Below are 64,066 nucleotides of genomic sequence, written 5' to 3' on the forward strand. Positions count from 1 at the left end.
CTGCAAATGTACCCAGAAAACAAATAGCAAAATGGCAATACTTATCTATCAATAATTTCCCTAAATGTCAATGATCTGAGCTCACCATTCAAAAGCCACAAAATGACTGCTTGGATCAGAAACAAAACCCAACTTTCTGTTGTATCCATGAAACCCACTTAAGATCCAAAGAGAGGGCCTCCCCGGTGGCGCAGCGGTTGAGCGCTGGGTTGCGAAGCTGCCCGCGGCCTCTGCGGCGCCGGTTCGATCCCCGGCTGCTCCCCGGCCACCGGCGGAGGATCCCACATGGCGCGCAGACCTCTCCTGCCGCCCGCTGCTCCCCTCAGCAGTGTGCTTCGGTCCTTCTGCCTGCTCTGCTCCCCGCTCTGGCTCTGGTGAATTCTCTCACCTTCCCGCGCTTCTGACTGTACCCAGTGCATGTATAAACAAAACAAGCAAACAAACAAAATAAATAAATAAAACATGCCTCTATAAAAAAAAAAAAAAAAAAAAAAAAAAAGATCCAAAGAGAAATATACAGTCAAATAATAGTTTCCAAAACTATCCTACAAACAAGAGTGTGGAGCATGTAATGCTATAAAAGTTGGTAAATCCATCTATATGAGTCTTTTAACAAAAAAACTTATTTCCATTTCCTTGAATCATGGCTTGATGTGCTTTTCTGCCATGAATGCAACAAAAGAAAACAAATAGCCCAGTCAAAAAATGGGCAGAAGAGCTAAATAGACACTTTTCCAAAGAAGACATTCAGATAGCCAACTGGCACATGAAAATATACTCATAATCACTTACTATCAGGGAAATGCAAATTAAATCACAATGATAGCAACGTAACCTATATCAATAAGCCCAGAAATAAGTGTTGGCAAGAGTGTGAACAAGAAGGTTGGTGGGAAAGTAGACTAGTCCAGTCCCTATGGAAACAATATGGAGATTTCTCAAAATATTAAAAATTGGTCTACCATGTGATCCATCAATTCCACTCCTAAGTACCTACCCAAAGATCACAAAAACACTAATTTGAAGGGATATAGGGATTCCTATGTTCACTGCAGTACTATTTACAACAGCCAAGTTATGGAAGCTACCTAAGTGGACAGGACAGATAGGTGGATTAAGGTGTGGTACATAAATGGAATACCACTAAGCCATTAAAAAGATGAAACATTGCCATTTGCAACAATATGAATGGATATGGAGGGATTATGCTAAGCAAAGTAAGTTAGAAGGAGAAAAACATAGTAGATGAATCACTCATATGTGCAATATACAAAACAAAGCAGAGGAACATATAAAAATAAAACCAAAACAAACTCTTGAAATCTGATAGCAGAACTGAGTGTAGCAGAAGGGAAAGGGGCAGGGGATATAGTAAAGAGGGGAGGTGACTCATTGGAGTACAGTGGAACATTTTGATGCTTTGGTGGTGGGCATGGTGTGAGAGCATACATATGCAGTGGTATGAACATATACACCTGAAACAGTTTTTTTAAATCCAAATTACCTCAAAAGATACAATTTTGAAAAATACTAAAATAATTTATTCACTCAGAAGGTAAATGATCTTAGATAGAAACATGAAACTGCAAGACACTGTGAAGGGCACTTACCAATAAAAAAGCAAACATGGAGGTAAGTATACTGGCGATGACAAGATAATACTAATGTCTTGTTGAATTTAGCATATATATCAACAGAATGAAAATACATGACAATATGCAAAATATGGAAAAGGGGTATTAGAATCCAAATAGTATAAAGTCCTTACATATAAGGAAAAGGGTAAAGAGGTAATTTGTATTAATCGATAATAGGACAAAGATGGATAGTTTAATTTAGAATTATCATGCAAACATAAAGCAATAAAAGAATATCTAGCAAGTTATCATAGAGGAAAACATAACTATTTTTAAAAAATGATTAATCCATAAGAGGGCAAGACAGGAGAAAAAAAAATAGAAAGACTGGTTGTAAAAAAAAAAACAGGAACACAGTAGGTAAAACCCAACTATATCAGTAATTCCAATATATACAAAGGACTAAATACTCCAATTATGACTGAAATTGCCCTGTTGGATAAAAACCAAATTAAGTGAAACTCAACAATATAATGAGTATAGGAGACACATTTTTATAAGATAAAGTTCCAAAATTAAAGAACAGAAAAAAATATATATATTGCAAATACTAGCCATAAAGAAAGCTGTATTTACACTAAAGTGGACTTTAAGGCAAAAGCATTATTAATGATAGTTATTTCTTAATGAGAAATTTCTCATTGAGACATCACAAGTCTTTGTATCAATATGAATTACTGTATTTAATAATTTGACTTCAAACTCTTTAAAACAAAAATAAACTAACAGACAATTTCACAATCATAAAGAAACTTAATGGCTGTGAGGGCAAACAAAATATTGTGAACATGATTAATAAATTTGACATAGTATGCAAATACATAATATATATTCTTTTCTAATGCAAATGGAATATTTATCAAGTTTTGCTGTATGCTGGGTCATAGAGCAAGTTTCAACAAATTTTAAAGGACTGAAATAATATTCTAGTCTTGGAGAAATTAAACATCAAACCAACAGCAAAAATAAAAGTTAAAAAAGCCGCATTGCCTAGAAATTAAGCAAGAAATTTCTCTATGTAATTCAAAGTAAAAGGAAAAATCAAAACAGCCAGTAGAAAATATTTTGAAATGAAAGATAATGAAAATACAGTATTTTGAAACTTGTAGGATGCAGCTAAAGTGGGTATGAAGTAAATATAGTCTTATTATATGAATAAATTGGAAGCAAAAGAAAGGTTAAAATGTTTTAATATCAAGATGCTGAAAGTTAAAATTAGAGTAAAAACTTTAAAAGATCTCAAAAAGATAAATAACATTTATAATCCCTAATGAAACTAATTTAGAGACTAACTTAGAAATTACAAAATGCAAAAGATATAACTTTATATATTACCTTTAAAAATAGTAAAAATAGGGCCTCCCTGGTGGCGCAAGGGGTTAAGCATTGCCCTATGAAGCAATCCGCAGCCTCTGCAGCATGAGTTCGATCCCTGGCTGGCCAGGGAGCAGCCCACATGGCGCAGCAGACCTCTCCTGACTCGCCCACCAGCTCCCCTCAGCAGTGTGTTTCAGTGGATCTGCCTGTTCTGTTCCCCACTCTGTCTCTGGTGAATCCTCTCACCCCCGCATCTCTGGCCTGTACCCCAGCTCTCATATGTATAAATCTTTAAAAAATAAATAAAATAAAAATAGTGAAAATAAAGCATGAATTCTACACCAACTAGATAATTTAGATAAAATGCACTAATTTCTTGAAAAACTAAACAATAATAGAAAATGTGTCTAGTCATGTATGAGAATTGGAAATTAAAGATCACCTAAAGTATGATAACACACACACAGAATAGAAGACTCAAATAGTTGTGACAATGACCACAAATTCTCATAGAAAAGTGGGGAATCTGTCCCTTTCCTTTGAATGCATGGGCTTGTGACTGCTTCAACCAATAAACTATGGCAGAAGTGATACTACATGACTTTGATGGCAAGATCAGAGAAGGTCATGCAGCTTATTCCTCCTCTTGGAACACTTGCTCTCCAGATGTTCCTTTTTGCTATGTTGTGACTCAAACCACACAGAAAAGTCATTAAAATGTGTTCTGCTAGGCCATACTACTCCAGATACCAACATGAGAGTGAAGAAACCTCACCCTTAACAATTTATGTCACCCTTCCTGAGAACATAAGTACTGCGAATAGACAAGCTTTTCCTACAGTGTCCCATCCCAATTCCTGATCTAACAGAATCCAGCATAGTAAAATGGTTGTTCGTTCACACCACTTAGTTGTGGGTGGTTTATCATTCCACGGTAGATAACCAAAGGGGAAAGAAAGGTCTTTTCAACAAATGGTTCAGGTCTTCTTGCTTATAATGTTGACCCTCAGCTGGCATCTAGCAACTTGGTTCTTCAAAATTTACCTATGTGATATAGTAGTATCTGCAGAGATAGCCTCACTATACTTTGTAAATGAACAATGGGAGACAAAAATTTTGGTGGGCAAAGAATGCTTATATGCCAATTAAAACCCTAGACTTTGAGTTTCAAAGCAGCTTCCCTGGGCAGAAACACTGGGCCCATGTCACTGCATTTCACTGTTGGAGGGGGAGTGTGATGAGTGGCCCCTTCGAGGAAGAGCATAGAATTCTGCACTTGGATTTCTTGATTCTGCCTGATCTATCTTTTCCCCTTGCTGATTCAGGTGTTATCTTTGCTTTGTTCCATAATAAACCTGAGTTGTGAATTCTTCTGTTCAAATACTGAATACAAAAATATTTTATCAGAAGTACTAACAAATGTAGTTTCACTATTGTTCCCCACAGTATGTATATTGTTTACAATATTTCATACACAACACAAAATGATCTTTTGCACTACAAGATCTTAAGTTTCTCCAACCAAATAAATCATATGGTAAAAGTATATATGGACCTTATTACAAGACCCAACATAGCAAAAGCAATTTCCTCCTGAGGTAAGAAAAACACATGCCTCCATTTACAACATGACTCAAGGGAGTGCTAAAATAAGTTTTTAAATGTATCTTATATAAAATTGCCCACCCTATATGCTAATACTTTTAGGTGAATACTTTCACCTTTCTATTCAGTTCATTTACACAGATTCTCATATATAACAAGATAATAGGAGCAGAAATTTAAATATAACCTAACACAAGTAAAATATAAAACATTTAATTGTCACCAAGACACTATAGCATTACAAATTTTTACAACCTAAAACATCAGCTATTTAAAACAATTTTCAGTTATCACTAGTAGTGAAAGCATATCAACCACGTAGTTTGCAGACATCACTCAGTACAAAAACAAAAGTAGAAATGACTATCGAAATGTAGCAATATTTATAAGTGAAATTAAATGACTTTCTACCTCTTGTCTTATTTGTACAGCTGTCAGAACAGTAAGAGAAGCACTGTAAAAAATGAGAACTTTCTCAAATAATCTGCATTATATTTTAAGACCACTAACTTTCAATTAAACCGCTGCTTTAAGGTAAAAATATTTTTGAAAGCTGTAAAGTTGATAGAATATATATAAACATGTAAGAATTATTTTTATATTGATGATCAAAGATTTTAACCAACTAAGAAGTTAAGCAGTACTCTGCTGAACATACCAAATTCAATATTTGAATTCACTAATGCTTTATATGGTCATGTCTAGGCCTATTAACAGGACTAATGATTCTACTGCAGAACTCAAAATTTAAAACATTATTGACTATACTGGACCCTTAGAGTTCAGCTTGAATTTACTACCAAAAAAGAGACATAATAGTTTCATGACTAAAAATCTTTCCCAATCTTTAAATCTTTTTTTTTTTTTTTAAAAAAGATTTATTTATTTATACAAGCACTGGGTACAGTCAGAAGCATGGGAGGGTGAGAGAATTCACCAGAGCCAGAGCAGGGAGCAGAGCAGGCAGAAGGACCGAAGTACACTGTTGAGGGGAGCAGCGGGCGGCAGGAGAGGTCTGCGCGCCATGTGGGATCCTCCTCCGGTGGCCGGGGAGCAGCTGGGGATTGAACCGGCACCGCAGAGGCTGCGGGCAGCTTCGCAACCCAGCGCTCAACCGCTGCGCCACTGGGAAGGCCCCCAATCTTTAAATCTTAAGAATACAAAATTGAGATTACATTTCAGAGATCCTGCTAAACATCAATGATTAAATGATGTACAAAGATAAACATATCATTGTGGGAAATGAAAAATACTTGTGGTATTATTTTTATCATAAAGTTTGTTACTTTTGAACATTAACTTTTTGTAATTTATATTCATTTGCTTTATTTCATTCAGTAAACATTTAATGAACATATTATGTGTCAGATTCTGAGCCAGACACTGGGGTCAAATAATTAGACAGCCACAGAGTTCATGTTTTCAAAAACTTGTTAGTCCAGCAGAAAAAAAGGGAAGCAGACAAGTAACTAGGAATGTGCAATATAGTATTATCAATGTCACAACTGGGGAAGTACAGAGAACTACAGGAACAAATAGGAGAGATATCTAAGACTTTGGGCTCAGAAAAGGTCTGCCTAAAGAAATAGGTGATACCTTGAGGGTTAACAACAATTAATGAAAAAACAGATTGGATGTAAAGAGTTCAAAGAGATTTAAAAAAAAAAAAAAACTCCAAAGAAAGCTCTTGAAACAGGGCCTCCCTGGTGGCGCAAGGGGTCAAAAACAGCACTATGAAGCAATCCGCAGCCTCTGCAGTACAAGTTCGATCCCCTGCCAGCCAGGGAGCAACACACATGGCACAGCAGACCTCTCCTGTCTCGCTTGCTGCTCCCCTCAGCAGTGTATTTCAGCCAGTCTGCCTGTTCTGCTCTCCACTCTGTCTCTGGTGAAACCTCTCACTCCCAGCATCTCTGGCCTGTACCCCAGCTCTTGTATGCATAAATAAATCAATCTTAAAAAAAAAAAGCTCTTGAAACAGAATAGACCAAATAGAGGATCCAATCAATCACTTCAAAGATATTAATACACAAAGGACCCAGAAGAAAATTGAGAAATTAGAGGGGAAAAAAGGAAGCAGCCATTTAAGAACTCCTTTAGGAAAGGCAAGATAAGAATAATGATATCCCCGAAGGAGAAGAGAGAGATAGGTACAGAGAGCTTATTCAAAGAAAACTCTCCAAACTTGGGGGAAGAAACTAAATATACAAGTTCTTAAAGCTAAGAGACCTGGTTATGTAAATGCAATGAGACCTAGATCAAGACACATGGTAGTGGAAATAACCAAGAGTTCAAGACAAAGAACACTGAAGGTAGTGAGGGGGGAAAAAAGCAGGTAATGTATAAAGGTAATTCCATCAGGTTTTCACTGCTCTTCAGCAGGCAGATAGATTGTAAGAGCTCAGTGAGATTTAAAAAGAAAAAAAAAAAGAAAAAAAACCTAAAGAAAGTTCTTGAAACAGAAAAGACCAAATAGAGGGGTCAAATAATTAGACAGCCACAGAGAATGGTCTGACATATTCAGAGTAGTCAAAGATAAAAGCTGTCAGCAAATACTACATCCTGCAAGACTCTTAGATATGAGGGAGAAATGAAGGTCTTCAAAGACAAACAGAGCTGAAGGATCTTACAAACCATAGCTCTCCCTTAGAAGAAATGTTGAAACAAGTTATCTAAATCAGAAAGTTCACAAGAAATTAAACAAGGACATAGAATCAGAAAACTAAAGATAAAATGTCAGTACCAAGTACTCACAAATCAATAATCACCCTTAAATGGACTAAATAGCTAGTTGGATCAGAAAGCAAAACCCAACTTTCTATTTCCTGTAGACCAATCTAAGCTCCAAATAGAAACAGGCTCAAATAAAAGGTTGCAAAGTAAAGCTATAAACAACTAGGAGTGCCCTAAAAAAAAGCCAAGATAATCATACCAGATAGGCTTCCAGTTTAAAAAGGTAAAAAGACAGGAATGGACATAAAGCATAAAGTAATGAGTAATTAATGTATCAGGAAGACATAATATTCATCAATATATATGCACCAAGTGAAGAAGAATCAAAATATATAAAACAAGTATTAAAAAATCTAAAAACATACATTGATAACAACACAATATAAATAGGGGACTTCAACATCCCACTGATACCAATGGAAAGATCAACCAGACAGAAAATTAACATTGAAATGAGTCTTAAACGAGCAATTAGACCAGATGTGTTTAATAGACACGTATATAGCCCTCTAATCCCAGAAAGCTCCTAAGGATAGCCCACATACTGGCTCACAAAGAAGTGTCAGGAAATCATATGAGCTATCTTCTTGGAACACAATGGCATCAAACAACCACATCAACCACAAGCAGCAGGAAAAACCTCAAATATGAGATAACCAGGCAATTTGCAACTGAATGACTATTGGATTGAGAAAGTCAAAGGAGAAATTAAAAAGTACCTGGAGACAAATGAAAATGAAGATACAAGTTACCAGAACCTATGGGATGCAGCAAGAGCAATACTGAAAAGAAAGTAGAAAGCAATATAGACCTACATCAAGACACAAAAAGATCTCAAACTTAAGGAACTAGAAAAAGAACAAAGAAAGCCAAAATCCACTAGAAGGAAATAACTGTATATAACTGTTAATATTGTCCTTGTGTTCTGTTTGTGTGTGTTTTTCACCTAATGGCTCTTGATCTTTTAAAGTTATAAGTAGTAGATTTACAAAGTAAAATTTTAATATTCCTGAATATAGTTCATGGAGAGGGGAAAAACACTCAAAGCAAAAATAAGTAATTATATGCAGTTTACATAAACATTTGTAAAGTCTGTACTTCCACTTGTGAGATAGCTGGGTGGTAAGTTGAGTTTACCCTTCCAACTTGTATCACTAATTTATTGTATTGTGGCAGTTACAAGCCCAGAATCCAATCCAAGTATAGTTAATAAAAATGTCCCAAAGTATCCGGGACATCAAGAGTCAGGATCCTAAGTCTCCAAAAGACTATTCATTTCCCTTTCCCTCATTCTGAGAGGGTCCTTAAATTAATGGTTAATCTATGAGGAAGCCCCCTGACTTCAGCTTTATACATTTTTAAAAAATAATTAATGTACTCTGTTAGAATTAAGCAAAAACACCAAAAATGGTGATCTGACAGATTTCACGTCACCGCTGATATCTTTAAGATTTTTAGTTGATAATGAGACTTGTGTTCAATCCTCAGGAGTCTGGTTGTACAATTCAAATGTAAGCAAAGGCAAACAAGAGTTAGGCATGTTTCAAAAACTTTAATAAAGAAAAAAGACACTTCCAAAAATAAATGCCACACAAGTAAAAGTTTTCTTTAAAAAGTTATATTCAAGAAACAAAACCCTTTACTATCAAAATGTACTAAATACTTAAATCTAATGATGTTTTGAGTGTTCAATTTCTGGGTGAATGTAGCTTATAATAATATAACTAGTAGTGTTTTTCATGATATGGCTGTTTCAAGACATCACTTAATATACTTTTTTAAGCCTATATTTTTTTAAACATCCATTTCACAATTCATTTAATTATTTTACATTCATTTAAAAAACACATTTTCTAACAATGGGTCATTTGTGCTTTAATAATAATGAACCATGGTAAAATACTTAAATGACTTCAATGCTTTGCTAATGACTACACCCATCACAGATTCTTGCACACTTATACATCTACTGCAATAATCAGAAGAGCTACAACTCTTCTTAGAAATGACACTCAAGTTTGGTAAGCATGCTAATAATTATAGAGATGTGTTTTTTTCCCAAGTTAAACATCAGAACTTCGTAGCTTTCTTTAAAATCTGAAAAGAGAATCTGCTTATTTAAATCACTTTTAACTATAAATTATGAAACAGAGGAAAGCATCATTTTAGAATTTTCTTTATAACTTCTATAGTAACAAAGTATGTCCTTTGCCAAATTGTGATGGTACTAACATTCTATTTTAGAAATTCTTAATTTTAAAATGTTAAGAAATACATTAACAGTTACAGCTAGAGGTGCATTTTAATGAATTAACCTAATTATTTTTCAGGTCTATATGACATCAACATTGTCCTATCCTCATTTCAGGACTTTAGCAGTGATCCATGAAAAACTCCAACTAATTCTAAATTGTCTTCTACAACAAGAAACCAATGCATATCCCTTAGATAGACAACTTAATAAACAGATACAAACCCAAAGCAATCAAACTTATATAATTAATGGTGATGAATGCCAAATACGACAAACCTCATTCTCACAATCTGGAATTTTCGTGCAAAATTTTATATAGTGTTTTGATCCTTACTTGTAAGATAAAGTAATTTTTATCTTTTTAAGTAATCAAGACAAATAGTAGAAAAAGCTTTTTATTTATATGGAAAAAGCTACATTAAGGTCTGTAAAAGGTGTCAATATAATATTGCCTATACAGAAAAAAATTCAAATGTGAATAGCAACAAATAAAAGTTACACATCTTTCTACTTAGCAGTGCAATTAATTCACATTGCAATAAAGTTAAGTCAAGTATAACAAAATCAAAACAAGTGTTTCTCCATAATCAATATACTGAGAATTACAGTGTAAAGATCATTTTGGGTTTGAGAAATCTGTAATTGAGTTACAGAATACCCTAAGACAAGGGACAGTTAATTCATTTAGTTATCAGCTGTTGGGCTTTTTCAATACTGTTCACAGGAAAAAAGTAATGAGTTGACATACATGTAAATAGAATATATTTAGTCTATACAGTAAAAAAATACAAATTATAAAGTGAGCTAACAAAGAATGAAATCTGAATACAGATTTATAAAACCGACAACATCATAGACAATACATACAGTATTTCTCATGTAAAAACATCTAGTTTCAGCAAAAAATAATTTGGTTGCTTTTCAGATGTGTTGTAGATCTCGTAGGCTGAAGATGCAGATGTCCAAGTATCTTAAAAACCATAATAAATGTCTTTCTCAATGCATACAAAATGATAAATGCTCTCATCACAGTCTTAAGGGTATTTTTGGAAGTTTGTTTTGTCTTGCTTCAGAAATACATTTAAAATGGGTAAAAATCAAAAGGATTTCATGGTACAGTGAGACAGTAAATGGTGCTCATTTTACTGCTAATGCTGAGGGGGAAAAACCTAGATTTTACAGTACTCTGGTATATATGAAATTTTTTTTTGATTTTACATTGCATATTTCTGAGTCCATTCTCGTGCATGTCTGTTGTATCTGTAGGCATACAAAAGGGATATATATAGTAAAAATATACAAACTGAATCTCTTAAAAGACCTAGATATGACTTTCTTATGATTAATTGAAATAACACCTACCAATTATTGGGTCATTGTGACTTAACCTCATGCATAAATAAAATACCACAGACTTTTTAATTGATGAGCTTATAAAATATATTAAAAAATACCTAAATTACAAACAGAAAAATGAAACCAATTCTAACAGAAATATATAAAAGCCAACTTTGAGGCATAATCTGCAAGTTACAAATGAATCAATGGTATCACCAAGATATGACAAAATGAGGTCAGTTTGGGAGAGTTTTAGGTTACTGTCTCTTCCTGGTAGAATATAATAAATGCAATATTCAATATTTTCCAATATCAAAGTCTTTCATTTTAAATTTACTACCTAGAATTACATATAGTTCTTCCTATCATCATAACATATTGTCAACCATAGAACACATACTATTAAACATAAAAAATTATTAAACAATAAAGATTTTTACAGAGTTTAACAAGAAACTCTCCATTGGAAAGATTAACAAACAATATAATAAGCATAATTAAATGTACTTAAGCATATTAATAATACTTATGTTCTGGCAAACTACACAAAAAAATGTACCAAAACAGAAAGTAATATAAGTAGGCACTTACTTTTCTTTGTCTGATTTATAGATTTGTGCAATATCTGGTACTAAGGGATCATCTGGATTAGGATCACAAAGTAGAGAACATATGGACAATAAAACTAGATTTAAAAGAGAATATCATATTAGATGATTGTTCTACTTCACACAAACTACAAATGTGAAAATAATTTTGCTCAATATAGACAATGAACTTATAAAGAAGATACAAAATGAAATGAACTCATTTAATTATATTTTAGACTGACTTTGGTATTATTTTTAAAACAATAAAATTACCATAAAATTATCATAACTTTTAAATTTCTAAATTCTGTTTGTAATTCTATTTATTTAAAAAATGTGAACCTCTCTAAAGTAGCTTTTAACAATATTTAACCTTGAGAGAGATCGACAAAAGTATTTTTAGGTAACAGACCTATGCCCAATGGTACATAATCAAAAAAATTTTAGAAGAGCATTCTAACTTTACATGTTTCTTAGATAGTTTTATATTATTTTAATGAGGAAGTTGTCCATTTTTATTCTACTTTAATGCAGAAAATCTGTATTCTAATCAATTCAAAATAATCAATTAGAATTAATAGTCCAAACCCTTTTGGACATTTTATTCCTCTACTTTTCTACTCTGGTTTGCCATAAATAGATTGTCTACAAAGAAGAAGAGTTATAAGATCTTTTCATTGAGTTCTTAATTTCATATCTATTTTTATATTATATGCTTTTAAAAAGCAGCGTGAAGAGTTAGCACCTAAATGTTTTAAAACACAAATGAAAAATCAAAAAAAAGCAATTGTTTCTTGCCATATTACATGAAAATACTAACGCAAATAATTACATTTAATAAAAACAACTAAGTATTTGAAAAAGGAGGAAACAAGAACTTATTTCTCATTTTCTTCTACTGCACGCTACCACTTCTGAGGGGGTTCACTGAATCTTTGGAACAAACTTTCATCTCTACCTTCTTCTACTATATTCCCTCATCTTTTCCTACTCTTACAAATACAAAAGTGAATTTATATAGCAGCACTGATTCGTAAATGACAGGGAAAGGGGGTGCTAAGTCTAATGAAAAACATATGTATTCATCTTCCTTATCTTCCATATGCGTAAAGATTTATTTATTCATACAAGCACTGGGTACAGTCAGAAGCGCGGGAGGGTGAGAGAATTCACCAGAGCCAGAGCGGGGAGCAGAGCAGGCAGAAGGACCGAAGCACACTGCTGAGGGGAGCAGCGGGCAGCAGGAGAGGTCTGCCCGCCATGCGGGACCCTCCTCCGGTGGCCGGGGAGCAGCCGGGGATGGCCGGGGAGCAGCAGGGGATGGAACCGGCGCCGCAGAGGCTGCAGGCAGCTTCACAACCCAGCGCTCAACCGCTGCGCCACCGGGGAGGCCCTCTTCCATATGTCTAAAAGAAGGCTGGCATAGTAAACACAGTAGATTACCTAGGCTCACATTCCCAAAAAGTTCTCAGATTTAACTCATGATGAAAAGCAAAATAAGGCACATAAAATATAAAAAAGTGAAAAACATACAAATGAGCAAACTTTGAGCTATTGATAAAATAAACAAAAATAAAGCTCCTCATCTTTCCACTCTTGCTACCAAAAGTCACTTGTGCTGAGTTCACTATTTTACACACAAATCAAATGTTTTAAGGTAAGAAAAAAAGGAAAAATATTTGACATTCATTTGAATGCTTACTATGTGCCAGGCACATAGCAATCCTACATGGTAACACTATGTAGGAACCTCTACATAGTGTAGAGGTTACATATGAAGAAACTAAACCTGTTTGAATTCTTAAAGGATAGTTTCCAGAAGCCAACAATACTTATTATTCTTTATAAAAAGCTACCAGTGTCAGAAGATAAGTGCTCCACATCTGGCAGTCTGCCATTTCTTTTCTATGTGTAAGTACTTAGCTGCTTTGCCAAATGACATTCATTCTGTGATACCATTCCAGGAAGGAGTATATTAATTTGAATAACCTTTTATACAGAATCTTTCCTCTATCTAGCACATAACAGTTACATTATGGGAAAAGTTTTTAAAAGGACACTAGAATCTACAAGAACATCCTAGGTCAGAAAAATTGCCATTTATAAATAACCTTCTTAAAGGACCATTACTTAGCAAATACTTGAAATAATTATGACTGTGGACCCTGCTTCCTATAAGTCTTATCATTTTAAAACAACGCATTATATATTCAGGTACCATTTACTTAAAAAATAATTTTTAATGACCATGGACCCCTTCCTGAGTGATTCATGAAAAACAAATTTCTTAAATTTTATAAAAAGAAAAAACTACCATGTTACTTCAGGAACAGATGTTACCAATTAAATCCATTATTTTCCAACTATCTAGTTCTCTTCTGTTAGAGAAACAAGACATAAACTAAGATGAATGGCATAACAAATAATATTGGCTAAAGGGACAAAAATTGCTACAGATTACCTATGTACATACCTGATAATTTAGTAAAGAACAATGCTATATATCTGTGAAAACTGAGAATCCACATGGATTATATATCAGTCATTATGAAGCTATTAATAATGTAAAATTTGGACTCATCTAATGCATTAAATTGTAAAATAACTCTCATTTTAAATCATTTCTTTTATCAGCCTCATCAGAGATTTTTTTCCTAAAATCACATAAAACTTTTCTTACAGTGTCAATAATTTCATTTAATGAATAGAACAAGTTTTAACATATTATTTTTACCTCTCCCCCTCTATCTCTCATCCTTTCCCCCTTCCCTCTCCCTCTCTCTGTCTCTCTCTCTCTCCAAAACCCAAACAAAAAAGGTAAAATCTCATTAGGCTTATCCCAAAATTTCTGGTTTAAAATTTCTCTCTTTCATCATTTACATTTGCCTATCAATTTCTGCTTCATCATCCCCCAACTGCTAAAAGCCAAAGAGTAATAAAATAAGAGGTATGAAGCAAAGTAAAACCAGAACATGAGAAAACACAGTAGATTAGTTATTTAAATTTTTGGTTCCTAGGTACTGTGTTTTTCCTGTTTCACTGTTATCAACTGTTATAAAACTGATAAATGAAATTACCTTTTGATACAGTCAGAGCTGGTGACCATTGTGACCTCAGGATATCAAGACAAATACTTCCATTACTGTTTATATTTGGGTGGTAAATTTTTGTTGTGAAAGCAATCTAAACATGAAACGAAACAAAAATGTGACAATTTATGAACTACGGCCAAAACAAACAAATTGCTCTAAAATGTCCTTAATTTTATATGACTGTAGTGGAGAAATATATTCAACACAAACTGAACAGCTACTTTGAGCCCACACAGCTTTAGTTATTGGGAAGGTGAAAGCCACTCCTCTTGCCCCCCAGGAACTGAGAAGTATTTTGGAAAGTGTAATAAATAAGTCTGGAAGAGTCTGTATGACTGGGAGAGTTGAATCTGAAGTGATTAACCATAGCTTTCAACATTCCTCAAGGGAGTCATTTTCCTAACTTGATTATCAGTGATACCTGAAAGTGATACTTAGTTCTAAAAATAAGGTGCTGGCCTTGTTCCAGGGGAAAGCTGAGGAGCCTCACTTTATTACCTAGTCTAAGAAACCCATCAATAATCTTAATCTTCCACAAGAGTTATTGTTACATCATTTCATAAAATCTAAAATAATTACTTTCTAAGTGACAGAATTGTTACTGATTTTCTCCCTCTTTAACATCCCCATTTGGTACCTTTAGAACCCATCTAAATTTAATAAGAATGTATTTTTATATCTCTTACCACACTAAACAAAGGATGTGTATTGTATTTATTTTGTATTCCCCAATGGAACAATGGAACATAGTAGGTTTTCAACTAATGTTTGTTGAGTACTTAAAAAAAATAAGAAGAGTCAACTTTAAGAGATAATCCTCTAAATTGAAAAGTCTGATTCTTGACTGTAAGAAACTTCCCAAAATATATGTATCTTTTGGTGAGGGAAAGAAAGGTAAAGAGACCTAATTTATAGCATAACAGATATATGGCCCTTTGTTTTAGAGACATAATACCACATTTGAGTCAGAAAAGCAAATTTTAGATTCAGCAGTTTTACAAAACAGTTTGGACATGTTAATCTACCCACAGTCTTCTGACATCCTGAAAATATTTCAGGGTAGGCAGTAAAATCCCTAATATAAAGCCACACCATCATAAAAATAAATACCTTTGGTGGTTTAAAAGGATAGTCTGTCGGGAAATGTACAGTGAGAAAGAAGACTCCACCTTGATACGCACTATCAGGCTGAAATTACAAAATATTTGCATCAGTGTCTGATTTCTATGTAAGTTTAGTAATCTAAAATGATCCCACCCCATCAGTTTGAAAATAATGCCATCATTTTGTCATAATTTCAAATTATTTACCTTGGAAACAGTTTTCTCTTTGCAGGTATGAAGGAGGATTTTTCAATCATGTTGACATCACAGAATTTAAAACAAGACAAAAACCAAGACACACAGCGGTGTGACTTGCACAAACAAATTTGTTTATGAGCACAGATTTTTAAAGGTCAGTATACACTCAAGACTGCTATGAGGAAAAATAATTTTCTGCAGCAGCAATCAGTACAAAGAAAAAGGGCTGGAGCTAGTATTTACCTTCTTATGTATAAACCTTAAGTTCTGATGATCCTTTAAAGGGCAAGAATGGAGATGAACAGAAAATACCAAGTTATGAAAATGAAAGGCTAAGTGACACATTAGGTCTTAAATCTTCACTTAGCAACAGTTTATAAATGTGACAAATGCAAAAAAAAAAAAAAAGGCCAAAACAAAAGTGGCTAAATTCAGTATTTACCAAATTATCAAATTAGGAATCAACCTTGTAAGAGAAATTTAAATTTTGTCATGTTTTCTCTGTGGCAAATAGAAGATATTTAACTTACAGTGTTACCAGAAAAGGGAAAATAATGACCAAAAAAGAAAAAAAGTAGCAAATGCCTAACATTCTATTTAATTTATTTATATTTAATTAAATGTTTCATGCTGTTACATTTTAGCAATAAGAGCAATACTCTCATTATTTCTTCAAGTTGCTGTATATATACTAGAGGATTTTAGTGTATAATTATTCTTACTATATATATTGTTTAATTCTAGTTCATCAGAAATTATAAGGAATGTTGAAAATATAAGTTAATTATAATTGACAGATATGGTGGGTTTAGATAGTCAAATGATGCTACAGAATGGCATGTTTACATTACTAAAATAAAGGGGCTATGAGTAACATAATAACAACCATTTGTTACAAGTGATTCATCTAAGAAATATTTCTCAAGGGCTATAATTCAGATGGTAAGGGTGGCCTTTAAACGATAGTATTTTGATGGTTCTTACTAAGCAAAATATAAGATTCTTATTGAAAGTTGTTATATAAATATATGTTGCATTTTAATCTTTAAATAACCTTACTATAACAATTTAGTAATTTTAGATACTTGCACAGGACTCCTATTCTGAAAATTCTTTTTTTTTTTTGTTAAGTGAAACACAAGACAGTATGATTAGAAACTCTATGACTTACTAAATAAAGCTCTTTCTGGGAAGGAAGGTAAGATGATGTTCATGGAACATGTTACTGAAATACTCTCACCCAGCAGTTGATTTGACCTGTCAGCACCTATTTGTATACATTTAGATTTTTTTTTAAAGACTTACTTATTTATACAAGCATTGGGGTACAGGTCAGAGGCGCGGGAGGGTGAGAAAATTCACCAGAGACAAAGCAGGGAGCAGAAGAACTGAAATACACTGTTGAGAGGAGCAGCGGGCGAGACAGGAGAGTTTTGCCGCACCATGTGGGAATCTCCCTGGCCAGCTGGGAATTGAACCCACACTGCAGAGGCTGTGGACAGCTTCACAGCACTGTGCACAACCCAATGCGCCACCAGAGAGGCCCAGATTTTTGATTGTTGACAGAAAAGAAGTTTCAAGTCATAACTGCCTCTCAGTTCAGAAAGACATCACCTTAACAAAGGTATTAAGTGTTAAGAGAAGTCAGCATAAAATAGCAGGTAATTCTGAGTTCAGGACAATGCAACAAAACTGAGTGGCAAATTCACAGAGTCACAAAGACATACCCATAGCAATATTTTATCAGTTTCACTGTACAAGCAGGAAAGTAATAAAACTTACTGCAAATTGGTGCTTGTTACTTGTAGGAATTTCATTATTGGGTTGGTTAGATTTATTTTTAACCTACTAAAACTATTAATATGAGAATAATTAAGCTTAGTTTTGAGCAACTGATCTTTTGTGTTTAAAATAAAGCAAGCAGCTTAGTTGCAAATTATGGTGATCCATTAATATGTGTAATGATCAAGGAAGCAAAGTAAAACATCACAGGATCCTAGCAAGTACTTGTCACCACTAGTGCTCTAGGAAATCTTAACAAATCCTTTAATAATATTTTTGCTTCCTGAGTCTTTCAGAGTACAAGAAAATTCAACCTGAGCCACAAACATCTGATCAAAGGTGAAATGGCAAGAATGAAGTTTGGCTGAGGGAATTAATTTCATATATATGAAACATACTTACAGGCCCCATAATAGTTGCTTGCCAGTGGAACACTGAAACAAACAAAGGAGTTTTGGAGTCATTAACAAATGTTCAAACCTGTGTTAATGGTAGCAAAGTCCTAGCAATAGAGCAAAGCTTACAATCATCTCCTACGGGTCCAGCTGAACAATGAGCAGGTGGGTCGCGTTGTAGGTCACTTAATTCCTAAAGCAAAGGGAAAATACTTAATTAATTCTTTTTCCGGTGAAACATGCCTAATAATCCCAAATTACATAAGCTATTAATTTTACTTTAAAACCATTTTAGACAATTCTATTAAAGATATGAAAGCATAAAATGTATTGCCAATGATTGGTATGAAGAATATGGTACAAGTAAGATATTAAATTCCCTTGAGACAGCTTTAAAAAACTTAAAAAATTAAATAGACTAAAATATTAAATGAATTATCTATGTATGCAAGTTAATTTATACAAGTGCTAAGTATGTAACATAGGAGAGTTAGGCTCATAAAGAGATGGATATTTAAGGAAAAACCTGAATGTTAACTGGAAAGAAAGGAGAACAGTCAGGCCATAGTTTGAAGCCAGGCACATTGATTCATATGCTATTTTCTGCTTTCAAGGAAGCAAGCGATCATGAAAAGGCACAGCTTTATAGTTGGCCATTCCTGGGTTGGAATTCTAGCTCTATTATAAGCAGCTCTAAGATTCTGGGGAAGTTACTTAACTTCCTTACCTTCAGTGGGAAAGGAACTCATCACCTCCAAATATGGAAGGTATAAATTCAATATAAACAACTACATATTAGGACTGAGAAACTAATTTAATTTGCATGACCACAGACTATCTCTGAGGAAGTGACATTGAAGCTGAAATTGGAAAGAATGAACAGGAGTTTGGGGAGAAATGGGTGATACTGGGGGATAGAATGAGGTTGAACAAGTAAGCAAAGGGCAGGCAGAATGCCGAGAATAATATACAGGATATTAATATTAAAGAATTGGTGTTTTATACCAAGTTTGTTGGGGGAGGGCGGTAAGCAATGGCACACTCTGATTTAAAAGAAGACCCTGACTGGTCTATGAATTGAATGGATAAGAGGAAAGAGGGAAACTACAATGAAGCTATCCGCAGCCTCTGCAGCACAGAGTTTGATCCCCTGCCGGCCAAGGAGCAACCCACATGGCACAGCAGCCCTCTCCTGACTCGCCTGCTATTCCCCTCAGCAGTGTACTTCGGTCAATCTGCCTGTTCTGTTCCCCACCCTGTCTCTGGTGAATCCTCTCACCCCCCCCCCACACACACCTCTGGCCTGTATCCCAGTTCTTGTATAAATAAATAAATCTTTTAAAAAAAAAAGTAATGTCTTTTCACTCTCAATATTTCACTATATATACACTGGGCTTTCCAGAGGCTTAATAACACATGATATTGTAACAAACTGGATGCTAAACAGATGTGAGAATTCAGCTGTCATCTATATGCCTGACTATAATAAAACCAGAACATGCATAAAAACGGCACATTTTTATTTTGGAAAATAGACAAATTTTGTCAATAAAAAGTGTTAAGTTATTATGTAATGGGTTTATTGTTTTTAAATTATTTGCTACAAATTTTATATGTTTTAATTTCCCACGTAAATATTAATATTTATAAACAAAAGCTCAATGGAGCCTTCAATGTCCTGAAACCAAAAAGTTTAAAAATTGCTGGTACAGCCTGATGTTCCATGTGCAAAGCTAAACTTTCTGGCCTTCATTATTTTCTTTGTCCAAAAGTAACTTTCCTTCTATCTCCCCTTGCCTATATTTTACTCCTTATAACAGTAGCCATCTTCTCAAAGATTAGTTTCAAAGCAGTTTTAGATTCAAACCTGGATCAAATCTGACCTTGCTCATGACCATTACTAGTTGTATGATCTTGGGAAACATATCTCTTTGAGTTTCAAGTGCTCCATTTGGGGCTATCACTGATAACCTTCAAGAACTATAACGAGAATTAAATCAAAACATGTAAGTTCCTAGCTTAATACCTAGCATGTGCAATAAATGATTAATACTTTCCTCTCTCCTTTTCCTCTTTCATGAGACTTTTTCTCAAAATCAGGACTTTTATGCATTTTATTCATGGAATTCTCCACAATACTTAGCACATTGCTGTTCACATAGTTGTTTGATATTGTTTGAGTTAAAAAATAAAATTTAAGGAGTAAATTAAGTGATCAGCAAAACAGATATCTCAAATTTCAATCTTTTAGAAATACAAATGATTAGCTTTGGCAATCAAATTAGAATCAATTACTCCTTTATATAGGTATGCAGAACTCATACAATAAAAGGAATATCATAATGACATGTGTCAAGAGAGAACAGTTATAAATACTGGAGTGGTCCTTTAATGACATATAGTAACACCTAAAAATCAATCTCAAAAAGTATTAATCATTAGTTATTAAATACTAATGCCACTGCCACAACTATGTTTGATATACAAAAGGTATGGTATTCTAACACAGTGTCCAAAGCCATACAAAATTCCTGCAGGAAATTTTTGGTTTTGTTTTTTGGTTGAGAAGACCTCAAAACTCTAAATATTCCATTCATATTGTTTATTTAGGATGCTGCTGACCTACTTTCAGGACATACTTTTGGTTGTTTTTTTTCCGAGAGTAGAGTTAAGGGTTTGTGTTGAGCCGACCCAGTCTCAAAGTGAGCTATATTTCAACCACTGGTAATCCTTGGTGACAGAGTTGGCATAAACCAAGCTACAGTTTGTGGCATTGACAGAGGTACTTTTTTTTTTTTAATTTTTTGCATGCTCAATTTAACCAGCTGGACTAATTATAGCAGAAGTTTACTAAGCACTTCCACATCCTTCCTAACAGAACCATAATTCTGATTTTATACTCATCCCAACTCTACCCTCCAATTTTTTAAAGATTTTCCTTAATTGTATCAGATTATGAACTTTACAGAACTTCTTACAAGTCTTCCAGATACATTTGTTAATAATCAAACTGTAGCATGAAATTCGATAAAGTCAGTTGTGGGGGAAAAAACACTTTAAAAGATGTGTGTACAGGAAAGAGGTTCTCTGGATTTTCAGAAGCTTAAAAAGTAGTTGTATCTCCAAGAAAATACATGTATAACTCTGAAGTATCCTGTTCTGAATGTGTTTGCTAACCTTTCAACACTTTAAGGAGAACTAAGTTTGTTCTAGGGCAGAATTGTGATCCAGTAAGGAAGTGGTACAAATATTTTAACTGAAACAAATTGCCCTCTAAGTCAAAAATAAACACTGAAATCTGAACATTAGAAAGTTAAGTTACAAAATCTGGTAAATTCTGAGAAGTCACATGGATTACCCCCGAATTTACATCATACTCCACCCCTACAGTGTGGCCCACAATACCTAAATATAAATAACCCTATTTGTTAAAAGGTAGATTGCAGGAACACAGAAGAAGTTAATGATCTTTTTTAATTTGCTGGTCACTAAAAGTAGCTTTCAGGGCTGCCACACTCCAGGTATGGCATCTATACCATCTCCAGGGATTGCCATTCACACAGACCTCAATGTGACCACAAAGCTTCATTACAAAATGTTGTACATAAAAGAAATAGACAACATCCCTGAAGCCCAACTTAGACTGTTTCCACTGTTTTTGATAAACAAATATCATTACCGATATGGAAGCAAAAGTGATGGTGTTGGTCATATGCATGGGATCAGGAGCACTTATTTTAACTTCAGTTATTTTATCAATATGTTGAAAATGGAAAGAAAACAATGGTAAAATTGGAATTCAAAAACTAAAAAGACAGTATCATAGTAGGAAAAGGAAAATAGTTTTCAGTGTGGGAGAAAAAAGAAACTTGACTTCCCCCACCTCAAACCATACCCAAAAATCCAATCTATACAGATCATAGGTTTAAATAAGAAAGACAAAATAATAATGCAGAGAACAGATAAAAAGTCCATGACCTTGGTGGAGGCAGAGATTTCTCAAATAGGACACAAATTGAATAAAGAGAAAATTTGGACTTGATTAAAGTGAAGCTTATCTGTTTATAAAAGACACAGTAAAAATGTGAGAAGGAAAGCCACCACACAGAAGATATCTGCAATCCATATATCTAACAGAAACCTCACATTCAGAATATGCAAAAAGTCTTCCTCCTCAGTGCAGCAGTCAGTGTGTCAGTCTCATAATCAGAATATGTAAAATATATTTCTACAGTGCAATTTTAAAAGGCAGATTTGAACATGCATGTTATAAAAGAGGCTATCAAAATAACCAATGTATATTATGAGAAGGGGCTCAGCTTCAATAGTCATCAAGGAAATGTACATTAAAATTAAAAAGCTATGTCACTACACATCCAACAGAATGATTAAAATGAAAAAGCCAGAAGAAAACACAAGTGTTAGCAAAGATGTGAAGCAACTGAACTCTCACATACTGCTGATGGAAAAAGAAAAGTTTGATAGTAACCACTAAAAGAGAACATAAGGATACTCAATGGCCAGCAATTCTGCCAGATATGTACATAACAGAAATGTGTAGAAATCATATAATGTAAAAGAAGGTTATCAAATAATGAGATTAGCTGTAAATTCATAAATGAAAAGAACTCTTTTTGATAAGAATTAAAATTGTGCACTTCAATTTTCATTGCAGTGACAAATCTAAAATTGAAATACAAAGTTGACTGCATTTCTTTCTTCTCCTTTGAGACAAAGTAAGTTTAAAACAAACTAACTTTATACCTAAATGCAGATGAAGCAATACATATCAAACTTGTACCCTGCCACCCAACAAAGTAGTCTGTATCAATGAAGCAGTTTGATTCCAAAGAAATTAACACTCAAAAAACAAAACAAGAAACAAAAAACAACTAATTAGGGTATCTACATTTCAAAATAAAAATGCAAGATGTATTAATAAAAGGCAGATTATAAGACATTGTCCCTATACTGTGACAGGAACTATAAAAGTACTCTACACTTTTAAACACAAAAAAATGTGTACTTAATGGATCTATACAGCCTTATATCTAAGCACCTCTATTCTAATTCAATTTTCTATAACCAACTAGACACAAAGAAAAGTACTGAAAGTACTGAAACTGAATTTTAAATTGGCACAGATGGCTTGTTTATAACACCCCCACAATATGCTGAGTGTTCTCCATAAAACCAACCTAGACACAATCCCTGCCTCTAGGGGACTTAAAATCTAAAAGTAGACTAGGCCCCTAATTCAAAGAAAGTAAACAAATAAAAGGAAACAAAGAAGGGAATGTAAGAGAAGCCGCCTGCATTAATCTCTCAGCTCCCAGAAGGGTAACAGTCCAATCTGAACAGTAGAGAATGAAAGCTAACTAGTCAGAGCTGCTTTATTTACCATCTGACTTAATATGACACTATGCAATAAATATTCTCTAAAAAATTATGCTGACCAGACTGAAAATGCTTTGTTGTTCTCTAGCTTCAACATTCAGAAGATCTAAATCTCCATAATAGATATAATATATACCCCACTGGGTGTGTGGAAAGGACATTAAACAGCCCATACATAGCGACTGATTTACAGCCCCAAATTTCAGTTACTGAATCCAAAATATATAAAACATTATTTCAAAAAAGCTGGCTCAACAATCAATTAATGTGACAACAACTGTCTTTACCTAAAATTCCTAAAACAAGACAACAATTCTTACTGGATTACATTTTTTATGTTGTCTCTAAAGCATATATGGGCTATGTTTGGTGTGTCTGTGAATAAACATTTCATGGACTTACAGTTCAGACTCTGATCTCCTTATTCAGTTAACTAGAGCTATTTCAACAGAGAGATGTCATACAATGTTTGAAATGCCTCCAAGTACAGGACCTTTTTAATCCTTGAGTTAATGAACACATATTTTAAACCACATAGATTCTTCCTGGAAGACTTCAAAATGCTAATAACATACAATTAATTAAAGTTATGAGAACCGAACTCACTTCAACAAAATGGTCTTGGTTGCTTCTCTGTTTTTTTGGGTCAAATACCTCCAGCAAAGGCTGCTATTACTACCATCAAATTCCACACAAAAAGAGGAGGAAAGCAATGATGAGACTGACTTTGCTGCATCACAGTATTATTTGTTGAATCTGAACTACGAAGCGGGCCATTATAATAAACATTTCAAGTAAAGATCAGGGACATTATTTACTCAGTGTCTCAGATCTACAACCAATTTCCCCCCGTGCTCTCTAAACCAGCCATCATGACTTTCAATGTCCAAAAATGCTATCCTGTCCTTAATTTTTAAAAGTGGCTTCCTTTTAAATAGAAGGCTCTTGATTGTCTCCCTTTATATGTTATATCAATTATACATATATATAACACAGATAGATATCTTTTTTAAAAATTTAAGGTATCCTAGTAAAAACTATTCGAATCTATTTTATGAAGACTTATGGTAAAAATACACATTCACTCCAATAACCCAAACTCAGAGTCTTGGAATCCTCCCATTCCCTCCCTTCACATTAATCAGTAGTTTAGCTATTCAGATTCTCCTTCAGTCCAGATCCCTGCCACTGAAATAGTTCCAGCAGCAGTTCCCAATCATATAGGAAAGTAGAGGTTCCAAGGGCAGAAGAGTCTGAGAGATAAGCCAGAAAAGAGATTTTTCAGGGTAGGAAGCCAAAAACTTGAAGTAGGGAGACATCATTAAAGTATCTAGAACAGATTGGGTGGCAGAAGGAGTCTGGAGAGACTGCCTATACCACTGAATCTTTGAGACTTGACTTGAAGGACTAAGCAAGAGTAGGCAAAGGTGGGTCTGGCCAACTCAGAGAGGCCATTTGCTACACATAATCTGTAATTTTCCTTCCATAGCCCTTTCAAATGTTCTCTGTTACCGCCCTAGCTCAAATCTCACATTTGAACAACACAATCTTAACTGACATTATCCTAGTTCTCTACTAACACACTGCAGTCAAAATCTTAAAAATCCATGTCAAACCCTTTTAATGTTTTTCATTAGCCTTAATATAGTTTTAAATCCTTACAGTGACTTATAAACTTTGAAGGATCAGACTCCTCCCTATCCTTCTATTTGCAACTACTTGCCCCCAATGCTGTCTGCATCAGTTCAATTCCCCAAAATGCTATCTTGCCTCTAGTTTTCGAACACCATTTCCTTTTAGAGAAAAACCTTCCGCCATCTGTCCCACCATTCATTCATTCATTCACTTTACTTACTTTACTTTCACCTTCAAGTCTCACCTTAAATATCATTTCCTTACAGATGTTTTCCTTAACTGTTCAAAAGACAATTGATATGTCCCCAGAGTCCTCTAAGCTTCCCTTTCCATAACATTTATCAAATGTGTAATTACAAATGGTAAACAATCATGTGTTCTATGAGGCAAAATAGTGCATATCTATCACTATGATTAAGAATGGTATATCCTTACTCAAAAACCTTTAGTGGCTTCCCCAAATTTCTGCATTAAGTACATTTTTCTCAGTGTGGATCTTCAAGGCCCTCCACAGCATGAACTTTTATATTCTACTATTCTCTGAGTGGGTCCCCAAAGCAAGATCACCCACTGCTTCCAAAATAAGTCACATAGCTTCTAGTATTATCATTTCTGACGCTTAATCTAGGAGGCTGATTTCCGTAAGTCTAAAAATACTACCCATCCTTCCAAACCTGTATCTAATTCCATTTTCTCCATAATTTTCCTGATATTCCCTAAATAAATTTAGCCTCTCCTACCTTTGACTCCCTTCCTGCTCAAATATGTTGAATATTACTTAAGGTACTTCTCTAAACCTACCTAGTTGTTACATGGTCTTTCTTAGTCTTACTCGTTTTAAATGTCTTTGATAACACTTCTTATGTCTTACTTGTCTACCTATCTTGTTACCTTACTTTGTATATGTCTTATGTACAGAAGGTGCTCTGTGAATACATTTACTTGAATAAAAAAACTACAACTACAGGGGTCCCCTGGTGGCCTAGGGGTTAACTCTCAGTGCTGTCACCCACCGCCATGGCCTGAGTTGGATCCCCAGCCAGGAAGCTACCCACATGGCACAGCAGACCTCTCCTGCCTTGCCTTCTGTTCCCCTTAGCAGTGTATTTCAGTGGATCCGCCAATTCTCCTCCCCACTGGGTCTCTGGTGAATCCTCTCACACCCTGCACCTCTAACCGGCACCCCAGTTCTACACAAAAATAAATTAAATCTTAAAAAAAAAAAAAAAAAAACAACTACTACATGGAAGGAAGTTGTGAAGGTATGGTCTAAATCTTTAAAATACAAAAGACACCTCTGATATGGAATTTAATGGTATCAGAAAAGTATGTTATGCAGTAGAGTAACAGAAATATATCTTATTTGAGTCCCAAATAATCACTCTTTAATCAAAGAATAATATATCTTTATATACTCATTAACCTTATACTATACATTAAGATGCCAATATTTTAATTCTGACATCTGAATATTAACAGAATTTTAACTCACCTTTCAAAGAGAAGATAGTGCCACTACTTGCTATTTTTGTGACCATTTTTGCTATTTGCTGAACAAGTAACATTCTATAGGTCTGCTTAAAATTATAAATCAGAAAAGATCATAGAAATTACCTAGTCCAACCCATTAAATTCCTTGATAAAGAAAATAAAGTCTATGCATTTCTTGGCCAAAGTCACAAAGCCAAAGCTAGGACAAAGGCTCGGACCACTTGACTTCCCTCCAGCTCTCTTCCTACCCCAAAACAATACTCACTTCAAGACTGTAATAACGAAAGCATATTATTCTCAATCAACACTGGAGCCAACAATGCTCCAGCACTGAATTAAACTATTTACAACTTTCAGCATGCTCAAGAGAAACAAAAGTGTGATGAGTGAAGGAATGAAAATGAATTCATCTTTTCCCAAGAGACATATCTTGTAAAAGGTTAGACACAAACACTAATTCATAATTTTGAATGCTACAATATCAAAAGTAACTACTTCATAGTAGCCAAGAAAGATGGTGCTTCAGGGAAAAATACCTACCAATACTTACCAAATATTTGTTATTAAGTATTACTTCTTATACCTAAGAACTGGCACATAGCAGACATCTGCACAATAAATTAATCTCTAGTATCACCCAGTAATGGTGCTTATATACATAGGTGACTATAAAAGGCTGTTACTTGTAGCAGAAAACAGAGCATTGTCAGTTTGTATCAGATAGAAAAGCTTCCAAGACCAGATCATTTTACATTATACTTCCGTGTCTATCTATCCATCTGTATGTTTGTGTGTCTATGTTAAAATAATTTTTGTGTACATATATATACACACACATATGCATGAAAATGGCATATATTTTTGACAATATTGATTTTTACCTATGGATTTTATGTTATGAAACAATTTCCAAATTTTTATTATAGCAACTTACAGTAAGAAAAACATTTATATGGCACATATTAAAAAAACAAGCAAAAATAAATGTTGGCAAGGATGTGATGAAAAAGGAACTCTCCTACATTGCTGGTGGGAGTGCAAACTGGTCCAACCACTATGGAAAGCTGTCTGGAGGTTCCTCAGTCTACTAAAAATGGAGCTACCATATGACCTGGCAATTCCACTCCTAGGGATCTAACCCAAGGATACAAAAATATTGATTCAAAAGAACACCTGTACCCCTATGTTTATTGCAGCACTATTTACAATAGGTAAAACCTGGAAACAACCCAAATGCCCAAAAATAGATGACTGGATCAAGAAGATGTGGCATTTATACACAATGGAATATTATTCAGCAATCAAAAAAGATAAACTCATACCATTTGCAGCAACATGGAAGGAGCTAGAAGTAATTATGCTCAGTGAAATAAGCCAGAAGGAAAAAAGAAAAATATCAGATGGTTTCACTTATAGCAGGAATATAGGGGAACCAAATAAGACATCAGTGTAAAAAAATAGTAACAGTACAAAACACAACAAAGCAAAAATGGACAATTATAAATCAGAGGCATACTGCAGGGGACGAGGAGGAAGAGGCATGAGAGGAAGGGAGGAAGGAGCACAGGGGACTGAGGTGATGGTGCATGGGTGCATTGGTGAAGGAAACTCTATGGGGACTATACCTGAGGGGGTGGGGGGAAGCAAATATTGTTTAAAAATGTACAATGATGTAAAAAAATTTTAAAAATTAATATAAAAAACTTATATCACAAACTATTACATATATATGTAACTAAAACAAAAATTTAATGAAACAACCCCCCAACAATACCCAAAGCACCAATATTTTCTATTCAATTTTTTAATGCTATATATGATTTATTAAAATGATTTTGTCACTTCTGTTCGGGAAGCTCATTCCTATTCTAGGGGCTCATAAAAGTATAAGAAGACACTGGGAAAACGTAAACCTTAGTATGATATTCATTCCTTTGAGATAACTTAACAGACATCAATTATAAAATATTATTATTCAAAAACTATGTTGAGCAGCAGAGAGGCTTATTATTTTGTAAGTAAAAAATAGAGATCATATTCTAGGCCATAAAACTGGTCTCAAAAATGTAAAAGGAGTCAAATTAATAATGATAATGAAGCATGTTCTCTAATCACAATTAAATTAAATTAGAAATAACTAACAAGAAGTTATCTGTAAAATCTCAAAACATTTGGAAAATAATATACTTCTAAATAACTCAAGGGCTGAAAAGGAAATTATAAAATATGTCTAACTAAATGAAAATACAACACATTAAAATTTGGCAGACACAAAAACACAAGCCAGAGTCTTGCTACTTTAGAAAGCAATGAGCCCTGGACATCAGGTCTGTTTGGTTGTGTCTAGAGCAATCCAAACTGTGCTCACAAAACCAATGTAGATACCTGGAGAACAATTTATTTTTCTAAAATAAATTAGAAATAATTTGTGAGAACTGATTATTTTTATTACTAAGGAAAATTAGGGTGAAAAAACCACCCCCTACCCTACCCTACCCCTGTTGGAGAGGCATTCTTAAGTCTGAAAGGAGAGAGAAATCTATTAAACAATATGGTTTCACTGAAGAAGAGCCTTACAAGCTGCATAATATGAACAGAGAGCAATGAAGGAAACAAACAGCAATAGGCAAGACAGGAAGTTCAGCGCACAGTGGTGATGGAATAGGCAGCACTTAGCACTAGACAGTGTACTTAAGAATACTTCTCCATGCTAAGGACAACTCCTGGAATGCAGCAGCCTCTTACTACTGTCCAATGAACATAACCAAACCTTCATAGAGTCATCCCAGAACCAAATTAAAAGAAAAAAAAAAAAAAAAACCTCAGCTTCTCAGAGGTCATCTAGAAATAGAATCTGTCCTGCCTTCAGCCATATGTTTTGAATCAGCCTGAGGATGCTACAAACCCCACCATCACAAAAACCCTACAAATCTGGTATATATTAGACATATTAATAAGAGTTATCACAGCATTTCACAGGGGTAAGACAAAAGATGGCTATTTCAATACCAACTTTGTTTTTTAAAGATTTTATTTAGTTTTATGTAGAAGAACTGGGGTGTCGTCCAAGGTGCAGGTGGTTGGAGGATTCACCAGAGACAGTAAGGAACAGAACAGGTGGACTTACTGAAATACACTGCTAAAGGGAGCACTTGGTGAAACAGGAAATGTCTGCTGCACCACATGTAGGTTAGCTCCCTGGCCCGCACAGAACTCAGGTCACAATGGTGATAGCACTGAGATTCAACTCCTAGGCCACCAGGGAGGCCCTCAATACCAAATTTTAATTAAATACGCTATCTGCTCATCCATTGCTAAAATAAAAGGAGAGGTCAGCTACTACGTTGTGGATAATCATTAAGTCAGTTTGATGGCAGGTATTTGGCTTATCATTTTGATTAGTAGCACTCATTAAAAACATCTTTTCTCTGTGTATTTCAGAAACTCAAGCAAATAAGGATGTTATTCTGCTTTACTGGAGGCAATCCCACATCCTGCCAGGTTTGGTTTTTATATGTGTCTGGCTTCCTAAAATAACCATAAATACCCTTATTTAAATCTATGCTATTTACTTCTACAGAGAAAAAAACCTCAAAACTTTTTACTGTTATAGGTTATCTTGTCTTTTTACACCTCTGCTGTGGCAAAGAAAGAAAAATACATGATATGAGGGCAAAAGGAAGACTGAGTTTAATTACAAAGATCTAAAAGTGGAAAATCTCACAGGGTAATTGTTTAGAAAAAGAACACTTTCTTCCTTTCCTCTCAAAACAAATCATTTATCTACCAAGTATAAGTACTGCATTCCTCCTTTTTTTTAAAAAAAAAAAGTAGTATCCTTTACTGAAAACACCGGGAGTCTTAGATTTTAATCTCATAATCTGAAAATCTTCCTAACATATGAGTCTGAGCTACTACTATTCAAAGCCACTATAGGAACTAAAATGCTCTATTCAAGAACATTTTCTCAAATGTAAACTCTACAATGAAATAATACTTTTGACAGAACATTTGTGAGTTACAACCAATTCTTTCAAATCTGTTTTTGAGGATAAAACTTTTAAGGAATGCAACAAGGGTGAACAAAGTTATACTATTCATTTACCATGTTAAATGATCTAGTGTACATTACTTCAAAGCAGAGACTTACAATGCATAATCAACAGAGTGATGCATCAGTGAAAATGATTAAATACGCCAAGATCTTAATTATACTACTACTTTACATTTGTATAGAACATTCCATTTTGCAAAGCATTTACAGCCATAAACTCATTTGACTTTCTTATGTCCTTCAATTTAAGTTCAACAGATATAAGACATGAGTCCATCTGGGTAAAAGAAGCAATGCAGTTAAGTGGTTAAGGGTATGGAAGCTGGAGCCAACTGCTTGGATTAAAATCCTAGCACTGCCCCTTACTAGTTAAGTGCCTCATCATCTACAAAATTTACATTATAGTCATTTCTACTTCATGCCTACTGAATTTAAAATCAATTAATATATGTCAAGCACTCAGAACAGAGTTTAGCACATAGAAATCATTATATATTTTACACAGTGGTTGTATTTATCAGGAGCATCATTGTATGGATCAGGACACAAGCTAGTAAGTTAAAGAGTCAGAAGGCTGGGTTTTGCTACCTTTTTTAAAGCACCCTAATGTTTTCTAGATTGATGTAAAGAATTAAATGCCTCCCCCACCTCCCCACCTTGGAGTGTGCCTGGTGCCCAGAGCTTCTGGGCACATGAGGTGACAGGGACAGAGAATACACACCAATGACTTTTAGTTTCCCCTTCTGCTTTGGGATGGCAAAGCAAATGTGTGTTTTCCTAAAGCAGGTAGAGCCAATACTGTTTTGTATTTGTGCCTGGTTCAGAGCTGTCAAAAGTATGATGATGGACATCTTTGATATGTTGTTATTTTAGTAAACATTTTTTGCCCTTTCAAAGAAAAAGAATTCAATGTCAAATTGTAAAAATAAAAAAAATCAGCAGTTCAAAATATTTATCAAGTTCATTTATATATTTTTATATTAAATTGATTATAAATAACAAAAACTCTTACTTTTCAAAAAATAGATCAAAGAATAAACAATTTTATCCTATCACATCATGTCAGCATGATCATTAATATAATTTCTTTGTCAAATAAAAGTATCCGGAAGGAAATACAGAAAAATGATTAATGACTGTTTTTAAAACATTTAGTATTGTAACACCTGTAATTTAAAAAATGATTTCCAAAACAAGTTTATAAAGAATTGAAAACAGATTGATAGAACACTTAGAAATTCTGGGAAATAACAGATGTCCAGACGAAAACCTGCCCTCTTTTTTCCAACTGTTTTAGGTATCTTTCCTCAGACTTTGTTCAAACTTTTTCTCCTTTAGTGATTTAGGTGACTGTGATAACATCATTCACTGTATCTAAAAATAGAGAATTGGTGCGTAAATTTATGAGCTGACATACAAAACTGTCAGTGGATGTCTAGAGTATTAAATCATTTAGTAAATTCTACTATAAAAATATATTTAAAGCTGATATTCACATGCTCTGCACATACATATGATTTTACTTCAACCATCTTTATAATCTTTTCATGTGAGCGCAGTCAGTGTTTCTCACCAGTGTTTCTACTCCAGTCCAACTGAGGATTCCACATTTTTGCATTTATAGCTGTGGGGACAGTCTGAAAATACTCCACAAGTGATTCTGACACACCACAAGCTGTCCCCTGCCCTGCCCTCCACTCAATCCTGCAATTTTCTGAGGTTCTGCACAGTTCTAAAGTCTGCCACTTTAGGTTGAGCAAAATCATAACCGAATGACTTATATCTATCAGAGTTACTTTAATAAACTTAAAAAGAAAGGCCAAGAGTTAACATGTACGTTCATTTCTTGAAACATGCAAGAGTCAAATTAGTATTTTTATCTTGATGATGTCAAAAAGGGCTTCAGATATAAATATGAACAAAATACATTGGTTCAGCATGGTGATTAACAACTGCCCAATATGGTATTTACAGGTAGTGCCCATTTTCTTTGGAAAGTTTCTTTCTGAGGACAAATTATCCACTATTTAAAAGTCACTGTAAGTGCAAAGACTCACAACTAGGAAATGAAATAGAATTTTATAACTTTATGGAAAAATGTGTGTAATTAACTCAAATGTGAGACAATATCATATCACAATTAGTAAGTATACAAAGCATGGCAAAGATGCTGACTAGGGCTTCAAAATTAGGATTATTTTTTAAAAAAATGTATAATAGTATTATCTTAAAATCAGAAAACATAAGTCAACAAATACTGATTGTTACATATTTCATACTAAGGGGTCCCTTCCTCAGGTGGCACAAAAAAGAACCGTGATCCACAGTTTTAGTATATGAAACCAAAACCAAAACCTGGGCTGTCTGAGAAAGCTGCTGTCCTCTGTACCAGAAGATGCCACAGAGGTGACTGAGATACAATGTATACATGTCTCTGCTGTATCCATTCACTAGTGGAAAAAGTTGATAAAAAAATTTTGGTGTGAATCCATTTATTTAGAAAACATGCTGTCCGTTGTTGGCTTAACTTGCTAAATGCATTTTCCATTTAAAAAACAAATTCCATGTTTCCAACAGGAACTAGAACTACAAACCTAAAACCTGTGTCAGTAGACTGACCAAAAACCCATCAAGGAATCAAAGTGAAGTGGAAGCCCCCAACCCTAGTATTGTAAGATGTTCACATGTGCAAGAGTAGCTATCTATAAATATGCCAGAAGACAATTCCTTACAGAGTTGGGATATGTATTTGGAGAATGAATATATACCTTTCTTCCTCGTTCTAAACCCATGTGTCAAAGCATCAAACAATTTTATTTATGGCCGTTTCTGTTGTGTCTCAAACTTTACATATAAGTTTATCATGGAGGGGGGGGCTGCCTGGCTTGACTCACCATGAATCACAGCCAGGAGGTCATCTTGTGTATCAAGCAACTATGTTTTCACTACAGCTATGTGACCTGAAGTGGCAGCAGCAGCAGAGGCACCAAAATAGAAGGGGCAGGAGGCTTCTCGGCCCCAACTAAGCCAGCTCCAACGACAGAGAGAAAGAACAAACCCAACAGCTCCGGAGGAGAAAAAGGCTGCAGGCCCACCACACCTTGCTTTCCCTCCTCGGGAACACCGCGAAGCAAGACTATAAAAGAGGACGGGATTCAGAAATGTGGGGAGAAAACACGGCATGACAGGGCCAAAAACTAGCTCGGTGTGAAGGCAAAAATCCAGCCGTGACCATGTAGTAGAGATTTCGAGCAGGTCTGGAGACGGAGGAGGGTCTCCACCCGGGGACTCGGGGCGTAGCTCCGGCGCGAGCGTGCAGCGGCGCCCCGGTCTCCAAGCACCTCTGCCCACCCGGGATGGATGCCCGCTCCCACCTCACCTGTCCGGTGCCCGCTGGCCAGGCCGTCGCCCCCGCCCCCGGCCCCCGCCCCGGCCCACCCGCGCATCCCCTGCCCTCCCGCCGCGTCTCCAGGGACCACCGCCCGGTTCGGCGCGGGCAGGGGGCCGACACCCGCCCCGCCTCCCCAGGCCTGGCCCCGGCACTCACTTTCTGAATCCGCTTCAGCGCCATGGGTCAGGGAGGGCGGCGGGGGACACCGGCCGGCGGGGGGCGGCTGAGGGGCTCGGGGACTTGGGGTCCTGGCGGGCTTGCTTCGCTGGCTGCTCGGCTCGCTCAGCCCGGTGGGTCCCCGGCTCGCCGCTCGCTGGCTCGCTCCGGGCGCTGGTGCCTGCTCCGTGTGCGCCCGAGCGCGGGTGTGCGCGAGTGTGCGGACGGGGACGCCGGCGAGACTCTTTTGTTTCCGCTTTTGCTTCTGGGAAGGAGCCTGCGCCCTCCCCGCCCGCGCCCCGCCCCGCCTGGCACACTGGGAAGTGTAGTTCCAGCCCGCTCCGAAGCCGCCCGCCCCCGGCAAGGTCGACTTGTTCACCGTTGACCTCAAGCTGGCAGCTTGAGTTTAGAGCTGCCGGGGTCTCCTGGAGTTGATGTCTGCATTGGATTTTGAGCAAGTGACTGAAACTGGAGTTCCCAGTCTGTAAAATGGGGCCAACCAATGAGCTCATGAGGTTCCTGGAGGGATTGCTCAATTTTCACAATCACTCCTTGTCTAATATGGAATATGGCTGATCTTGTTATTTTCGCCTTTTCAGATTTCTCTTTTATTAGATGAATTGCCTCAATTTTTCACACACGCAAAAACTCATGCCAAATATGATTCCTTAGATAACTTTTTAATTCCTATGTCGAAAGGTTCCTCCTCCAGCCAATCCTAATCCCATAGATCTGCACCTCCTCGAAATCCGGACGGCACATTCCGAGTTTTACCCTCAGCATTGACCTCTTCCTTTGGTTGATTGTACAAGGTCAATAGAGTCTACTCAAAATCCTCATTCCCTCAGTTCCTACTAACTTGTTGCTAATTAAAACTTGGCTTCTGCTTTCGGCACAAGCAGAAAAGGTTTTAGCTAAGGTCAACTTGAGCTTCTAATCACCTAATTCAATTCACTCCTTATCCTCTGTGTTGTTTTTTAATCAATTGGTTGGCAACCAGCCCTTTGCTTTTTTACTTTTCAGAAATGCTCACCACCTCTGACTCATACAGCTCATTGGTATTTCCAGCTTCTACTTCTCTGACTTTTTTTTTCCTGTGTCACTAGTTCCTCTTCCCTAACGTTGGAGTGCTCCAGACTTCAAAGCCTTGATCTTTCACCATCAACATCTTTCAAGAAGCTCAATCTCATGCCCTGTGAGGGAGCATGCCCTGTGAGGGAAGCTGCCCAGCTGCATTGGAGGATCATGGGTTTTGTAGATTGACAACGATCCTGAGATAGAGTCCCAGCTCTGACCCCTACCCACTATGTGACTTTGCTAAGCCAGTTAAACTCTCTCTTTTTCCTCATCTGTCAGCGCAGATAATTTATGTATGAGTTATTGTAAAACAGCTGATATTAGTATCCATTAATTATGTAATGTATTGCATTGATTGCATATTAATTTTATCATTTTAAAATTTTCTCTAGTATGTTATTAATGTAGTTGTTATATTCATTTTTATAATTTGCCAAACAGGCCATTCTTGTTCCTATCCTGTCCAGGACTGTCTTACAGCATAAAAGCCCTCTTCATCCACTTATGCTCCAACATCTGCATTAAGTTACCTTCCCCCAACATGAACAATTTAGTTTCCCTACTGCCTTTAGGATCTGGCATCCCATGTGGGGATGCTCCCTTATGTGTATGTCATCCTCTGTAGACTTGGCTCTGCTATACCACATGAGGCAGCACTGCCATGAGGACACTTTCCTCACTCCACTTGCTTTCTGACACTGGGAGCTGATTTCCTCTTGTATGAACATCCTCTTTCCTGGCCCTGCGCCACCCCCTTACACAGAAATGCTTCCACACAGCTTGGCATCTGACCGTCATGTGGACATCCTCACCATTAAGCACAATCTCTGATACCACACTCTAGGATGCCTCTCCATCCCATGTAGGCTCTGACAAATCACCCTCCTGCATTAATGCCCTCTTACTCCCCTTGGGTCTGACATCCTGTGCTGGACTGTCTGGTACATACTCTCCTAACTCCATTTGAATTCCAATAGCCCTGTTTGAGATACTTTCTAGGAGGATGACTTCCACATTCCTCTTGGACCCTTCTACCTTGCACCAGGTAACATTCTTTCGAAGGCACTCTATTACTTTTCTACTCAATCATAGTGACTTAAGCCAAAATCTATTTATTATCTTATGATTTCTATAGGTTGGAATCCAGGCATGGAAGAGATGACTTATCTACCCAGGGTCTCACAAAGCTGTTAAATTACCAGGAATTGGAGTCTTAGGGGATGCAGAAGGTTAGTATCTGCCCGCCCCCAAAAAAGTGTGCCCACCTAGTAGCTCAGAAAAGTGACTTTATTTGGAAATAAGTTCTTTGCAGATGTAATTTCATTAATGAATGAAATATAAACCAAAGGATTTAGATTATTTATTTACTTAAATGAATGCAGGCATTTATATTTTTCTGTTTGAAATGTTGTGCTAGGTGTGGAAACAATCTGAGCTGTGTAAAAGGAGGAGTGTGGGGTAGACAGAGCCAGTCAGGGCAAGGTATTTGAAAACTAGGAGATTTTTTTAAGAATCCAGATTTTTTTTTAAAGATTTATTTATTTATTTGTTTGTTTGTTTGTTTATTTATTTATTTATGCATACACGAACTGGGGTACAGGCCAGAGGTGAGGGCGATGAGAGAATCACCAGAGACAAGTGGGGAACAGAACAGGTGGATCTACTGAAATACATGGCTGAGGGGAGCAGCAAGAGAGACAGGAGAGGTCTATGGCACCATGTGGGGATCTCCCTGTCCATCACAATCACTTAGGGATCTTATTAAACTGTGAATTCTGATGCTGCATGCCTGTAGTAGGACTTGAGATTCTGATGTTTCTTGTACATAGACCACATACTGAGTAGCAAAGATCCATAGCAGTGGTTCTCAAGGTATGGTCCTAGATATGCATCACCAGGGACCTTGTTAGAATTGTAACTTCTTGGTTCCCACTACAGACCAGGAGAGAAATGGAAACTTTGATACACATTAAAATTTGAGGACATGTTAAAGCTTGAAAACCACTGATTTAATAGTTTTAACTCAGTGATACACAAATTTTAATGTGTATCAAAGTTTCTATTTCTCTCCTGGTTGCAGTGGGAACCAAGAAGTTACAATTCTAACAAGGTCCCTGGTGATGCATATGCTGCTAGATCTAGGACCATACCTTGAGAACTGCTGCTACGGATATTTGCTACTCAGTATGTGGTCTATGTACTAGAAACATCAGAATTGCCTGAGAACTTGTTAGACACAAAGAATCTCAAGTCCTGCTGCAGGCATGCTGCATCAGAATTTGCAGTTTAATAAGATCCTTAAGTGATTATGATGACATTAGTTTGGGAAACACTGTGCTAGAAGCCACTGATTTACAAGAAGCATCTAAAAATGTAGATTTCTTTACAGAGTCTAATTTAGTAAGTCTTGGTTAGAGTTCTGGAGGCTATCCTTTTGATCTCAGGATATTCTGCTGTTTGAGCTGTCTGAAGGGTACACTTTTGTGTGTACGCATTTTTATGAAAATACACAAGAAGACAACAGTACTCTGCAGACAGCAGCCAGGGTGTAACACTGTCCTTCTGTCTTAACATGGACAGGCAGCGTTCTCTGTTCTGGAGGCTTTGTGAGAGTCCAAGCATCTCTAGGAGCCTGAGCACCTTTGGCAGCCTGCACATCTTTGAGTTTCTGTGCTGCAGTTACATCCTGAGCCTGTATTTGAGCCTTGGTTTTTGGCTGGGATAGCCTCAGACCCTTGACATGTGGACATGTGCTCATTTCTTAAGCTTGGGGTGAGCGATGTAGATGAGTGGACTGAACTTACAGCTGCTGTCCTTTGGGGTGCTAGGCTTCACTTCCTTGGGCATTACAAGGGGCTTGACAGCCTCAGCATGTGCACACATGGCTGTGGCATTGTTGACCTGCATCTTCTTCAGGTCCTTCTTGTTGTGTTTCTTAGCAAAATGCATGTTCCTTAGGAATTTGCGGTCCACCCCCTTAAGACATTCATAATTTTGTGACAGGGGTTTCTAGATGCCATTTCTGTGTCACTTTTGGGATTGGTTGTAAATGCTGTGGTTCTTGGACTTGGCTAAGTTTGCACCGAAGCCCACAGCTTCCCATGAAGGTTACACTTGGAGAGAATCTCCACCTCGGCCAAATCCTTAAATCTGTCTAAATTCCAATTTACTCATCTATAATAAATCAATAATATTTATCTATTTCAAGTGAATGAAGCTTTAACATTTGGTAACCTTCCAACTCTATCATTTGAAAAAAAAAAAAAAAGGTGATTATTCTGTTCCATATAAATAATAAGAAACCTAAAAAGAGAACTTACAAGGTTATTTTTGTCTTTCCCAAGCCAAATTTACTTCCCAACAGAAATAAACGCTTTAAAAAGATCTACTTTAGGGGAAAATCTACTTTAGTATAATTTACACCTTGGGATTGCTTTAAACTTTTAAAAACATTTCACATACAATTTAGCAACATGAAAAAACACATGAAATATATAATAGTTCAAAGTTTTTATTAGGTCTCTTACTCTTTCTCTTAGGTCATGTTTTAAAAATATGATTTGTAGTTAACTACATAATTAATTCAAGAATATTACTTAATGGTTATAGTATACCTAGTGCTGAAGACACATGATGACAGAAGAAATAAAATCCCTTCCCTCAAACAGTACTTTCAAAATTCTGTGGAATGGAGAGAAGAATGGAGGCTTATTATAAATGTCAATTTCTAGCCATCAGTCCACAGGTTGGTTGATTATGGCTTGAGGGCTCTCATAAGATTTTGTTCAAAATGTCAACCAGTGTTGCCATGACCTGAATGCTTGGCTGTAGATGGTGATGGTTCATCCAAAATGGCTCACCATGGGGCCTCCCTGGTGGCACAAGGGGTTAAGACACAAACTATGAAGCTTACCACAGCCGCTATAACAAGAGATGGATCCCCAGCCAGGGAGAAATCCACATGGCACAGCAGACCTCTCCTGGCTTGCCCACTGCTCCCTCAGCAGTGTATCTCAGTCACTCTGCCTGTTCTGCTCCCCACTCTGTCTATGGTGAATCCTCTCACCCCTCACACCTCTGGCCTGTACTCCCGTTCTTGTATGCATAAATAAATCTTTTTAAAAATTTTAAAAATTAAAAAATAAACAAAACAAAACAAAAAATGGCTCACTTACATGAATAGCAGAATGATCTTTGTTTCTGAATGTCCACACTTTTTCAAAGGGCTGCTTGGGTGTCCTCCCAACATGGTGACTGGATTAATTTTATTCCTTCTTCCAAGAAAATAGCAAGGTGGTAGTGACAATGATGTTTATCAACAAACCTGGGAAGATACATGCTGTCAACCTTACTTAACATGGAAAGGCACTACAGAAACATAAGGACACCAAGAAATGACCGTGGGTGGGAGGCATCTTGTTGTCTGGCCACTGCAAAGGAAAAAGAAGCTAATAGAAATGTATTGAGGACCTCCCTGGTGGTGCAGCGGGTTGAGCACAGGGCTGTGAAGCTGTCCACAGCCTCTGCAGAATGGGTTTGATTCCTGGCTGGCCAGGGAGATTCCCACGTGGTGAGGCAGACCTCTTCTGTCTTGCCTGCTGCTCCCCTCAGCAGTGTGCTTCATTCCTTCTGCCTGTTCTGCTCCCTGCTCTGTCTCTGGTGAATTCTCTCACCCTCCTGCACCTCTGTCCTGTGTACCTCAGTGCTTCTTGTGTAAATAAATAAATCTTAAAAAAGAAAGAAAATGTATCGAGGGTAGGACCTGAGCCTTTGCTACTTACAGCATGGCCCATAAATCACCAGCATTTGGGTGACTTAGAAATACAGAATCCCAGATCCTATCTCAGAACTCCTTTTAATTTTCTCTGTGCATCATGTGATAGTGCAGTCAACAATCCTTGTCTACAAAGCACCTCCCCACCCAAGTGATCTTGGCTATCCTGAGCCTTGGCTGCTTTTTGTGGGTTGATAAGAGTTAGCCTTTGATCTGGGTCAATTCCAAACATATAGGCAGCCTTGTTCTTCAGATGCAACTTGCCATTTTCCCTTTGTGATTCTGTAGTCCCATAAATGTAAAATACAGGAAATGGATGCCAGTCTGGAGAGGTAGAAATGGTTCAAAACAGGTATTTGGCTCACAAGTCACTTGAGTATTCTTTGCTGTGATATATATCCCAAATAGCTGTCTGGGCTGTTGGCTCATGGATCCTGTCTTACCTCCTCCTCACTGACACTACCCAGGATTAGGCCATAAGATTTCTGGGTAACCATTCCCAACTTGGGATCTGTAAATGATATGTGAACTTCCCTGTTCCTTTGTAAATCTCCATAGGGTTAGAACCCAGTCTTCAGTGGATTTCTGCTTAAAACTAGGCCAGAACCACTGTTTGGGGGGACACAGACCAGAGATTGTCGGTGGTGGGAAATCAGTCATAAACTCCAGAATGACACAGCTTTCTTCAAGGGAGTTTCTGTTATGTCTGCCTTTCTATGACCTACATTTCTTTCAAGAATGTTTCTGTTTGCTTCATAGTGTGTGCTTTTAATTGTTAATACAAACCAATTTTGAGCACTATCAATAGTTTTTAAATAGTATAGATTTGTCCACAGTAAGTAGACATTCAAAGATAAAATTTTCTTTGTTTGATGAGGTATAAGAGGGAAAACCTGTAAGAATCTATTTTAATAAAGTTCTGTGCAACCCTGGTATATTAATTAGGTTCTCGAGATAGAACCACTCTATTCTCCAAATAGAACCAATGGGATATATATATAGACATATGAAATTTATTATGGGAATTGGCTCATGTAATTATGGAGACTGAGAGATGCCATGATATGCCATCTGTGAGCTGGAGAACCAGGAAAACCAGTGGTATAACTCAGTCCAAGTCTGAAGACCTAAGAATGAGGAGAGTCTGTGGTATAACTTCCAGTCTGAGGCTGAAGTAATGAGAAAGGGTAGGGGCTAAAGTGTGGGGGGAACTGGTATAAGTCCTGGTCTTTAAAGTCCCTAAATCCAGGAGCTCCGGTGTGCAAAGGCAGGAGAAAATAGATGAAGGAAGGGAGAATTTGCACTTTCTCCAACTTTTTGTTTGATCACATCCCTCAAAAGATAGGATGATCCCTGCCAGTGTTGGTGAGGGAAGATCTTCTTTACTCAGTCTAGTGATCACCATCTAGACACTCCCAGAAAGAATATTTTAGCAGAGATCTGGGCATCTTCGGCCCAAGGTTAGCTAGAATTCTAGGTAGCTAGAATTCTTCATCATAAGAACAGCTGCATTGCTTCAGTCTTCAGCACAGTGCCCTGACAGTCCACTCTGAGGCATACTGGTATTTCACCAAGTCCCAGAGGTTAGGACTGGAATGTGGGGACTAGGAAAAGGTGGGGGTAAGGCAGACAAGTGGAAGCAGCTCCAGGCCTTTCAACCACAAATGTAATTGGAGCAATTTGATATTTATCCATTTTTCTAAACTATCTGAGTGAACTTGGGTACCTTTTCTCATATAAAAATTAGTTTAACAGCATTGACCTCATATAATAAAACAAGGTAACATATAATGCACTTAAGCACAGTGAGAAGTGCATAGGACTTTTCAGAAAAATAGTAGCTGCTATTATAATTGGATTTTCTTTAGAGCTTGTTAAAAGAATGTCTTCTGGTACTTGAAAACAGGTTTGGCCCATATTCCTCAATTTAAAAAATTGTTGTAATATGTCAGATAAGTAGTACATCAATTCATTTGTATAATATACTGTAAAAAGAAGCAACAGTGACAATACAGCAGTTTCTCTGTGTTTTCTTATCTAAAATGAGAATTTTTTTGTCTGGGAAAATGTGTCTAATCACTCTGGGTGCTTCAGTGGTGGAAGCACTATAGTGATTACTCCTGAAGGGGAAATCCTATACTGTCAAAACACTAGCAAAGATGTAAAACAATGGCACTTTAACAGAAATGAAAATAATAATAATAAAATGTCCCTGATGAACTCAGCTCAAACTTTAATGTAAGAAAGATTAAGTCAGTTGTAGCTCCAGACCAGAAGGCTGTGTAGAGAATTTTATTTCCTAATTTGTATATCTTACTCTTGCAGATTTCCTCTTTCTCAGCTCTCTCTCTCTTATTTTTATTTATTTATTTAGCAGTTCTGTTTAACAATCTTCTCCTATACTGGGAAATATCTTGCCCTCCACAATTTTTTTCCAGAAATTTAATCCTTTCCTTCTTTGTTATGAATTATCCTATTAGTCTGGATGGAAACTTTCAACTCCACCCCCTCATTTTACCACTCTGAGAACTATTGTTCTATAGTTCTATACCAGTAGTTCTATAGAACTATTGTTCTATACCAATTGTTTGCACAATTGGTATCGATAGAGTCCTGTAATAGTAAAGACTATTCTTTAAAGGCAAAAGATAAGTACCCATTCTGTTCATTCTCTAACTAATTCAAGGCAATATATGACAATTTACTGAAAAGAGGGATGTTTGTAACTTTATTCCTCAGTTTAAACAGTATGAAGCATGTTATATGTTATAAAATTTGTTAAATGCATTGACATGATACAGTTGTTTAACAAAGAATCTTATTTCCAAGCGCCCTGAATAGTGGCTGGATGTGCTTTTCTGCAAAGCCTAACAGTATCTAATTATGGACATTAAAAGCAGAGCCAATTACATAGTCAATTAAGAACTATGAGAACTCCAAAAGCCAGTCTGCCCAGGAGGAGCTGTGTATATATCTTGTGAAAAGGCAGAGAGGTGACTCCTTCTCACTGCCCAAAGGAATTTGGTGGCTGGGCTCACGCTGGGCAAAACCAGGCTAAAATGTGTATTCCTAATTCCTTTCTGCACTTATTTTTCCTTTGCAGAAACTTTCCTCCCCAGTATCTTCCCATTTTCTTTACTCTTTCCTTCTCTTTCCCACCACTGCACCCAAGACTGGGGATAGAAGAAGGCTTTGTTTAACTCTAAGAATGATAAATGCAATGTTCCTTGCCTTTGAAACCCTAAAAAAAAAAAAAAAACCAGAAAGAAATTCTGACACATGCTACAATGTGGATGGCTCTTGAAGATAATATGGTAAGTGAAATAAACCAGTCACAAAAAGACAAATGCTACCTGATTCCTCTTCATTCGATATCTAAAAAAGTAAACATATAGAAATGGAAAATAGAATGGTGCTTGTGGGACTGGAAGGAGAGAGGAATGGAGAGTTAATGGGATGTAGTTTCAGTTTTGCAAGATGAAAAGGCTATGGAGATTAATTACAGAATAATGTGGATATACTTTATACATATTAATCCTGTAATGGGAAAGATGGTAAATTTCATTAACATGACTTGTTAAAATGATAAGAGTTGGGGAGGATGTGGACAAACTGGAACCCTTACATAATGCTGGTGGACATGTAAAATGGTACAGTAACTGGGGAATATTTTAGCAGTTAAACATCAGTGTAACAATATGACCGAGCAATTTTGCACTTAGAAATCCAAGAAAATGAAACATATGTTCAGGTAAACATACATATAAAGCCCACAGCAGCATTATTCATAACGGTCAAAAACTGGACACAATCCAAATGTGAACCACTTGATGAATAAATAAACTGGAATGAGGTATATCCACACAATGAAACATTATTAAGCAATAAAAAGGAATAAGCTATTGACCTACTACAACATGGTTAAATAAACACAAAATATTAGCACAAAAACATGCTAAGTGAGAAAAGTCAGATGCAAAAGACCTGCATATTGTATGATCGCATTTATAAGAAATGTCCAATAAAGGTAAGTTTATCAAGACCAAAATAAGGGGACTCCCTGATGGTTCAGGGGTTTAGGCACAGCACTGTAAAGCTATCTGCAGCCTCTGCAGCACGAGTTCGATACCCAGCAGGCCAGGGAGCTACCTGCATGGCACAGTAGACCTCTCCTGTCTCGCTCACTGCTCCCCTGAGCAGTGTATTTCAGTCAGTCTGCCTGTTCTGCTCCCTGCCCTCTCTCTGGTTGAATCCTCTCCACACCCTCACCTCTGGCCTGTGTCCCAGTTCTTGTATGTATAGATAGGTAAATCTTTAAAAAAAAAAAAAAAAGACCAAAATAAGGCAGATTATTGGTTGTCTAGGCTTGGGAATGCAAGCAAACACAAGGGAACATTTTGGAATAATGTAAATTTTTGAGAACTATGGAATTAATAACAATATATATTCTCCAAGTGTATGAAAATGTGCTATTTTTTCCTACTAATCTGTCTGATGTTAATTTGATTGATGGATCAGCCTGAATAGAACCCAGAGGGGGAAGGAAAATTTCCTCTCTAACCCCACTGGTAGTAATGGTTGTACTTGAAAATTTCACTAAAAATCATTGAAATGTAAATTTCAAATTGGTGAATTTTATCACATGCAAATTTTACCTCAGTAAGTTTTAAAAATAAAAATGTAAAACAACCCTATGCTGGATAAATAGGTGCGCCATCGTGGAAGTAGAATCTGTAGCCCTATTTAAACTGCCAGGACAAGTGCTTCCTGGGGTAGAGATGACTGTCTCAGCCACGTTCTTGCCAAAATGAAGATTTATGAGCAAAATAAAACTACAAACACGGCAAACCATTGTCTCCAAATAAAAATAAAATCTCATGTTCCCACTGAGTCTAACATTCTACCCCTACCTTCTTGAAGAGAAAACATCTGTCAGGAAAATTTCCACCAGTGAAGTGAACTTTATATACTCTATTCCCAATAAGCTTCATAACAACCCTATAAGGTAAGTAGGCCCTAGTATAGAAATATATAGAGGGGCCTCCCAGGTGGCACAGCAGGTTGAGCACAGCACTGTGAAGCTGTCTGCAGCCTCTGCAGCACGGGTTCAATTCCAGGCCTACCAGGGAGGTTCCCACATGGCGTGGCAGACCTCTCCTGTCTTGCCCACTGCTCCCCTCAGCAGTGTTTTCGGTCTTTCTGCCTGTTCTGCTCCCCACTCTGACTCTGGTGAATCTTCTCACCCCCACGCCTCTGGCCTGTACCCCAGCTATTGTATAAATAAAAAATAAATCTTAAAAAAAAAAGAAATATATAGAACAACACAGATTTTCAGATAGCCCAATCTCCAAAACCTTAAAATACAAAAAAAAAGTAAAATTAAGGAAATAAGTAGAAACTGAGATATAAAGAGAAAAAACCAATTTTTTTGTGGTCACACACTCTATACATGAGCAAGTTAGTGCCTGTGCTGTTAGCCCTGATCCTTTGCTGCCTTCCACCACACTGTAATATGCTTTTTTCAAAATATATATGCTCCCTTCACAAATAACTCTCTGCCTGAGAATATTTACCAAAAATAACATTTCTATCAGAGGAACCTATCTCTAGGGCAGAGCAAACATCTAATTAGGTAGCATCTGGTCTTCGTCATGAATCACCCTTTCCTTTTCTTGTCCCTTTCCTCTCCTTGAAGCCCTAGGCCGCTGTCCTAGTCCTTAGCTCAGGATATATGTACCCTCATTTTGCCGCATTGGTTTTAAAAATCTAGAGTTTCCATATATATGAAATTAAATGTGTTCTCATCTTCTACTTATGTGTCTGATGTTAATTTGATTGGTGGACCAAGTTGAGAAGAGCCCAGAAGGGTAGGGTAAATCACTCATAGTATTGGTTGTACTTGAAACATTCACTAAAAATCATTGAAATGTACATTGTAAATTGGTGAATTTTGAAATAGGCAAATTATACCTTAATAAGATTAAAAATGAAAATGAAGACCAGGCCCCTCTGGATTAGGAGTTAGGTCTCAGTCCTAGCCCCTTAAAGGTCCAACACAGTGGCCTGATTTCCATCCCTGGCCAGGGAGTTACCCACATGGCACAGCAGACCTCTCCTGGCTTGCCCGCTGCTCCCCTCAGTGGTGTATTTCCATCCATCTGCTTGTTCTATTCCCCACTCTGTCTGCTTGTTCTGTTCCCCACTCTCTCTCACCCCCCACACCTCTGGAACTACACCCAAGTTTTTCTATGCAAAAATAACTAAATAAAATCCTGAAAAACAAATTAAAAACCAATTAATTATGGCATTCTCTAAGCCAATACTGGCTGGTCCTTGGCTGTCACAGCAAGAAATGTTGCTTCTTCCTTCTATTGTAAGGAAATCAGATAGGTGACTCTCAATTCTGTGGGGTAGTTCCTTTTGTTTGCTTGTCTTTTGTCTTTTATTTGTCAAAGAATTCCATCCATTACTGTCCTGGGGGAAAGGGCAGACTCCCTCACTAGATGATCAGAAAACGGAAGAAAGAAGAGATTGAAAATAAGGTTCTACTTTGTGAAACTCAAAAATGAAAAGAGTGCAGCTGTCTGGGAAACAGGAAAGAGACAGCATCTTTGACAAAGAGAAAGAGCTTGAGACTGAGCAGAAGGGACCCTTTTGTTTGCTAGGGGCAAAGTATGTTATTTTGAAGTTTGCCCACTGGGAAACAGGGAGAAGGCAGTAGACTAGATATTGGAAAAGAGAGATACAATTCCTGGGTTTTGACAAAAGACAGCCTATAAAGACTGCATTACATAAGTGAGTGCTACTTTAATTTCTTAAGTCTCCCCAGTCCAGCACTTTAGTGGGGTTTGGAAAACACTTGAATTACATTAACAAACTATACACCTCAAAACAAAGCAAACTTTCTGTGTCTGGATTGAAGTTTCTCTTGTCTTTGCAGGAAAAGAATTACTGTGGAATTAGTGTGAATATAGGTGTTGTAACTACCCAGATGTTGTAGACTTCATACCTTAAAAAAGAAAAATCACCTTATTCTGCTGGTGTTAAAAAGTCTCAGGCAACTGACAGGTTTAAGAACATTAAGCCTCTTGGAATAATTTTCAGATGTTTCTAACACAAAATGCTGGGAAGGGGGGAGGGAGAAAGGGAGAAGAGAGAGACAAAGGAACTACAAATCAGAAAATTCAATATGAGAAGCAAGGAAACTGCAAAGTCATTACTGAATAAATAGGTCATTTAATACTGATTCCATAGTCTTCTGATTGATTGTACGGTTTAGTATTTGGATGACCATAATATAGCTGCCCCAATTTTAGAGCCTAAATCAGGAGTATAATTTAATAGCAATTACATGATATAAAATTATGGATGCACTAATTGATCCAATGATGTACTGAAGGTGCTGTTGGCCTTGGGTGCTAACTATGCAGAGCTCATTGTTGAGAACTAGAGAAAAATAAAAAACTTCCAGCAATTCTAAACAATATCAGTTATAAGGATACTCCTAATCCCACTCCAATCTTGCATTGCTGTAAGTTCTAATCTATAGCAGCAGTTCCCCTTGAGTTTTCTTTCCTTTTTCTGTCTTTGCTGTGATAATTAACCTATGATAAAATTTACCTATTTAAATTATATAAGCCAGTGCAGTGGTTTTTAGCATATTCACAGAATTGTATTAGACATCACCATAATCCAAATTTAGAACATTTTCATCACCTATTGGGTTTTACTAGTACATATGTAAGCTTCTAATTAGCACATTTTTATTACTACTCCGTTAATAGGTTTGCATACTATGTGGAAGTTAATTTGGAGAATTTCCAATTATACTGTAGGCCTCTGGCACAGTGGAATTTAGCTATCTGCATTTGTTTTGAAAGTTCTTAATTATCTATAATTCTTTTAGGTCATCAGGCAGTTTTTGTCTCCAACCCTATAGTTTACATATTCCTGCATTTAAAAGATAGATGAAAGCAAATTTTAAAAATCATTTCCTCTACTATGAAATTTGAAGATGAGGTTAATCAGAATATATGCAAATCAGCCAGACTCTAGTGAAATACCAAACTTTAAAATTATTCGAAAACAAAATGTAAGGAAATGAGACATCTGAAAAAGAATAATAAAAAAAAGGAATGCTAAGAGAAACAATGAAAGATGCTGGTCTTACATTGCCAGAAGAAATCAAAAGTGAATGTTTGAAACTCCAAGTGTTAGGGGGAAAAGGATGTCCTAAAGCTAATTCCATACAGGCTTTGTGGACTCCACCCCTACCTCAGGCCAAAGTCAAAGACACTGGGAACTCCAGATCCCATCACCACCAAAGGGAAGGTGGCTGGGACCTGAGGGTGGGGTTAAGCAACCAAGTGAGTATAAAGACAGACACGTGGGCTTTGGGGGGTCCCCCATTTTAGCTCTCCACCAGCTAGCAGAGTCCGGCCAGCTCTGAGAGTGACTTTGGGTTTCCAGGTCAGCGGATCGGGTAGGACGCATTAAAGACTTTATTTCCCTATTTTCTCCCTGAGTTGTACATTTTCCTTATTTCCTTTTCCCTTGTAAATAAACCTTTTACTAACCTTTTGTGTGTGCCTGTAGTGGAGTATTAATAAGTCCCTTTTAAGCGCGCGGGTGAGGACCCACAGCAAGGCAACCCGTTCAATATCGGGGCTGTCCTATAACACAAGCACTGGAAATGCATTTATTTTTTTATTATATATATATATATATATATATAAAATATATATGTCTTATATATAATATACCTTATATAACATATACACCTTGTATACCTTAGATATATGTCTTATATACCTTATATTTTATATATATATATTTTTTTTTTGCATGGAAGAACTGGGGTGTAAGCCAGAGGTGCAAGGGGTAAAATGACTTACTAGAGACAGAGCAGGGAGCAGAATAGGCATATTTAGAAGTACACTGCTGAGGGAAGCAGCAGGCAAGACAGGAGAGGTCGGCTGTGCCATATGTGGGTTAGCTTCCTGGCTGGGGATCAAACTCAGGCCTCAACTGTGAGAGCTCTGAGACTAACCCCTATGACACCAGGGAGGCCTCTGGATATGCACTTTTAAGCAATGGATCAAAAAACATCAATATTGTGAATTTATCTTTCCAGGTTTTTTTTAATAAAACAAAAAATGAAGTTTTCCCTAAATTATAAAAAATGTAATTTCTCATAAAGATAACATTTTAAAGGAAATTTTGGATTCTTGAGATATTTGAGATCCTCTAGAATCAATGCAGAAAACAAAGACATGAAGAGTGTAGCAATTTCTGGAATCTCTAGTTAAATCCATTTATGACTCCGCCAAATTTATCCTCATGTTTAAGACTTTCCCTCACTTTTTCATATTTCTGTTTCTTCATGTGAAAGAGACTTTCCAACTTAAAATGATTACAACATGTTGTTTGCTCCAAAGATAGATGGACAAATCTGGCTTATACAATCTACTGAATGTGAAGATATGAAAATCAGATTTAAAATAGTCACTAACAAATTTTTCAGAGTTAACATACAAAAAAAGAAAATGTACTGTTATTCATTACTGTCATAGACCAATAGGTAGGTATTTTCCCCTTTCAAAAAAAGAATATAATTAAAAACATCAATGCTTTATTTTTTCCTTTGTTCTCTCCACCTGTATTTGTCTTCTGGCCATTATTATTGATTTCTTTTTAAGCTATTTCTGGAATTTTGTCATGTAGAAAGGTGAGTATTTAAAAAACAACAACAAAACAACTTGTTGAGTAAGTTACATATGCAAGATACCTCACCACTGTATCGATCATCCTTGAAAATTACTTTTATGTTTGGTTTGTTTCAAAACCTAGGTTATCATAAACATATGCTAATGTCTTCCTGCAAGCTACTATTAAAACCTGAGAGGCAGCATGACTCACTTCTGGTTCTCACGTGTATCAGATGTTAGGTAGGACAGATGTAGCTTCTCCGGTGTTGCTTGATTCAGTCATCTCAGCAACCCCATGCAGCAAGCTTTATTATTTCATTTTATAGATAAGGTTTAACAAAGTAAACAAGTGGATTTGTTTACAATCTAACTAGTGATTTGAATACAGATCAGGCTATCTCCAATTAGGGCTGCTCTCTTAATGTCTTGCAAAGAAGTTTATCATCTAAATGGGAATTCAGAACTCAAAATGAAGATAAAAATGTAACAGGGCAGGATGAAGGGTACCCTGGGACTCCAAAATCAGCCTGTTCTAAATGGTTTCTGCCATCAGCCACATCAAGACAAAACATATTTAGTGCATAAGACCTTCAATGGAAAGGAACTTTAATACAATTTGTGTGTGATAGAGAAAATAGAAGAGAAAGAATATAGTTAAATAGTTTCCAGTCAAACACAGAAGTTACCCATCCCCTCAGAGATAAATGCCCAACCAAACAGGGTTGGCCCAAAGCAGAACCGCTGAGACCAAACAGCCTGCCACAAGTCCAAGGTACCTTCTAGTGGGGACCTAGAGGAAAGGGGCAGAAGATGCCAGGCAAGTCTGGAAGGAAAGCAAAATCACAATCAAGATTAATGCTGCCATTGTCAACCTCCCCACAGGTCTCTCACCCACATCTGTTTTAAGTGTCTCCTTCCATGTCCCCCAAGTCCCTGGTACAAATCCAATGTGGAGAAGCAAGCACGGCTTCTTCAAATGTCTCTGCTCCATATTCCTCCTCCAGGCCTTCTTCTTGATCTCATCCGGTTTCCCAAGCTTCTGTCACTTCTTCTACCCACTCAGCTCCACCCTTCCTTAGGTGGGGCAAAGAACCTAGAACCTCTCCCTTCCCTAGGGATTTTTGTTACAAAAAGATAAATGAGGCATCCCTGGTGGCACAAGAGATTAAGACACAGCCTGTGAAGCTGTCCGCAGCCTCTGCAGCACAAGTTTGATCCCCCAGCCTGCCAGGGAGCTACCCACATGGTATAGCAGACCCCTCCTGCCTCGCCCGCTGCTCCCCTCAGCAGGGTATTTCAGTCAATCTGCCTTCTGTTCCCTACTCTGTCTCCGGTGAAACCTCTCACCCCCCACATTCCCACTAGAGACTGGGGTTTCCAGGAATTTGTCTGAACATATTTTCAAAGTCAAATAGTACAACAAGGCTCTGAAGAGAAAGCAGCTGTCCTTTCCCATCTATCCAGTTTGGGTAAAGTCAAATTTAACGGTTTAATTACTACAACCAGAAAAATATTATTCACAGTGGAGGCACACAGAGTTTTTCCATTCCCGTATCACGTTTACTTGCTTTGGGGTTTGTAATGCTTTTATTAACTCCCAAATTCTTTATTTATATATTTACTTCTGTTTTTCATGTTAGAGGTTTATCTCTCAGGTCTGGCAGTCATTGGCTCTCTGACTCACACGTGGGAGGCACTAAAATGTTGGCTTCAGAGTGTATCAGGAACATTTGCTGACCTTGAGACTACTTTTGGGTCATCTGTTTGCATTACAAATGTCAGTTGTTTCTCTTGGCTCTCTCATGCGGCTGGGGTGATGCTACAGACAGAATATCTGTGTCCTTTCCAAATTCCTATGTTGAAACTCTAATGAGATGGCATTTGGAAGTGGGGTCTTTGGGCCTAATTCATTCATTAGGATGGAGATTCCATGATGACATTAGTGTCTTTACAAGAAGGAAAGAGAGTTAGCCCTCTTTCTGCTCTCCGGCATATGTGTATACAAGAAGGGGGTCTTCTTCTTGGAAGGAAGTGGGCTCTTACCAGAAAGGAATTTGCCCAACACCTTGATCTTGAACTTCTCAGCCTCCAGAACTGTGGAAAATAACTGTTATTTAAACCACCCAGTCCATGGTTACTCTTGTTATAGTAGCCCTTGCTGAATAAGATGGAAAGGGGATGTAGAAGAAGCTTTAAGCAACCCACCAGGAAAAGAGATCACAGGTCTCACCATTTCATATAGGTTTCAACTTAGCCCTGTTTTTAACCAAGTCCTTTGCCCAAGACTAGAATTCTGGAATCCAGTACACCCCTAAGATTACCCTGATCCAGAATAAAGTTCATCTTTTAGAGAATGGGGAGAAGGGCTATAATTGCCTATGTGGGCCTGACAAGAAATTTCATGAGAGGGGTCTATATCTCTCCCGCATCAGGTATTCAAGGTATACTCTTGTTTTCTGTGCCAGATCCTTCCCCCATGTTCATAGTTAGCCCAATCCTGAATCTCTATAGAATTTTGTTTTTCTTATTCATGTTTTTATTATAATTAAAAATAATTTTCAAATGAGTACAGAAGAGTTGACAAATAACATCGTTGTGTCTGTGATACTTACAAATATATTCCGCCCCACCCTCCCCCACCTGTGTTTCTTATTTGTCTTTTGGCTTTATTTTGGGTGATGCAAAAGATTTTTTTTTTAAGATTTATTCATTTATGCATACAAGAGCTGGGGTACAGGCCAGAGATGTAAAGGGTGAGAGGATTCACCAGAGACAGAGTGGGGAACAGAACAGACAGACTGACTGAAACATTCTGCTGAGGGGAGCAGTGGGCGAGGCAGGAGAGGTCTGCTGCGCCATGTGGGTTGCTCCCTGGCTGGCCAGGGTGTCGAACTTTTGCTGCAGAGGCTGCAGATTGCTTCATAGTGCAGTGCTTAACCCTTTGTGCCACCAGGGAGGCCCCAGTTTTTTGTCTTTTTTTTTTAAATGAAGTAAAAAATTATGGCTTCTGGGCCTCCCTGGTGGCACAGGGGATTAAGCACCGCGCTATGAAGCAATCCACAGCCTTTGCAGCACAAATTCAATCCCAGGCCGGCCAGGGAGAAACCCACATGGCAAGGCAGACATATCCTGTCTTGCCTGCTGCTCCCCTCAGCGGTGTATTTCAGTCAATCTGCCTGTTCTGTTCCCCACTCTGTCTCTGGTGGATCCTCTAACCCCCCGCATGTCTGGCCTGCACCCCAGCTCTTGTATGCATAAAAATAAATAAATCTTTTTTAAAAAAATTATGGCTTCTGTGTTTTGTGTTATAAAATTCTTTCTTTAAAAGTTAAAAAATATTGTTCTGTTTTTTCTCTAGAACTTTAATATCTCTCACTGTCTTGACATTTTGGGAGAAGATTGTCAATTCTCATAAGATATTAGGTATCCAACACTATTCTTTACTCCTAAATGGTTATTTACTTGTTTCAATATAATACTTTGAATTATTTATGCTTTTTTTTAAAGATTAGAAATATTACTTTTAAATTCTTATTTGTGTTAAGGTCATTTCTAAGCTTTTATTCTTTTTCATAGATCTTTTGTATGTAAATTCATGCTCCATTATCACATCATTTCAATTATTATTGTAGTTTAATAATAGGTTTAACTATCTGCGGTTGCTAATTTGGGGTTTAATAATAGGTTTCTCTATCCTCCTACAGCAATCTGGAGAACATCTCAGTAAATGTTCAGGTCAAAAGCCTTGCTGTAATCCTTTCTTTTTCTCTCAGATACTATATCCAATCCATCAGCAAGTCTGATGCATTCTGCCTTCAAAATATATCCTGAATCTGACCTCTTATCTACCACTCTGTCCTGAACGAAGGTGTGATCATTTCTCTCATCTGGATTATTGTAATAGCCTCCCAAATGTTTCCCTTGTTTCTGTGCTTGTGTCCCTACAGTTAGTCTCCATACGGGAGGCCTGGGTTATATGTAAATTAGATGTCAGTCTCCTGTTTAAAGTCTCCAGTAACATTAGATCTTACTCCAAGTAAGAGGTAAATATTCACATAGCCCCAAAGCCTTCTCAGACTCTTTAGCTCCAACTCCCTCCTTTAAGATCTAGCTCCAGGGGCCTCCTTGCTATTCTTCAAACAAACACATAAGCAGGAAAAAAAAAAAACTTAGCAAATTTATCTTAAGTCTTTACACTTGCTGTTCTGCCACCTGGGACTTGCTTCCCTCAGATATCTATTTAGGGTGGTGACAGAGAGGGAAGAAAGGGAGAAAGAAGTGTAAATAAGTTCACGTCGCAATTTCTCAATGGATGGCATCTGGACACTATTTAAACAAATAGAAGATACAGTTTATTCTGTAATAAAGATAACATAATAAGGGTAAAGAAATATATAGACTTGTCAAAATGTCAGAAACACACATGCTAACACAAAATAAGCATAGAACATATAGTGAAATATTATTTTTAAAAGCCCAAAATAAGAAAGAAATCCTTAAAAATGATAGAACTAAAACTCATCTATTATAGCCATTAATTTAAATATGCCATAAAATACCTATTAAAGCAAAGATTTCTAGTTGAATTATAACAAAGAACATACTACATTATATATTCTGCATTAGTGGCCTAATGCAATCTTTCCTACCCAGTTAGAAAGCACTAAATTAAAGTTACTTAGAACATTTGAAAATAATATGATAAAGACAGTCTAGGAAAATACAAACAAAAGAATTGGGATATTAATATCAGAGGAGATTAAATTCTAGAAAATAATTATAAAGATGATACTTTATGAAGGGTGCAATACACAGTGAAGGTCTTACAGATATGCCATCTTGTTTTTTTTTTAATATTTTACAAACTTTATTTTTTTAAATAAATTTTATTTTTATATTCCACATACAATTGCAACCCCCTTATTTTGACCCCAATCCCTCCCCTCCCCTCCCCCCACCCCCCATAGTGTGTTTCTGGTTCATAGTTTTTTGTTAATATTGATTTTCACTTTCTTATAGTTATTCATTTTCCTGGTCCCTTATTTAAGTTCTCTAGATTCCTGCTATGAGTGAGACCATCCGGTACTTTTCTTTTTCTTTCTGGCTTATTTTGCTGAGCGTGATCCCTTCCAGCGCCATCCATGTTGCCAGATATGCCATCTTGACCAAAACTGTTGGAACTTGCAGGTCAAGTTGGGGGTCAGTAGGGGTAGAGAATCTGGAGGTTCAAGTGTTGTTTTCTTATGGCTGTGAACAGTCATTTAATGCCACCTTTACTTTTTAGGTCATATCCAGATACCACCTGTACAGTTACTTACCTTATGGTTTTCTTTAAAGCAATTTGTTTCTTAAGCGAATTTAATTAGTGTAACAACTGGTAAATATGATAATGCCGTATTTTAAAGAGTCAACTATTCTTCAATTCTGAGACTACAGTTCCATGGTGCCAAATTATTTCAATGATTTTATTTTATATTCAATTATTTTATTTTATTATATAGAATATTCTGAATTGTTAATGTTACAGGAATGAAACTGAGCAAAGGGGGTGGGAGGATAGAAGGGGATGACCTACTTGGTGGGTCTTCACCCACGTGCTAATAACTGCAGAGCATGACTTAAAAACAGAGACATGGGCCTCCCCGGTGGCGCAGCGGTTGAGCGCTGGGTTGCGAAGCTGCCTGCGGCCTCTGCGGCGCCGGTTCGATCCCCGGCTGCTTCCCGGCCACCAGAGGAGGGTCCCACATGGTGCGCAGACCTCTCCTGCCGCCCGCTGCTCCCCTCAGCAGTGTACTTCGGTCCTTCTGCCTGCTCTGCTCCCCGCTCTGGCTCTGGTGAATTCTCTCACCCTCCCGCGCTTCTGACTGTACCCAGTGCATGTATAAACAAACAAACAAACAAACAAACAAATAAAAAAATAAAACATGCCTCTATATAAAAAAAAAAAAACAGAGACATGGAGGTCCTCCCCTGGTGGCGCAGTGGTTGAGCGCTGGGCTGCGAAGCTGCCCGCAGCCTCTGCAGTGCCAGTTCGATCCCCAGCAGCCGGTGAGGGTCCCACATGGCACGCAGACCTCTCCTGCTGTGCCTGCTGCTCCCCTCAGCAGAACAGGCAGACTGATGAAATACACTGCTGCTCCCCTCAGCAGTGTATTTCGTCAGTCTGCCTGTTCTGTTCCCCACTCTGGCTCTGGTGAATTCTCTGACCCTCCCACGCTTCTGACTATACCCAGTGCTTGTATAAATAAATAAATAAATCTTAAAAATAAATAAATATACAGAGACATGGAGCAGCAACAACACAATTTATTTGCAAGGTAGGAAAAAGGGGAGGGGAGGGGAGGGGAGCGCAGGGAGAGATCATAGATCTGCAGTGGCTTAATGCAATCTTTCCTACCCAGTTAGAAAAGTTCAAGAGTTTCAGAGTCCAAGTCAAAAGCCACATGTGGAAGATGGTGCTGTCAGCTGAGCAGAGGTGAGGCAGGCCAGCTGGAGCCCAGTCAGGCCTAGAAGATGGCAGCTGGCCTCTGATGAGAGCCTGGAGCTGGCTGCACACATGGAAGAAACTGATTAGAGGGTTCTGGCACATGGTGGAGAGGTAAGAGAAGCAAATCAGCATGCAGAGACTGAAGGTCAAGCTGACACAGGCTGCCAAGATAGCTGAGAAAATCCCTGCTCCAGTTTTTAAAGTATTCATGACAGCTGTGCTCCTTCCTTTCCTTCCAACATATTCCATTAAGGCAGGGGTCTTAATGTCCACCATCCAACTCTGAGTGCCACCCACTGCCTAGGAGGTTGTTGATCCCTAACTTCCATGTCAGGTTGCAGGATGGGGTCTGAATGTCCAGAAAGGTGATGGGCCTGCCCCCAACATGGATCGTGTTGAGTACTGACACAGTGACTTATGAGGGCACGGGGGACACCAGCCTCTGTCTGCAGGTCAGCATGCCTGGCCTCACAGGGTTCTGCTCCTGGGTTAGCACCAGCCACAGTATAGATGGAGAGGTCAGAAGGACTGACAGCCACAGCAGGGAAGGATGACCAAGCTCAGTAGATTGAGACCAGGAGTGTCAGGGGCAGTGGCTGAGGGCCTTGGGCATTGCAGAGCAGAGACCTGAGTCAGTCCTCCTAATGGTGGTGGCACCCCCACATCAGAGGATTGGGGTATGGGAGATATGAGTGTTTGTTTACCTGAGATTCCTGGATATCATGAACTCTCCCACTAGACATAGTCTCCCCATTATCCCTCTGCAGTGCCTGGGCTGGAGGTGGCCATCCCCCTTCAGCATGTAAGCCCTACCACACTGGATTGGAGGTTTTTCTTTTTTTTCTTTTTTTATATTAACTTGTTCATGTTTAAACAATATTTGCTTCCCCCCACCCCCTCAGGTGTAGTCCCCATAGAGTTTCCTTCACCAATGCACCCGTGCACCATCACCTCAGTCCCCTGTGCTCCTCCCTCCCTCCCTCTGATCCCTTTCCCTCCTCCCCTGCAGGATATCTCTGATTTATAATTGTCTGTTTTTTGTTTTGTTGTGTTTTGTACTGTTATTATTTTTTTACACTGATGTCTTATTGGGTTACCCTACATTCCTGCCAAAAGTGAAATCATGCAATATTTCATTTTTTTCCTTCTGGCTTATTTCACTGAGCATAATTCCTTCTAGCTCCATCCATGTTGCTGTGAATGGCATGCATTTATCTTTTTGATTGCTGAATAATATTCTATTGTGTGTGTGTATGTATGTGTATATATATATATATATATATATATATATATATATATGCCACATCTTCTTGATCCAGTCATCTATTTTTGGGTATTTGGGTTGTTTCCAGGTTTTACCTATTGTATATAGAGCAGCAACCTCCAACAGGGACAAATAAAACCTACTTGTGGTTCTTCTCACCATGGGTCTTTGCATTAGTAGGTGCTGGGAACACACAAAGGGAATCCTCCTCCTTGACTCTCTCTCCAGCCTCAATGAACACTAGAACTCAGTGCTTCCTTCTTTCTTCTCCCTTCAGGATGGGCCACTGACATACCATTTATGACTTACCCGGATTGTAAACTCTTTAAGAGCAATAAGGAGTGTGTCTTATTGCAACCCCTGGCTTTAACCTACCAGTTTCTCCTACTTAAGAGGTGTTCACTCGTTTGTTCAATACATGTTAGATAACAGGAAAACAGAAAAGACTTTACAGCTTCAGTAAAAAGTTGTAATAAAGATTCAGATAAAGGATAAGCAGAGTTTTATGGGCTACAAAAAAGGGGCACCTAGTTCTAACTGAGAAAGTAGGGATGACTCCCCAGAGGAAGCAATATCTGAATTGATTCTTGGATTCTTGAGGAGAAGCTGGACTTTGGGGAGGTGGGGGGCAGTGTGGGGAGACATTTCAAAAAGAGTTAACATGGGAGGCCTCCCTGGTGGCACAAGGGGTTAAGCACAGCATCTGAAGCTATCCGCAGCCTCTGCAGTACCAGCTGGATCCCCGGCCAGGGAGCTACCCACATGGTGCAGCAGACCTCTCCTGTCTTGCCTGCTACTTCCCTCAGCAGTGTGTTTCAGTGGATCTGCCTGTTCTGCTCCCCACTCTGTCTCTGGTAAATCCTCTCGCCCCCCGCCCACCTCTGGCCTGTACCCCAGTTCTTGTATGCATAAATAAGTAAATCTAAAAAAAAAGTTAACATGGGATGGAAATTAGATTGAAACAGCTGAGTTGTAGAGTATGGGTTGGAAGTGATTAGTGATGGTGCCAGAGGGTAGTCAGGCATGGCCATGAAGAACTATACCAAGTAACTTCAAAGGGCACTCACTAGGCAAAGGGATACCTCTTCACTTTCTATGTGGTCTCCCCCCGACCCTTCTCCAATTTCTTCTTAGTCTCTGAAAAGATTTCATGTGCCAGTTCAATTATGACTTTCTCTGGAAATTTGTTCTCAACCTTCCTGCAACCACAAGAACAGAATTTGAATCAACTAAATCACTACACTTTTCATATACTTTTACAATTTTCTCTTTTCTAGCTCATATATTTTAAAATCTCAGCGGGTGCCGCTTATTGACCGCTTAAAGAACTACAGACTTTTACAGTTCCATGAGAATGTTCCCCATAGGAACTGATCCCTGACTCCTTTTTCATTGATGGATTTGGAAAAAAAATACATAGATGCTAAAATCTATTTTGCTTTATAGTTATTCTCCAACTAAGTTAGAACTGTTTCAAAATCAAGGACTGTTTTTCATTTTATCTTTTTTTCCCTAAGGATTTATTTATGCATACAAGAACTGGGGTACAGTCCAGAGGTGTGGGGGTGAGAGGATTCACTAGAGAGAGTGGGGAGCAGAACAGGCAGACTGACTGAAATATATTGCTGAGGGGAGCAGCGGGCAAGACAGGAGAGGTTTGCTCTGCTGTGTGGGTAGCTTCATGGCAGGCCAGCCGGGATGGAACTCATGCTGCAGAGGCTGCAGATAGCTTCATAGTGCTGTGCTTAACCCCTTGCATCACCAGAGAGGTCCTTATTTTATCTTTGTATCCAAAGAATCGTAAGATATTTTGTATTTATTTCTTGAACAAATAAATATCTGCATACTAGTGTTCTGGAAGTACACTGTAACATGAGATTGTCAGGGATTTCCTAAAGATAGAATTTAAGATGGATGTTGAGAATAAGTAATAATATTTGACACAAAAATGAGTGAAGGGGGGCATATATGTGAATGGAATTGTAGGAGCAAAGATATCATTTCTTGTTAAATAATATGGGTTAAAATGATTGTCCAGGGGCCTCCCCGGTGGCGCAGCAGGTTGAGCACAGCGCTGTGAAGCTGTCTGCAGCCTCTGCAGCACAGGTTCAATTCCCAGTGGCCAGGGAGATACCCACATGGTGTGGCAGACTGCTCCTGTCTCGCCCGCTGTTCCCCTCAGCAGTGTTTTCGGTCCATCTGCTTGTTCTGCTCCCCGCTCTATCTCTAATGAATTCTCTCACCCTCCCGCACTTCTGGCCTGTACCCCAGTTCTTGTATAAATAAAATAAATCTTTAAAAAAAAAAGATTGTCCAATGATTAAGTAGAGATAAAACAAATCCAATGGCATTTGCACGGAGGAATGTTGTCATAAAATTCCATTTCACAGTGAACTTGGCTTCCATTGTTGAAACATTTTTGAAGAGGTGAATGTATTTAATTATTTGAGCTTTGCAGTTGAACAAATTATGACATCTTTCTTTCCTTATTGCATTTCATGAAACAGTTCAATTTTACTTTCTTCATGTAGTTTTTTCTGACTATTGAACCCAAAGCTTCCCTTTTTCTTTTCTGAATCTCTCTGGGTTTTCTGTTGGCACAACATCTTCCAATACAAATTACAACACCCAAGGAAGTTTACTTCTTTTGTAATTGTACTTTGTAATTACACTTTGATTTGTATTTGTTTTTTGATTTTTAATTGCTACTTGTAAGAGATTGTAAATTACAAATACCCACTTAATCCATATACATACATATGTATCTGTATATGTGTATATATATGTATATGTGTATGTGTGTGTGTGTGTGTGTGTGTGAGTGTGTGTGTGTGTGCATGTATGGGGAGGGAAAGAGGAAGAGGGAAAGTTGACTCCTCATTTTACCCTCCCAAAAAACTATGAATATATTGAATCCTTTGTACCAAGAAGGAAAAAAAAAATCTCATAACACTTCAGAAAATTAGATTAAAGCTAGAGAAATGTGCTTCACCCAGGAAGTATATTATTTTAACCAGTTTCTATGGTTTAAATTACATCTAAAGGCAATGCGAGATTAGAAATTTTACTTGCTATTACACATAGTTTTTTTTTAGAGCTCTTACTCCTTCCTGGGCCTATCAAAAACGAACAATCAGAAATCTACTTGCTTTGATGTGCTTACTGTCTGGAGTTTAATTCTCTACCCTTAAGGTTTACATTCTCCTTCCACCCCCACTTACCCCCCTAGGACAATCATAAAAATTTAACTGGTTGAGCTGCTGCTTTGAAATCAAGTGATAGATATCCATCAGTCCACAGTACTGCAATTTTTCTAATCTTGATTAAATATTAATGAGACATTTACAAAACAGAGACTTTGCTCCACTGTACCTACTACCTTGTCAGAGAAAGGTGTGGCCAGAGTTCCCCCTGGTGGGCAAGGTAATAAGTACATGGGATCGCAGGACTTCTTTTTCTCAGGGATTTCATCATATGGCAAGGACACTAAGGATACCAAAGGACAAAAGGCAGAAGAGAAAATTGTAGGAATGTCTGGGTTATTTCCTCTCAGTTTCTAATCTTATCATCTTTGCATGGTGTATTTATTGCTTGCGTTCTCCACTTTCTTCTGAGTCTTTTTTTTTTTTTTAAAGATTTATTTATTTATACAAGCACTGGGTACAGTCAGAAACGCGGGAGGGTGAGAGAATTCACCAGAGCCAGAGCGGGGAGCAGAGCAGGCAGAAGGACCGAAGTACACTGCTGAGAGGAGCAGCGGGCGGCAGGAGAGGTCTGCGTGCCATGTGGGACCCTCCTCCGGTGGCCGGGGAGCAGCCGGGGATCGAACCGGCGCTGCAGAGGCTGCGGGCAGCTTCGCAACCCAGAGCTCAACCGCTGTGCCACCAGGGAGGCCCTTTCTTCTGAGTCTTTAGGTGGTGTTGACCAAGCAGCAAACAACTAAGAAAGCAACATTTTACTCAAACCAATTATAGTTGGTTACCTATGCTCATGATTAAACTACAGTTTCTAATCAAGTAAATGGATTCTTGGACTTGAAACTGTCCTGACTATGCCCTAGTAACGATTCCTATAGTGTTTGATACAATTAGCAGGCATTGAGCAGTGTAAAGTGCTTCATATACATTGCATTTTTATGGCAGTCTAGTGAGACAATCAGTCCTACTATCCCTGCTTTCTAGGGTTTCAAATAGGTTGAGTGACCTGACCAAGGATTCAGTGGAAAGGCAGAGTCCTTAGCTCTTTGCTCTATTAGAGGCTCCCTGATGGACAGTAAATACTGGGAATGGTTTTAGCATAAATACCTTAACTCATGTCTTTATAATTATACTGTTGTAGGGCCTCCCTGGTGGCACAGGGGTTAGAGCTATCAAGCTATTGCACAAGTTCTATCCCTGACCGGGGAGCTAACCCAACCCACATATGGCAAAGCAGACCTCTCCTGTCTCCCTCCGCTGCTCCCTTTAGCAGTGTATTTCAGTAGATCAACCTATTCTGCTCCCCACTTTGTCTCTAGTGAATCTTCTCATCCCTGCCCCCTGCACCTCTGGCCTGGATTCCAGTTCTTTTATTTTTTTTTTTAAGGATTTATTTATTTATGCATAAAAGAGCTGGGGTACAAGTCAGAGATGCAGCTTGGGCGGGGGGAAGAGGATTCACCAGAGACAGAGTGGGGAACAGAACAGGCAGGCTGACTGAAATACACTGCTGAGGGGAGCAGCGGGCAAGACAGGAGGGGTCTGCTTTGCCATGTGGGTTTCTCCCTGGCCGGCTGGGCATCGAACTCATGCTGCAGAGGCTGCGGATTGCTTCATAGGACGGTGCTTAATCCCTTGTGCCACCAGGGAGGCCCTGGATTCCAGTTCTTATATGTGTAAATAAATAAATCTTTAAAAAATAATTATAGTTATATTGCTTAATTTAAAACATTACTATTTATGCCAAGATCATGAAACATTTCTATGTAGGTTGGTACAATATATAATACCATTGATATAACTTCTTGGCATCTCTAGTGATATGATTGAGGATGAATACAAGATCTATTAAGTTTTGACTATAAAGTAATAAGGATGAATCTCTTTTACTTGGGCTTAGTAGTCCTGACTATATCCTGCATTCACCTTATGAGTTAGGGAAAACTGGATTTCATCTGGACAACAGGATTGCACATTAAAAGTCAGGGGGAAAATACTACTAGTGACATTCTACCGGAAAGTGCACTGCAGACATAAGCAATCAGTGTCATCTGGGAGGAGAGGGCAAGGTGAACTGCTCTCTCCCAGCCTTGAAACTTGTTTGTCCTCTCCCTCTTCAAAAATTAACTCATTTTTCCATTCTTAATGTACTGACCTCTGGCTCTGGATATGTGTCCCTTGTGCTCTTAAAACTTGTGTACTTACCTCTCTCACCTATCGCTAGTTGTATTAGTAATGGCCTGCTTACTTGTCTGAAACGCCAACTTTACCCCCTGCTAAGAGCTGGGGGTTAATAAATTCCCTGAGGGAAGGACTTTTCCAGTCTTGTCACTTAAAGCATAGCATAGAATGGGTGCTCATTATTATTTCCAGAAATTGTTGAAGAAAGGAAGGTCCTGCAATTAGAAAAGCTGCTTTCCCCCCTCATGCAGAAAAGTAGGGATACTTTTTAGATAGTTGTCTTGGGAAAGTTAACAAAATAAGTTTACTAAAGTTCAATCAGTTCTATTATTTTTGTTGAAAACAACTCTATCTCTTTTTGTATTTTTTTTTACAGCAGACATAATTTTAGTGTAAGGAAGTCAACTAGTTTATACTACTTGTGAGAAAGCATGGTGAATGCTTATATTCATTATCTCTAATCTTCTTAGGGTAGGTATGATCCTCTTACATGTTTAAAAAAAAATAGTAAAAGAGACTGTGGTAGTCAAGCATCTCCAAGAAACAGAATTGCACTGTCTCTGTGTGCATGTGTATTTCTCCTTCCCCTGCCCCTCTATATATGTAGTTATATTTAGAGAGAGGATAGAAGGGTAAAGAAGGAGAAGAAAAAGGAGGGGAAAAGGAGAGAAGGTAATGGAGAGGAGAGACTGATTTGCTGAAGGAATTCTCTTATCTTCAGGGTGATTTGGCAAGCTGGAGACCCAGTAGATCTGATGGTGTAGTTCCACAGAGTGGTAGGTTTGAGCCTCAGGAAATGCTGATATTTCAGTTCAAAGGGAATAAGACAGGAAGACTTTTCTCATCCCCTGGTTAGTCAACCATTTTGCTCTAGTCAGGCCATCAACCGATGGGGTGAGGCCCACCCAGATTAGGGAGGGCAATCTGCTTTATTTAGTTTATTGATTTAATGAATTTCACCATACAAACAAAAACCAAAAACACTCTCACAGAAACACCTAAAAAGTGCTATACCCAATACTTGGGCACACTCTGTGGCCCAGACAGGTCATCATATAAAATTAACCATTACAGAGGCCCACAGAAAATTTTTTCTTCAAAATTTAAACTAATTAGTGGCAGAACAGAGATTTTTTACCTAAAGGCTGATTTAGAAGCCCTTGACTATTGTACCAGTCCACACTGCTCCCAAAAAGGAAGTAAATGCAAAT

The 64,066-nt window shown here is 37.6% G+C and overlaps 1 protein-coding gene across 1 annotated transcript; it reads right to left on the bottom strand.

The window, feature by feature from the left end:
• Positions 1-9,895: 9,895 nt before the first annotated feature.
• UBE2D1 (ubiquitin conjugating enzyme E2 D1) lies at positions 9,896-34,390 on the bottom strand. Its single transcript, XM_037496261.1, has 7 exons — positions 34,169-34,390; positions 18,174-18,237; positions 18,052-18,083; positions 15,677-15,754; positions 14,552-14,657; positions 11,476-11,569; positions 9,896-10,806 (listed from the first exon to the last, which is right to left on the bottom strand). The coding sequence occupies exons 1-7, from the start codon at positions 34,190-34,192 to the stop codon at positions 10,761-10,763; spliced, it is 444 nt and encodes a 147-aa protein (XP_037352158.1). The 5' UTR covers positions 34,193-34,390; the 3' UTR covers positions 9,896-10,760.
• Positions 34,391-64,066: the final 29,676 nt, after the last annotated feature.

This window comes from Talpa occidentalis, unplaced genomic scaffold (genome assembly GCF_014898055.3).
Source record: "Talpa occidentalis isolate TD23 unplaced genomic scaffold, MPIMG_talOcc4v2.1 talOcc4.8, whole genome shotgun sequence".
NCBI classification, from domain to species: domain Eukaryota; kingdom Metazoa; phylum Chordata; class Mammalia; order Eulipotyphla; family Talpidae; genus Talpa; species Talpa occidentalis.

Coding starts and splice junctions, on each gene's coding strand:
- UBE2D1 (XM_037496261.1), bottom strand. CDS start 34,192: ATGGCGCTGAAGCGGATTCAGAAA. Junction 15,755..18,051: donor AAGCAACTATTATGGGGCCT/GTAAGTATGTTT, acceptor TTGTAATTTCAG/CCTGATAGTGCGTATCAAGG. Junction 10,807..11,475: donor TATAAATCAGACAAAGAAAA/GTAAGTGCCTAC, acceptor GTATGCCTACAG/ATACAACAGACATGCACGAG.